The sequence below is a fragment of the Equus przewalskii genome, chromosome 22, assembly GCF_037783145.1.
Source record: "Equus przewalskii isolate Varuska chromosome 22, EquPr2, whole genome shotgun sequence".
NCBI classification, from domain to species: Eukaryota; Metazoa; Chordata; class Mammalia; order Perissodactyla; family Equidae; genus Equus; species Equus przewalskii.
Window position 1 is genome coordinate 4475772 of NC_091852.1, and position 72089 is coordinate 4547860.

The window sequence follows — 72089 nt, forward strand, 5'->3', positions numbered from 1 at the left end:
AGCTTGCAGGACTGGCAGTTGCTCTGGGTGAGTCAGTGAGTGAGTGGGGAGTGAATGTGGAGGCCTGGGACATCGCTGTGCACTGCTGTAGACTTCACAAACACTGCACACTTAGGCTACACTTGGTTCATGAAAAAATATTTTTCTTTCTTCAGTAATAAATTTACCTTAGCTTACTGTAACTTTCTTACTTTATAAAATTTTTAATTTTTTAACTTTTTGACTCTTTTGTACTAGCACTTAGCTTAAAGCACAATTGTACAGCTGTACAAAAATGTTTTCCTTCTTTATATCCTTATTCCATAAGTGTTTTTCTATTTTTTTAAATTTCTAATTTTTTTACTTTTTATCTTTTTTTGTTAAAAACTAAGACACAAACATACACATTAGCCTAAGCCTACACAGGGTCACGGTCATCACGTCACTGTCTTCTGCCTCCACATCTTGTCCCACTGGAAGGTCTTCAGAGGCAATACCCGCATGGAGCTGTCGTCTCCTATGACTGGCAGCCAGCAGGTTTGTTTGCACCAGCATCACCACAAACACTTGAGTAATGCCTTTTGCTGTGACATTAGGATGGCTATGATGTCACTAGGTGGTAGGAATTTTTCAGCTCCATTATAATCTCATGGGTCCACTGTCGTAAATGCAGTCCCTCGTTGACTGAAACGTCGTTATGCGGTGCGTGACCGAACTGTCAGCATTGTGAGAGTTCCAGTCGTTCCCCATCTTGCCAACCTAGCATCGTCAGTTGTTAACATTTTAGCCATTCTGATGAGTGCGCAGTATATCTCATTGTGACTGATGATTTTGAGTATATTTCACATGCTTACTGATCATTTGGATAGCCTCTTTTACGAAGTGTCAGGTTTAAGTCTTTTGCTTTTAAAAAAATTGGATTGTCTGTCTTTTATTGATTTGGAAGAAGTTTTTATGTATTCTGGATATAACCTCTTTTGTTGGATATATGCTTCACACACAAGTACCTTTCCCACTGCGTGGCTTGCCTTTTCACTGAGGTCCTATAACTTATAACAAATCATATTTGTTCCTATGTATTATATAGTTTGATCATAATTTAGAGTTTTTTCACTTACATTTTTAATTGGTTACTGTTAATCTGGATAAGAGATGTGAATTTTTATATATTTATTTTGTATTTAGCCCCATTACCAAATTAATTCTGTGTTCTATTAAATCTTAAGTTTTCTAGGAATTCAATAATGTCATCTATAAGGAAAGATAGATACTTATCTTCTTTTTCATATTCTGTTTATTTTGCCTTAGTGCTTTAGTAAAAGTTTCTAAACATTATTGAAAAGTAGTGGTCATACTAGACATTCCTGTCTTGGTCCTGATTTTAGTGGAAATGACTTCAGTAATTCACTGTTTTAGTACACTATTTGCTGTTGTCTTTCTCATGCTTAGATAATGTCCCTCTATTCTACATTATATATAGTTATCGTCCCAGAATGATGCAGAAAGTAAAGTGCTAATTCCAAGTTGGAGAAGGGTCCAGTATTGAACTAGAGCCAAATATTTGATGCCTCTGATTCCATGAAGGTAAACTTCCTTTAAGACAGTAGTTTTTAATTTTTTTTAAAAAATTTGATCTTTCTTTTATCACATGTCAGTCTATCTTTTTTAAAACATATATTTGCAAAATAATATTTATCTTTTTATGTGTGATACATTCTGATGTTTTCTGTTTAATTTTTCATTTAAAATGTATTGGTCAAGACCTGCTTGATTGATTTTGTGATCCATTAATGGTTTGCAGGCCAGAGTTGGAAACCTTCCTTTCTAAGTTGATAGGTGTCTCTTTTCTAGCCCTTCGGCTGGGACAAGGTTCTATTGGTAAGAATTCATGAAACGTAGGGAATAGCGGCGGGCACATCTGCTAGTAGGTCAAAATACTACCTTGATGCAGCGTTTAAAAATTAGAATAGTTAAGAAGCTTTTGAAAATGAGTTCTATGAAATCATTAGGCTTAATCACTCTCGATGGCACAGTGATGGCTTTATTAAGAGAGTTGAGACATTTTTATGGAACTGATGACTATTTACAAATCATGATTTTTCTTTAGGCAATGGGAAAGATATTTTTGAAGTAATAAAAAATGGTAAATAATAGCTTTATTAGTCGACTCTTGACATGATAATACTGCATAATAGACACCCCAGAATCTCAATGGCACATAACAACGAACATTAATTTCCTCACTCCCAGATCAGCAAAGTGGTTGGAACTGTTCTGCTTTAGGCTAAGAGTTGGATTCAAGTCTGTCTGTTCCGTGTGTTCATTGTCATAGACAGCAGCTGTCAAGGGCCTGCCTTCCTCATGGAAGATGGCGGAAGTGCAAGAGGGGAAGGCAAACTCCTGAGAGGTCACTGAAGGCTCTGCTCTGAGCTCCCACACTGCGGCTTCTGTCCACATCCCATTGGCCAGAGCACGTCACGTGGCTGAGCCCAGTATCAGTGGGAGGGGGAGATAAACTGTGGAGGATGATGCCACGGATGAGGGAGGAAGAAAGAACTCTGAGCCAATAACACACACTACTACAGTAGCCAACAGTTCCAGAAACCTATCTCTATTTTATTCACTTATTTCTGTAGTCATAATATTCACTGCTCAGAATACAAAATAAATTGACCCTTTCTTCCATTATGAGAAAATTTAAGTCTTTGATAAAAATATTTGCTTTTTTAGAAAGGGGTTATGTTGGCATTATACAAGCAATTGTTTTCCAGTATATTTAGTTGAAAATTTTGTAAAAAGCATTAAATATTTATGCAAGGTACTTAGAGAAATGTGTCCTTTGGATAACTTCGTATATAGGATATCTGCAGCCTCAGTTCAGGCCACATTTCTTGTAGTAAATATCCAACCATGATGAAATCAAAAAATTTAATTGCTCTCACTTTGGAAAAAAAGACCTCCTTTCTAATTCCCTTTATGATGAAGTTCTTACTTTTGACTATACCATTTATCTCCCTATGGGGCCAACACAGTTCTTTAATTAATAGAAGCTCTAAAATTGTTGAAATTAATTCACCCTCAGGCTTTGATTCCTGTTCAGAATGCAGTTGTAGAAAGAGTTTCCAGTGTAATGAACAATGTGTAAGTCAATAAATGAAGCTGAGTGGCAGAGGAAGTCAGTATGCGGTTGATTCTGTTCCTTCTTCAATGCTCTCTATCAGGGGATGGCAAGCGATGGCATGTGGGCCAAGTGTGGCCCACTCTCCAATTTTGTAAATAAAGTTTTATTGAAACACAGCCATGGGCGTTCACTTATATATTGTCTATGACTGTTTCTGTGCTATGATAGCAGGGTTGAGTACTTGCAACAAAAAGACCATATGGCCTACAAAGGCTAAGATATTTACTCTCTGGTCCTTTACAGAAAAATGTGCTAACTCTTACTCTATACAGTAATTATAGTTAAAAGAACAGTTTTAAAAAAATGCAAATATGATAAAATGTAAATACTTTTGATTTCTTAAAAAATGAGATGCATGTTTTTCACCCTTGCCTCCACTGTGGGGGTCTGATGTTTGTAAGGAATATCTGGCAACCCTAGTTTAGGATATTTGAATAGAAGTCAGCTGTGGCTAGGTCATGCTGTAGTAACAAACACCCCCCAGCTCTCAATGCCTGAACACAATGGGTTGTTTCTCACTCCTGCTGAATGCCCATCACGGCATTCCAGGATCCCTCTAGGATCCTTCCAGGATCCAGGCTGTTGGAGCAGCCACTATCTGGAGAGCTTCCAGTCATTGTAGCAGAGGCAAAAGAAGAGTGGCTAACTGGGCCCTGGGTGTTAGGGCTTCCATCCAGAAGTGACAGCATCACTTTTCTCAGGCCAAAGCAAGTCATATGGCTATATCTAATCTTAAGAGATTGGGGAAGTGCGATTCTATCATGTACTCAGGAGGAGAGAGAAATACCTGGCAGGCAATGACTACTATGGTATGGAACAAACAACAGTCATCTCAGAAAGTGGTTTCATTACAGTAGGAGGGCGGCTACCAGAGTTACGGGCGGGAAAGGCCTAATGTCTCTGATGCAGAGGTTTGCAGTGAAATTGTTGCTGGTCGTTAACCTCTAATGTAACCACGTATAGTTGTACAAAGCCCACAGGGACATGTTTTAACATGTTTCAGTAGGGTCTCAAATCTGACATGAAACTTTGCTGACATTGGAATGAGTTATTTTTTAGGAACCAAAAGCGATGAGGAGGCCACCTGAGACCGAAATCCATTGTTAAGGAGGGAAATAATGTCGGACCCTGCAGGCAGAACGGAAGACGAGAAATCTGGAAAATGGATAGCCTGACCCCCTCCCTATTCTCCCCTCCTCCCCATATAACCATATAACTGCTTCAAGATTTTGTGCTTGCTTAAGATGGTCTTTGGGACATGAGTCCACCATCTTCTGGTTTTGCGAGCTAATGGAATAAACCCCTTTCTCAACTACCACTCATCTTGCAATTGATTGGCATCAGGTTGTGGGGAACAGAAGGAACCCTTGCTGGGTTACTAAATGAGGGGTCCATAAATCCCTTTCTACTTCCTTTCTCTGCTCTTCTGTTCCAGGACTTCATCTATGCTTTGGTTGGTATAAATTTAGCCTGGAGAACGTCGGATTACTAATTTCCTTTGTTTCCAGTATTATTGCAAATTTGCCTCTTTTTGCTATTGGAAGTGCTGCTTCTGTGACATTTAGATCCAGAGGCATTAGCTGGCCTCCAACTTAACTTGAAAGTTCTGCTACTCTTTTTAAACTCTACATTGTGCCAAACTAAAAACATTTTAAAGTATATGAAAAAGCAAACCAACAAAATCCACCACTTAGTAGCTAATTTTCAAACTGGTACTGGAAATACAGCTCTTTATTTTTTTAATGCCAAACTATTGTTCAGGGACAGAAATAGAGCATCAAAATTGCCAGAAATTTAACACAAGTCAATTTGGTGTTTCAATTACTTGAAATTCCTGTGTTAAGGAAGGTACTTCGTTTTATTTCTCTTCCCTAAACTTCTAAATGGTTCCAGAGAGAGAACAGTCCTTTGGGACGTAATGGACACATGCAAGATAATTGCAGAGGAAGAGACCAGCCCGGTGTGTTGGTCTAGAGGAGAAGACCAAAAGGAGCTGAGGTTATCTTGACCATTTTCTAGCAAGAGTCCATGGAAGGAGCCTGTGGGAACTGAAATGCCTATATTTTTTGTGCCCCATTATAGTTTATTGGGATTTATTGAGTCTGAGTTCTAGGAAATTTATGAGTTCTAGGAAATTCCATGTGGCATTTATTTTCAGATTCTCTTTTTCTTGATGATGGAACTGACATTTGAGGCCCAAGGGGCTAAACTGTACCAGGTCCAGATGAGTCAGAACCTATTAGATAAAACCAAGATTCTAACATGAGGAATCAGGAGTCAACAACACTATGAGCAGGGGCCAGGGGCTTTCGATGACTTCATTCACTGTGAACAAACAGCCTGGTACACAGCAGGCACTCCATAAATGTTTTCTGAATAAGCAAGTCTCAAAGTCCAGCGGCAAGATCGAAGTTGGAATTGATGAACCAGGAGACCACTAACAGGTGGAGATGAGATTCTGAGGAGAAAGTAGGTGAAGGACGAAGAGGTGAAGTTCAGAGTGTTTACCGTAGGTGAACGGGGGTGTCTGCAGCCAGCCTGTGTGCTGTGTGTCCTTGGCTCAAAGATAAGTCAGGTTGATTTCAAAGGCCAGAGACCAGGCAGATAAAACAGATTTTTAAAAATTGAAGTGCAGGGCCGGCCCTGTGGCCGAGTGGTTAAGTTCACACGCTCCACTTCGGCGGCCCAGGGTTTTGCCGGTTCGGATCCTGGGTGCAGACATGGCACTGCTCATCAGGCCACGTTGAGGCCGTGTCCCACATGCCACAACTAGAGGGACCCACAACTAAAATAGACAACTATATACTGGGGAGGTTTGGGGAGAAAAAGGCAGAAAAGAAAAAAAGATTGGCAACAGTTGTTAGCTCAGGTGCCAATCTTAAAAAAAAAAAAAAGTTGAAGTGAAATGGATTTTTATTTTGAGAACTTATGTTAGGAGTAGGAAGCACTGACCCAAAGTGAAAAAGGGATTTTTAGTATCATGCGTTCATTTTTTTTAAACAAAAAAATGCTCGTGTAATTCATAAATGGAGAGAGCTGGACCCTTGCAGAAGCTCAATGAGGCAGCTTCTCCAGAACGAGAACAAAGAAGATGGAGTTGGGGTCTGCCCCGGCCCCGTTTCTGATGGGCAAGCTGCAGTTTTTCTCTCTTGAGCAATTGGAAAGCCCATGAAAGCTTTCGTCTCTTTGCATAGGTCTACTCGTGTGCATTTGTTCATTTCAACAGCCGTTTCTTTAATGCCTGTGTTTACGATGCCAGAGAATTCAACACACTTCATTTTAGCTGCAGCTAAAAACCTACAATTTCAAAATACTTTCCTATACCCACATTGAGCCCTCCAGTTAGGTATGATTCTATTTTGGCCGTCAGCAGGGATGAGAAAGGTTACACGACTTCAGGTTTCAGAGCAAGTGGTGGAGCTGTGGCTTGAACCCTGAACTTCTCTCAGTGTTATTTCCTCCGTGCTAAGTGCCATGACCCTCTCAGTGAAGGAGAAGGAGGCCTTAGCGTGGCTCCCGAAGCCCACCAGCGCGGCCTGGGGAGGTGGCCTGCGCGGCTCCGAGTCCCTGAGTGCCGAGTGAGCGCCTGCGCAGTGGCCTCTCTCTCTCCGGCCACTCTGTGGTCAGTGAGGTGGCTGCGAAGAATGGCAGCAAGGTTCTTCTACAGGGAGCCACTTACGGGAAAGCGGGACATTCTAGCCACAGCTATGAAAATGGCTTCATAATGAATGCTTGTGACTGAATTGATATGTTTAGGCTTTTTGTTTTTATTGCTCTTGAGAAGAGCTGAAGAAAAACGATGGGAGATCAGATCCTAAGTGTACAGAAGAGGCTGAGAAAGCTCTGGAACGATCCTGGCCAGCGTGCCTTCGGCTGGCCATTTAATGCAATACATCGGGACAGTAGCCACTGGCTCAATCTTTCCTGGCAGGGAATACATTTTTTAAAATTTTCATGAGTGATTAATTTGACCTACTTTCCATGATTCTTAGTTGGTGAGTGGTGTGGAAATGCAGAGGGTTTCTTACTCATCCTGAGATGTGTTCGTGCCCAGGGACTACTTCTGCGAGGATGTGACTGTATTTGGGCTCACTTTTCTAGTGGCCTCTTTCCTGTGTCTGTTTTAGACTTTATGGCGAGGGACAAAATAATCTAGCCTGATACCTTCCTGGGTGTTTGATGTCCTGCTGATGTGGAGGTGCGCCCTTACCCGGGCGAGGCCTGAAGGGCTCGCATGTCTGCCCTTGGAGCTGTGGCAGAGAGCCTATTTCTTCAGGGGACATGAGCAGGTCAAGGGTGCCTTGGGGCTCTGGAAGCCAGGTGGGCAGAGCCACATGAGTGGGCACTCAGTGATAATGGCTCTGTGGCTGTTTCCCAGAGAATTTTGACCTGTTGTGAAAACCAATCATTGGAACTTGGAGAATGACTGTTGCCATGGATACCTATTGGTTTACCCTGTCTGGCCTGTTTGCAGGAGCTGCCCTTCTCCTGCCCTCCCACATGGTGGTTCTGCTGGCCCTGCCCACCTGGACACATCTGATTATCCTTGGGTCAGCGCCTAAGCTGGGCCAATGAATCTCTTTCTGGGTGTTTCCTGACTTTGAAGCAGAGAGAACATCTGCTTGCTCTCTCTCTTAAGTGGCTGAAGCTGTCAGATGGGAAGCTCAGAAGCTGTTGGCAGCTCCATTGTCCCCTCCGTGGAAAAAGCAGGCCATCAGCAAGAAAGATACACAGGCAGAGAGAGAATGAGAGCCTGCACAGCTTTGCAGGGCGTGATTCTAGTCCCCTGGAGGCCCGGACACATTCTCCTGTCTTAGACATCTATGAGATAACCCACCATCTTTCTCCTAAGTCCCTGTTTTGGCTTAGGCCAGGTTGGGTCGGTTTTCTGACTGTTGTCAGCCATGGGCTCTGAGGGTGTGGTGTCTTCTTAGGAGAAATTAAGAGGAGAACCATAGAAGAAGCTGAGCTCCAGAGGGGAGGACTGAAGCTCCAACCACTGCTTCACTCGCATGGCGCGGCTGTGCATCCACGAGCACAGATGGCGTTTGCTGGGTAACTTAGCACAAGGGCCTCAGGTCAGCTTAGGATGTACGGAAACTTCCTGGCTCCCTGTAGTTGAGGATGACCTCAAGTGTGTCACCTGGAAAAAAGGATGTGGAAACAGAGTCAAGGTGTGAAAGACATGGGTGGAAACTGCTGGTTGTCTCCTACTGTGCACCATCCCTGCTTCTAGAACCCCTGACCTTCATCCGGGAACCTGGTTGCCCAGCATAAAGACTTCATTTTCCACCATCCCTTGTTGGTCGTATGACTAAGTTCTGGCTGATGGGATGTGACCAGAACTGTTGTATGGAAGATTCTAGAACCTTCTCTAAAAGGCAGGCAGCTTGCACTTTCTATCTCCCTGTTCCTTGTCCCTTCTCCATCTAGCTTTCTAGAATGTGGCTGTGACAGCCAGTGCTCTAGCAGCCCTGGGGGACTGTGAGGGTGAGGCCAGGCCATGGAGATGGCAGAGCGGTGAGCTGGGGCGCTGAGAACTCGGTGAGCAGCCCTGAGGGGTCTACCCCTGGAGTTTTAGTTGAGAGATAGATACATTGTCATTTCATCTTAGCTACTGTTCATTTGGGATTCTGTTACTTGGAACCAACCATATGTAATCCTAACTGATGGCTGGGCAACGAGCACAGCGGTCTCCTCCTGCTTTGAGAAGTGACAGGCCATCCACGGGAGTTGTACATAGTAGAGGAACAATGTAATAGTGATATTTCCCCCAAAATAGGTCTCTGTTTTTTAAAGAGTATTAATTGGGGACAACAGGCTGACCAGGGTCATGGATAGAACAAAGCGTTCTCTATTCTCCCTCATTTCCTGCTTTTAGCGGGCAATTGGATGAACACTTTAGAGTTTGAATAGCTTTAGAAAACAGCTCCCAGTGATTTTATTGACTCAGAGCCCTTAACATACACAGCCATTCTCGATGCTGCTGGGCTTCAGCTTTTAATGAGCACGACCCAATTTTAAGAGGAACGGCCTTTTAGAAAAGAAGCTTTCCAAACTGCCCGGCTTCCTTTTAAAGGAATCAGGCAGAGTGCTCACTCCATTAGGGCAACATACCACCACAATCAAATATGGTGAAAACACTTTTAAGCTATAAAATGATACATAAATGGAAGGTATTTTTATTATTATTGTTATAACAGGGCATTCCTGTTCTCATAGGTACTGTGGAATTGCTGACAAAATCAATTCAGTTGGAAAATAGGGGGTTCGACTTTTAAATGAAGGGTGATTTTCTCCCAAAGCAAGTTTGATTCAGTTCTTTAGAAAGTCCAGTGTGTGCAACAAACATAAAGTTTGCCAAACTTTCCCTTCGTCTTCATTACTTCGTTTAGTCCCATAGTGATCTTTAACTGCAGAAGAAGGGAGATTCAGAAAGCTGAAGAAATTTGCTCAAGCCCAAGTCCCGTGGTTGGGACGGCTATGATTCCACCTGGCCTGGAAATCTAGGAACGAGGGTGGGTGGGAAGAGGAAAGGAGGAGACCCTGCAGATTCCCCTGGAGTGCGGGCCACGAGCAGCCTGCCCTCAGACGGTGTGTTAGTCCATCTCAAGAACCATTGGGGCCTGAAGCCACGCCCCCACCTCGTCTGCCGCCACAGCCTCCCCTCCCCGCGCCAGTCCTGTGAGACCCCTGGCCCTCCGGGCACGTCTGCAGAGCTTGCAGGAACAGCCTCTCCAGGCAGCTGAAGTGCAGCCGCCTCTTAGCAGATGGTGGCTAATAACAGCCTTTGTTCTCCAGGTTCTTCTATTTTCCGCCTCGGAATACAATTTATAAAGAAAACACACACACACACACACACACCAACATCCCCCCCCCCCCAGCCCTTATCAGATCTCTTATAATTATAGAATAAGGTGCCTGCGAACTCCCAGGGAGCTGGTTTCCATGGCAATGACAAGCCATTATATTCTAAAGGCCAAGCTAGAACTCCGCCCCCTCATCCTCGCCGGGCTGTGCGTCTTGTTATTGCAGTGTTCCAAAATAAACTTGCTGCCTAATCGTAAATCCGTATAATTAGGGATGAGCTCAGCCTTACCCGCTACCTTTGTGCAGCCCACTCATCATGCCAGCAGTTTCTGGAACAGAGATGCTGACGGACTGTTTGATGTCAGAACAGACCTTCCTCCACCAGGAACTGGGTGCAGCATAAATCCATGTATGGCTGGGGACCCTCCAACCGGAAAGGCCTCTGAGATCTGTAACTGCCCCAGGTGCTTCCGCAGAGAAGACGGGCCACGAAGGCGATGCCCAGGCCCCAGGATGGGCGGCTCTCGAAGGTGATGCCCGGGCCCCCAGATGGGCAGCTCTCCAGCTCTCCATTAAGTGAGGGCAGAGAAGGCTCTTGGGAGGTGGCATAGAGCTCTAACTCTCATACTTTGTGGCCATCAGCTGTGAGCACGGCAGAACACGTGACAGGAAAGTTTTCCCCTTTCTCCCTCCCACGTCTTGCCCTGCTCCTCAGCTCCATAGATCGGAGGTTGCTTTTAGCACAACTTGTGTCTTGGGCTTGTGTGTTTTGTTTTCCTCCGTGAGGGATCCCTGCCTAGATTTCAGCAGGTGGGGACCCCAGCAGGCACTGTTCTCCGTGCTGGGGGAACAGTGACAAACGAGACAAGTTCGCAGGAAACTCCCCGGGGCGCAGACGATACTGTAGAGAAACGGTACAGGATCGTTTCAGACGAGGGAAATAAAAAAAACATGGCTGATATGTTAGCAAGTGTCTGGAGTTTTGGGGGCTCACTTGAAATACTTCAGCAGAAACTCGGGAGACTAGAGGACCCCCGGCAGTTTACCTGTTCAGGGGGCCTCCTCTACTGCATTTAGCCTGAATGCCCTCCGTGTCCGACCTGAGCTGCCACAGGACTTTCGCCCACCGCCTCCGGGGGTTTGTCTGCTGGCTGTCTCCCCGTGGCCTCTCCAGATCCCCTCTCTGCCCTTCTCCACGCAGGCGTCTGCTGCTCGCCTATGGAGTCAGCAGCGGGTTCTCCGATGCCTGCTTGGTCTTAGCCAGTACCAGGTGGTAGCACAAGGTTGGAACCTGGTGGCAGCTGATCAGCCTGGGCCTTCCCTGCGGGCTCTCTGTTGGGCGCAGCTGCGGCCCTTTCGCAGGCCCAGTGCTGCAGGCGGCCCCTCCAGAGCGCCCCGCTGTGGCCGCCCGAGGAGACCTCGCCCGCCCCGCCGTCCCCTCTGCAGATGCGCGCTTATCCCGCCCTGCTCGCGAGCTCGCTTTTTCCTTCCTGGCCCCTGACTGATTCTATCCCCCTCTTCCTTCCTCCCTTCCATAATTGCTCACCCGCTGCCTAAAGAAAATGCTTTCCGTTCCCCGCCGCCCCTTTTAATCGTGGTCATTCAGGCCCCAGCTCAACTCTCACCTCTTCCAGAAGCCTCCTCCGACCCGCCTTCATTTTTCCAAACTCCTGGTTTTCTAGAATCAACCCCCCTAGCTTAGCGGTCACTTCCGGTTCCCTTATGTTTCCTGTCTGCTCTGACCTCCGCGGGTGGACCGTCGCCGTCTGCAAGGACGGGACAGCGGCCGGGCGGCTCCAGGCCTCCTCGCGGGCGGCCGGCGTCTGCGCTGCCCCGCGCGCCTCGGGTCGCGGCTGTCGGCTTCGAACGTCCGGGCCGGGAAGTGCTCCGGGTTCAGCTGTGTGACCCGCTGTCCCGATGGGGGGATCCTGGCTAAACCGCACTGCATGGGGGTCACGCTTTCTTTCTATTTCCTAAGACGTGGCGGGTCATCCCAAAGACCTCACCTGGTTTCCTTCCCCAAATAGTAGCTGAAACTAAAGCGTGAAGCTGTTTAGAAAATACGTGGCAAACGCTGTCCGCACAGAAAGGAGCGATTAATAGGGTGCAGAACGGGGGCCGGGAAGCCCGGGATGAAAGCATGCCTGGGAGCCGGGTGGTGGGCGCGGCCTCGGAGGCCCCGGGCAGGGCGCGACGACCCCGCCAGCCTCTAGAGCCCCGGGAGACTAAGTGCACCAGACCTTGTTGCTTCCTTTGACAAAGGAAAAATTGAGGCTGATTTTTTAAAGTGCTGCTAGAAGAATAATCTACTGAAAAAGCAAGACTCAGAGAGTTGCCCAGGATTAAAGTCAGGGGAGAGAAAACCAAAGGCAAACCCCCTAATACATCGGGAGCACCGAGGGGTGCAGCTTCCCAGCCGCTAGTACACTGGATTCCTTTTGAATCGACCCAGTTGTCTGCTGTCTTTGGGGCAGACCCTTGCAGCTTTGCTCTCGGCTTCCTAGACAACACCCCGCTGGTCAGGAGCTTTGCAGCGTCCTCTGCTGTGCTGATCCCTGCCTGGCTCGGTACCTAAAGCAACGTTGGGTTGATTTCTCCGGCCTCTGGCAGCGGGGTAATTTGAGGCTTCACTGGAGGGAGACAGGCCTCCGCAGGTTGAGCTGTAAAGCCAGCTCCTGCGGGATGTTGCTCTGGGTAACATACTGCAAAGTGCTTGGATGGTTTGTCCAGCAAGATTAAAAATGGCCTTTTGGTGATATTTCTATTTATTAAAGGAAGGCAGTGTGTTGGGTAGTCCTTGCTGGGAGAAGATCTTGTTCAGATAACATTGCTGGATTTAATTCTGCATTGCCTTACTTGGCGTGTGGGGAGAAGACAAGACTGATCTGGGACCTTCCTAACAGTGTAGCACGTGCGAGGGGAGGAAGAACTCACCTGCTTCAGCCCAGAACACCACAGGTCCTGCCCTCCAGGTGCCCACGGAGGTCCCGGGTAGTGTCCCTCAGGAGCAGAGCACTGGCTGGCAAAGGGACAGCACGTTGGGAGTGACAGTCATAGCAAAATGGTGCTTGTGTCCCAAGGACGGGGTCTGTCTGATGGAGGGGCTGCAGCAGCAGCAGAAGATAAAAATGGCAGATGCCATCTGACAGCTGCAAATGATTCAAGAACTGATAGGATGTGATCCCTGGGGTTTCCCAGAAGTCCTTAGAGTGGGAGGACTTTATGAGTGGCTGAGACCTATGTCAGCAGATGGAGCAGGGGCCAGAGAATCGTGGCTGAGATGCCGAGTTAGACAAGGCAGAGTGGGGAGGCACCCTGACCAGTGCGGCAGCTGGAGATGTGACAGCGATGGGTTTAGATTTGGCTTCTTGACTTTGAAGTAACTTGGACATCCAAGTAGAATGTTCTCTTGTGTTCTGCAGCAGAGAGGGGATGATTGAATATTTGGAGTTTTAAAATTACGTATTTCCTTCAGAAGGGAGGCCTTTTAAGAGTAAATCAGTCATTTGCACATTAGTATAAACAGAAGGGCAGCAAACAGGTTTTGGTAGGAAGGGAAAAATAAGGAGCCACATATTTCCCGTATGGTGGGAAAGTGGTTATCACTGAGGAGAGGAATTCAGCCGCAGAGGGAGGCTGAAGTGCCAAAGTCTCTCTTCCTGATAAAGCCCCAGGCCTGCTCTGATGCAGGCAATTAGCTCGCCGTTGATTTTCCCCTTAATTTTATTCCCAAGTTTATGGGGAAACAAATCTATTTCCCTTAGACTGTTATATCAGATTATTGTTATTATATTTTTGGTTTCAAAATATTACTCTTTTTTTACATTGTATTTTTATGTCCTTTATTGAGGGATAACGTACATATCATAAACTTTGCCCATTTTTGAGTGTACAATTCAATGATTTTGAGTAAGTTTACTGAGTTCTACAACCATCACCACAATCCAGTTTTAGCACATTTTCATTACGCCAGTGAAATACCTCATGCCCATTTAATGTTAATCCCCGTTCCAGGCAGTATTTTTATTGTGGAGAAGGGAGGTTCAAGACACCTTCCGAGTTCTTCATGGAAGTGAGTAGCAGAGAAGATCGTCCCTGAGCTCTGGAGTCAGGAAACCCCGAGTCCTAATCCCGGCTCCGTCTCTTAGAGCTAGTGAGCTTATCGTACTCCTCTGACTGTCAGCTGTTCATCCGGAAAGTGTGACTAGTAACCTCTACCTTACAGGGTTGTTTGGATGGTTAGAGATGACCCATGTGGAGGGCCTGACACAGAGGAGCTGTTCAGTGAAACGATGGACTGATTTTATCACAAATACACAGATGCTCGCAAATGATAGGAGCTGGGGCACAGGGGCTGAATTCTGAGCTTCATTGTTTTACTATTTTGTAATTTAATCAGTGGGATGGAGTAGGAAGGAGAAAACACAATTTATTTGTAATAGAGATTGGCTGCTTTTAAAAATCAAATGCATTTAAAAATTCTGAATCTCTTTTGATTTATGTTGCTCAAATGTTTTCCCTCTTAAAATCACGTAAGAAATTGTTTTCGCAAACGGCTTGACTCCTCCCCAGCTCAACCCTGTGTTCTATAGTTTTATCTTGCTTTTTTTCTGAAATGGGTTTGAAAAAATAAAACCCTGGCTTCAGCTTTTTAGAGCCCTGTAGTGATTTTCTCTTCTGGCATGAAATTTAAGAGCCATAAAATGTGGTTGCCATTTCCTGTGGATGTTCCGCTTTCATATATACGGCCATATGAGTCAAGATCACAATAAGCTGCTCCATTGCCCTGCGCTAGTGATATAGTGCCATCCATTTACGTGAGGGGCGTTTAGCTGCTGGCTGGACGCCCCTTGCTAGGTAGCTGGAAAACTAAACATGGCCACCAGGGGGCGCCTTTCTCCCAGAGTCTTGCCCAGGGTCCTACTTTGGGAAGAGTGAGAGAGGGGCAGGGGTGAGGCTGCTTCATCCCTGCTCATCACCTCCCCGAGGAAGGCCCGGGGTGAGAAGCACCACTGTGCCCCAGCTCCGCCCGATTTAGCCAGTCCCTGCCCTGGGACAGCTTCCCCGGTGGGCAGGGTGTGAGCGGGCGCTTCCTGCCAACTTTGAATTTGGGGCCCCTCCATGGCTGCTTCCCGGAAAGGATTTTTCTATTTGCTTCGCTGGAATCGCTAGAAGGTGCTTGGTAAAGATTCAGCTTCTTGGATTTCATTCTCTAGACTAGCGATTCAGAATCTCTGAGAATGGGGTTCAGAAGTGTTTGTTCTCTCGATGATTTTAATGCACACCAAAGTTAGAGCCCTGAAAAGGTAAACGCTTCTTGGAAAACCCCCCTATTTTATGAGCCTTTTCCCCTGAAAACCAAAACCTAAACCAAACAGAAGTCTCCGGAGACTGCGCCGCCCTCTGCCTGAGTCTGCACGTTCATCCTGATCCACTCTGTGGGGAGGGCAGTACTCCAGCTGGCAGCTTTGGGGCACCCTCAAGGACTACTTTGAATTTCAGAAGTGGGACTTAAGAAAACCAGTGTTGAAATACTTACAGATATTAATTAGGAGACGCAGTTACTTTCTTTAAAAAGAAACAGACTTTATGTTAGTTTCCTACCACTGCTGTAGCAAAGTGGGAAACTAGGTGGTTAAAACAAGAGAAATGTATTCGCTCAGAGATCTGGGGCCTGGAAGTCTGACATAAAGGTGTCAGCAGGGCCGTGCTTGGCCCCAGGCCTTCCCCGGGCCCTGGGGGGAATCTGTTCCACACCTTTCTCTTAGCTTCTGGCGTGGTCAGCAATCATTGGCCTTCCTCGGTTTGCAGGTGCATAATTTCAGTCTCTGCCTGCCCGTCACAGGCCTTCTTCTCCTGTATGTATATCTTCTCCTCTTGTCGTAAGAACACCACTCATATTGGATTAGGGCCCACCCTAATGACCTTATCTTAATTTGATTACATCTGCAAAGACCCAATTTCCAAATAAGGTCACATTCACAGGACTCGGGGTTAGGATTCCAATATATCTTTTTGGGGACATAATTCAACTCATAACAGACATATATTGTTTCCTAAAACTGATCTATATTCCTTTTAAGTTTCCAACCCACTGAGTTGCAAAGCAAAATTAAATTTCGTCTAATCTAGTAAACTCGTCTAATCCAGTGATTTAAACGGTCTGTTCATTCTCTGTAGGCATCTCTCGGACAAATGCTTGGTCTTTCTTATTTCCTCTTTCTTTTCTTTCTATCTCCATAGGTGGTGTCTGGAGGCGTAGAGGATTGGGTTTGCATGACTTCATGCTCACAGAGGAACGGGCAGACCCTGGCTCCTTGCTGGCTTCTGCTGCAGGATGACAGCTCTTTCTGCTCCAGCAGTAGTTTCCACTGAGGTGAGACTGTCTTATCCGACTTTTCGGGATCACACGCTGGCACTCTCCTCTGGAATCCCATAATCTTGGCCGTTAATCCCTGAATTTGAAAGTCTTTCTTGTCATAAAGACTGGCTTTCAGGCTATTGTTTTATTAAAGGAAATGAGAAAATCAGCTTTGAGACTCAAAGTTGATCAAAGGCCTTTTTGGTTCCAATAGCAGCCAACTTCTTTGTCCTGGAGGCAACGACCGTTATGGGTTAGTGTCTGTCTACAAGGGGACAAGACACAAGAGCAAACAGAAACTGTGTGGTATAACTGGTTAGCTCTCACCATGTGACAAGCCATCCCAAAGCTCGGTGGCTTAAAATGAGAGTTGGCAAACTCTGGCCCATCGGCCAAAGCTGGCTCACAGGGTGTTTTTGTAGGACTCACAAGCTAAGAACGGTTTTATATTTTTGAAGTGTTTAAAAAACAAAAAAGAATATGCAACAGAGACCATATGGAGCCTATAAAGCCTAAAATATATACTATCTGGCCCTTTATGGACTAAGTTTGCTGACCCTGGCTTAGAACAACAAGCATTTATTATTGTCCAAAAGTCTCTGGTTTCTTCAGCTCCTGCACGGACTTCACGCTTGCGACGTCAGCTCTGGGGCAGGCGGGCAGCTCTGCCGAGCTCGGCTGGTTCTTCTCACGTGTTTGGAGGTAGGCTGGCTGGAGGCTCATCTAGGACGGCCTTGACTGGAGCAAATCGGCTCTTGTCCGTGAGAGCTCTTACCCTCTAACAGGCTAGCCTGGCCTTGTGTGCAGGGCAGTGGTAATGTCCTGAAAGAGAGTGGAAATGAGCAAGGTCTCTTGAGGTCTAGATTGGGAATTGATACACCGTCACTTCTGCCACATTCCATTGGCCAAAGGCCCTGGCCCAGATTCTGGGGTGGAGATATAGACTCCACCTCTTGATAGGAGGAGCTGCAGAGTCACATGATAAAGGCTGTGCATAGGGGAGTGGTGAATAATTGAGGCCATTTTTGTAATCATTCCACCACATGTGGGTTGTTATTTTCGAAATATTCCTCCAGTAGCAAAAAGTTCTATTTATCTACCTTTGCCAAATATTCCCTGTGATTTCAGACTCACTTATGTAGAAGCAGGTTTGATTTGATTTAGAGCACACTAGGATCTGGAAGCACATGAGAAGGACTATATTTCGAGCATGTTAGGAGTTTGCGTACCTTCCTCACAGAACTTTTAGGCTCCAAAACCCGAGGATTACGATTTTAATTTCACACTAGGGCTGTGTTCTTTTGCCTTCAATAATGTTTTCTCTCCCTATTCCCAGAGGCTGCCCCCGAAGGAGGGGAGAGGTTGGTCTTATGTTGTTAGTTTTATAATTAACAATAGTGGCTATGTTTTCCTGTGCCTTCAACCCGTAACTTCCGAAAGCTGAGCTGGTTTGGGGAATCCTCGAGAGGCACCCCAGCTCCCTCCCTATCACCATCATGAAGTTGCTGCAAGGCACCTCTTCTCAGGAGGTTTTTAAAAAGACTTCTAAATTGGTGCCCAGGAGAAACATCTAGAAGTTCATCCCAGCCAACTGCAAGACAAGTTTACCACCAAACTTCCCTTAACCCAATTTTTCAGCTCTGTGACTCATCCTTCCCTTTGTTGGGAGCCCCACGACTTCTGCTTGATGCTGTTTTAAGAGGGAAACTGAAGCAAACCACAAAGATCCAAATCATTGACTTTGGAGTCAGAAGGCACGTCCAGCCCTGCTCTGAGGCACGCGCACTCTGCCGCCGTTCAGAAGTGGTCGTCGGCCTCTTGGCTGTCTCCTATATCAAGGAGCACACTACTTACTCAGACAGCTTTTTTTTAAATTATTATTTTTTATTGAGTTCATAATAGTTTACATCGATGTGAGATTTCACTACTAAGACAGCCTTGAGGAGACGAGGTTAACGTCGACTCTGCAGAAAAGCTTCAAGATGCTCCAAGAAATATCTAGGTCATGGCAGCCACTGTGTCTTTGAAGCATGGCTTAGGGGCCAGCATCTGGCTGGCAAAACCAGAAAACTGAGCAAACCCGGGAAGCGGCGGGAGGGAACGGTGGCCCCCACTCAGTCAGAAAATTGCTGTGCTCTTGAGCATTCTTTCCAGACTCCAGTTGTAAAACTCAAGCCCTCGCTGAAGCTCTAAAAATGAGGCCTGGGATATAAATTCCTTGGTGGTTTCCCTAAAGGCTGACGCTATGGAGGGAATGGGGGCTGTGCTGAGGACAGAGACCTGCGTTGGTTTGGCAGGTCTGGGGGGCAGAGGCTGAGGCCTGGCGAGGGAGCTTGGCTCACTGGGAAGAGGCCTGTGCACACGGAGCGGGCTGCCTAAGATTCTGTGAGGCCTGGTGGGTTTGAAAAATGATTTTCTAGGTGAGAGAAACTGCTGATTATCTACCCAGTTACTATCCACTCTTTCCTTCTTCCTTATGAAAACAATCCCATGTTGTTTGGAGCAGCTCTGTGCCTAGCTGGGTCACTCACTTTCCCAGATTCTCTTGCAGCTAATGGGGGCTATGTGATAGAGCTGGGGCCAAGGAGATGTGAGAGGATGTCAGCTGGGTATTTGGGAGGAAGCCATTGCTTCCTGTTACAGGTTCTGCCCCTTCCTCCTTCCCGCCTTCTTCTTCTTTCTGCCTGTCCTGTGGGTGGGAGGCGAGGAGGAGCAGCATCTCTATGGCAACCACAAGGCACCAAGCGTGGTTGGAAGCCAGCACCCTGAGGATGCACCTCTGGGCAGCAGCACCAGCTTGGGCCTGAGTTCCTGGACTTCTACTGTGTGAAAAATAAACCCCTGTGTGTTTAAGCAAACATTAGTTGAGATTTTTTTCTGTCACTTTCAGCCCAGTTCTTACTGATGTGGAATTTCCATGGTACAATGTGGCTCCTTGAATGGTCTTCTCTCTTAGCGTGATAACTGAGAGTCAAGAGTTGGCATCAGGCTGGGCGGCCTCAGAGACAGTCTTCTCACAGTATTGTTCTTCGGAAACTGCAGAGGTAAGACAAATGACTATCACACCCGTGAAACCCCTGATCTGATCCGGGAGACTTCGCCTGGGCAGGGGAGCTGTGAGCTGGCATTCACACCTGGACCTGCAGGATGAGGGTGGGAACCAAGGTGCTCTGTGTTGCTCTGTGTCAAGGTGACCCCTGCTCACCTTGACTCTCATCGTTGGCAGCCATGTGTGTCCCGTGTGGGCGAGGGGGTAAAAGAAGCGGTGCCCTTGGGGGGCTGCTGGGCCTCCTGATGAGCTGAAGAGGCTTCTCCTGCTGTGTCTCTAGTTCTGTGTCCTTCCCTGAAGCTCAGTAGACATGTTGGCTAAGGCTTGTCTGTGTCCTGTGAGTCTCATTGCCAACGCGGACCCGGAACTCCGGCTGGGCCAGACCAAGATCCAAATGATTTTGTTAAGACTAATTAGCAACATCTTGCCCCCTCACTTTACACTAATTATTTTCTTAACCTTTTATATGGTCTTTGGTGTTGCCTTCCCCCTGTGGTGGAGTGGGGTTAAGTGCGTGGACTCGAGAGTCAGAACGCTGAATAACTTTGGGCAAGATATTTATTTCTTTGTGGCCCATTTACTTCATTTGTAAATCGGGGATAATAATCGTACCTACTTCCTGGGGTTGTTGTGAAGGTTACAGGAGATGCAAGTGAAGTGTTTGGCACAGTGCTGACGCATGTTAAGGGCTCAATAAACGGTTACAGAAAGGAGAATGTTTGCACGGGCTCAGGCTCCGTCCCTGGGTTCGTACCACCTGCGTAGCTGACAGCGCTGGGGTTCGAAGCCAGGCCTCTGACGTGGGGGGTGTTCTGCGCCCGGCGCTGTGCTTGGCACGAGGGATACAAACCGCAAAGGAGACACAACTTCATCTTCTGTTTTCAAGCAGCTCAGAGTCTAGAGACAACGGGTGTTCAGGAAACAAGAATATTGAGCTTCCCAGTCCTTTAAGACCCCAAACTGTTTGATTATGACTTTCCCTATGAACAGAGAAGATGCCCTGAATGTGAAGAGATGGCTGCCTGTAATGAGACCATAGTCAGCTAGAAGCAAATGGACGAGATCAGCCTGTTCTCCCATCTCTGCTGATCCGTGCGCTCCGGTGAGGTCCTTCTCCTCGTATGTTTATGAAACTTATCGTCACAGTCCCATCTGTGTGTTTTGTTGATGCTATTTAAATTCTGTTACTATTTAATACCAAAAACATCTAAAAAGAACATTTTGAGGGACTTGAAAAATCCAGTTGATCTCTTGGTAATTTGATTTGTGGGAAACAGGAGAAGATAGGATTCTGAATAGAGTGCTTCTAAGTGAATCATCGTTGCTTCTTGTACAGGCAGTAGATGGGCTCAGATTGGTTAGAGACGGCTCAGCTGCGTGTGGCAGAAAATCCAAAATAATAATGGCTTAAACAAGATGGATGCTATTGGTTTCTCATGAAAAAAAAAATATGGAGGAGACAGTTCATGGCTGACAGATGTCTTCATGAAATCCCCAGGGAGCCATGCTCCCTCACTCCTGTTCTGGCACCCTTAGAACGTGGCTTCCTCCTGGTGGACAGAGAAGTCATCCAGACTCCCCGTTACCATTCGAGCTTGCATTTCAGGTACAGGGAGGCAGGGATGGGAAGGGAGCGCACTTGTCTCTTAAGGCGTGTCCTGCAGTTGCACACTGCACTTCTGCTCACACACTCAGTCACATGGCCATGTCTAGCTGTGAGGAAGGCTGGTGTCTTTGTTCAGGCTGCTGTAACAAAATGCACAGAGTCAGGGGCTTATAAACAACAGAAGGTGGAAGTCCGAGATCAGGGTGCTGGCACGGTCGAGTTCTGGAGAGCACCATCTTCCGGATGACTTCTGGCTGTGTCCTCACATGGAGAAGAGCGCAGAAAGGAGGCCATCTCCCTCATGACTCTTACAAGGTCATTAATCTCATTCATGAGGGTTCCACCCTCATCTATTCCTAGCTACTTCCTAAAGATGGTACCTCAGTATACCATCACCTTAAGGGGTAGGGTTTCAACATATGAATTTGAGAGGACGCAAACATTCAATTCATACCAGCTAGGAAATTTATTCTTTTCTTTTTGTTTCTTTTTTTTTTAAAGGTTCCACCTGAGCTAACATCTGTTGCCAATCTTCCTTTTTTTTTTCTTCTCCCTGAAGCCCCCCAGTACACAGTTGTATATTCTAGTTGTAGGTCCTTCTGGTTCTGCTGTGTGGGACACAGCCTCAGCGTGACCTGATGAGTGGTGCTAGGTCTGTGCCCAGGATCCGAACTGGCGAACCCACAGGCTGCGGAAGTGGAGGGCATAAACGTAACCACTCGGCCACAGGGCTGGCCCCTGGGAAATTTATTCTTTATTTCAGGTGACTAGGTTCCATTACTAAAGGAAAGAAGGTTCCATTACTAGGGAAAGAGGTGAGAATGGGCCCTGGGGCTTTGAGACACACATTTTTGGAGACCTGATGACACCCTTCTCTGCCGGCAAAGGTTCGTTCGTTTGGGGGTAATAGCAGGTAATAGACATCTCTAGTGCAGACAAGACTGCAAACAGGATGCACGGAACTAGAACAAAAGAGAATTGTGACGTACGGTCTAAGACAGAGCAGAAGAACGCTTGGAAATCGCCTGCGGCTGGAGGTCAGCTCCCTCATTGGACATATGAAGCTCTCAGGGCCAGTGGGGTGAGTTGACTTGTGTGTTAGGGGTTGCTAAGTCCACACTCTGGCCTGAAAATTGCTAGAAGGACTCAGAAAAACTGTTATACTCACAGTTTATTACAGTGAAAGGATACAGATTAAAATCAGCAAAAGAAAAAGGCTCATAAGGCAGAGTCCAGGAAGAACCAGGTGTGAGCTTTAAGTTGTTGCATGCCTGTGTGTCAACGGACAGGACTTAATTGGCCCAGCTTCAGGGCCTGACAACATGTACCAAGTCCTGTTCACCAGGCAGGCTCACTGAGCCCTGGCGTCCAGGGCTTTCATGGGGAGTCCGTCACGTAGGCACGCAGCCTGCATGATGGACCCTAGTTACTCAGTCTCCAGCCCGCCCCCAGGGGTCACACTGATAGACTGCGGCCCACCAACGATCACATTGTCAGCATAAACTGTCTGGTGAGGCCGAGGCCACAGGTGTACAGAGCTACTCTTATCAAGCAGGACGTTCCAGCAGCTCAGAGGTTATCTCCCAGGAGCTGGGCAAGGGCCAGTTCTGAGGACCTTTAGCAGGTGCCAGGTTTGGGCAGCCCAGGCTGCTGAATCAACCCCTTACAGCACACATGCCCAAAGTCACACACCTGTGGCAGAGCCAGCCCAGAATGTTCATCTCCTGGAAAGTTATCGAGGACACCCGGAATGAGTTCACCTGCCCACGCAGAGGCAGGTCTGGAGTGCTCATCTCTTGACCCCCATCCAGGCCACCAGCAGGATTCAAAGCATGATCTGGGACAGACTCCTGCACTCAAGCTGGCTCTGACACTTAGTGGCTGCATGACCGGAAAACGTTATGTAAGCGCTCAGTGCCTCAGGTTGCTCCTCTGTGGAGACGAAGACGATGGGACTACCATGGGACACGACACATGCTACCATGTGAGGGGTAAATACGGAACTGACACTGGCTCTTAGCACAGAGCCTGGGGGATGATGTGTGCTCAGAGGAACAGGTAGTTTGCTGCCTTCATCCCGACCACGTTGCTCTTCCGGAGTGTCTTCCATGTCCGCAGGAAGCCCCAGAGCTGGCTCAGAACCTGCCTGTTGATAAACACATGCTGGGCTGCGGCGGAATCTCTTGCCGGAAGGTCAGCCACCAGCAGCGAGCTGCGCAGGGTTTTCTGCGCCTCTGCCTCCCTGAAGCCCGCAGTCTCAGCCGTACTTGACGTTGGCATGTTGCGAAGACCCCCTCAACACTCACTCTCAGCCTGTTTTCAGCCAGGTAATGCTGCCTGAATAAATTGTTTTTAATCTGTTTCTAAAATGCGTGCCCTCTGATCTTTCCTCATTTCCACAATCACCTCAGATAAACCTCTCCTCCGAGGTGGTTCTGTTCAGTGCTTCGGTGTTTTCTGTGTTTCTCTAGAGAAAGGATTTCCAATTCCTTTTTGTTGTTCCTTTGGTCAAACTCAGCCCCTAAAGATGGAAGCAAAGGATTCTGGGATCCCTTCCCTTATTTGTCACCTCCAGGCTGTGCACTTTTAGAAAGATCACTTCACTTCTCTGGGCTTCAGTTTCCTCATCTCTAAATTGAGGGGAAAGGGAGAGACAGACACTACGATTCCTTGCACTTCCATGCTCAGATGCTGAATGTGAACGTGCTGAGTCTGTGTCTCGGGCCATTTTCTCATCACAAGCGCTATACTCCGTGTGTGTGTGTGTGTGTGTGTGTGTGTTTCCCGGAAGACGGGGAAGCAGCAGGGATTCAGCCAACGTTGTTTCCCCCCGGGTTTTTGGGTGCTGAGCAGTCCTGAGTCGCAGCCTGCTGGAGGGGAGGCAGGAGACCCTCGCCCCGCAGCCCCCGCCCAGGCCCCGGCCCCGGCCCCGGCCCCGCGCTGTCAGTGCCCTGCCCTCGGAAGGGTTGCAGGAGGGAAACTCCAGGATTTTGGAGGCTTTGGAGTTGTTTTGGGACGAAGACCCTCACGTTGGTGGGCCCCCTGCCTTCCTGAGGATGCGGGACTGACTTCAACCCACGGCCAGGGCGCTGGACTGACAGCGGCGGGGCTGGGCGGGTTTGAGGAGGGAAGGACCCCGGGAAAGGCGGAGCTCCTGCTCACCTCCTCCTTTTCCTCCCTCCCTGCCGCCCAAGGCTGTTCTTTTGGGAATCCTGCCCCCTTGCCCCCTGCTTCCTTAATCCTCGAGCAAGCGCCACCCCATCAGGTCCCCAGCCCGCCCGCGTGCCTCAGTGTCCCCACTGCCTGGCGCAGCGGGCGCCTTGCTCAGGCTTCTTTTAGAAGGGATTTAAAAAAGGAAACAGCCGCTCCCCGTGAAGCCTGGAGAGCAGCATTTCTATCATCGGTTGTCATGACATGGGCTGTCCCCGGAGCAGCCCCGCAATGGCGCTGACAGTGTGATGGGTTTAATTTTGGTGCAGATTTCTGCAAAGAGGCAGCTGCCAGGAACGCGCCCCCGGTGGCTGAGGAGGACGAAGGGGACCGGGCCTGACGATGCAGCCTGTCTGCAGCACCAGCCGCTGACGGCACTTTTCGGCCATGGACTCACTCAGCATTCACCCGGCTCACCACCCGCCTTGTGGAAGGGCCCATCTTTGGCCTCTGTCTGAGAACCGGAGGCAGACATCAAATCAGTTGCCCTGAGACGAGGAAGTTGGTGGAGGTGGCAGAGGAACCTGCAACCCTTACTTTGCTTCTGTGTGCGAATGGCTCTGAAGCAGAGAGAGATGGCAAGGTTGCATAGTTTCCCCTCCACTTTTAACGCTACTTGGTGTCCTAAGTGGTCACGATGCATGCAACAGAGAATTTAACAAGAAAAACGAAACAAGGCAAGGTTCCCCCCTCCCGCTCTGGCTCTGTGATTCTGTCCCCCTGCAGCCTCTTCCCCTCATGGGCTGGGAGATTTAACTTAGCAAGAGAGGGGACCCACCAACCTTCGCTGCTGTTCTCTCTCCCACATCGTGGCCTCCTATTTTCTTCCCTTCTGAGCCTTGTGGATTGGGAAGCCCAGGAACTAGCATCGTGTATTCACTCCACTGACAGTCATGGGTCCTGTGTGCTAGAAAGTGCTATGTGCTGGAGCCGGCACGTATTATGCATGCTTCCTGCCTTTCAGGATCTGAATAGCTGGTGGGGAGGACTGACATGCAAAGAAGTAATCTTTGGAAATGCAAATTAAAGACCAGCTCCTAATGCCATTTTACATACCCCAGATTGGTAACATTTAGAAAGTCTGAACATATTAAATGTAGTTGAGGATGTAAAACAACCAGAGCGCTTATGTACTGCTAGAGAGAGGGTAAATTGATACCAGTACTTGGAAAAGAATTTTAAGTTATTTAATAAAGGGGAAGATGCACATATGCCATGACTGGGCAGTCTTTGACTGAGTCTGTACCCAGGAGAAATTCTTGCCTGCACTCACAGTAGCAATGTTTGAAACAGTGAGACACTGGAAAGAATACAAATGTCCATTAAAAGTAGAGTGAATGAAAGCAGTTTGGAATACTAGACGGCAGTGAAAATGAATGTACTACTACCACACACATGAACATGCATGAATGTTACTAACAAACTGGAGAACAAGGACAGCAAGTCACAGAAGCATATGTTGAATATAAAGGTAAAAAACGGACAGAATGAAACTGTATATGTAGTAAACATATTTTTTAAAATGACAGGGAAATGATACCCATAAAGCGCAGGATCGTGCTTACCTCTGGAGTGGGTGGGGTTTGGGAGGGGCATGGTCACGAATGGTCTCTTGACTGAGCCTTTGCACAGACCTGTGTCTGGAATGTTCATGGTATCCAGCTGGTGTTTCCCCTCGTTAAAAAAAAGTCTTACCGAGATATAATTGAAATAAAATAAGCTACACGTATTTCAGAAGTACAGTTTGATAATTTTTGACATATTTTTCAGATTTTTTTTGGCTATTCTCGGTCCTTTGCATTTCTGTACAAATCCTAGATGTAATTGCTTGAGGTCTGAGCAGATGTCAAAGGTACTTTTATGGTGACCTTCCAATTACACTGATTGCTTAGTCAGTGAGAGGAGATGGAGCACAGGGCGGTGGTGGAAACAGGATTTCTAGTGCTAGGAAGGGATTAGGACCCGGGGAAGCCCAAATCCACTGCTGACGTGGGCCAGCACAGCCAGTGATGTTCACCCACAACACAGTGGGAAGTTCTCCATGCGTCCCTTGACCTAGGCGCTGACGGGTACCCTTGTCCCGAATATCGTCCTAAACATTTTCTCCGCTGGCCTCTTTGAGAACGTGGTGGTGACGATATACTGAGAGTGAGATAGAGCCAGAAAGGCGATCCCAATCTGTACTCCCAGATCCTTTAGTAGCTTCTTCAAGGTTGCGTCTCATGTGAGAACTTTATGAAAAATGAAGTGGAAAGCGATCTGTCCACTAGTGTGAGAGACCCCTAGGATTCTGCTTCTCTCCGCCTAGGTCAGAATCCTCAGAGAACCAGAGGAAGCTTGTGGTTCCTCTCTTTCTCCAGGATGCACACCTGCACTCACACATTTGCATGGTGTGCCAGAGAGCTCAGGGAGGCAGACCTGGGGACATGTGCCGTCTGGTCTTCAAATGCTCCTCTTCCTTTGAGTCTCCTGACTTCCCGTTGGAGCCATTCGCTATCATGCATCATCTTGGTGGGTGGGCAATTCCTGGTGACAGCCACCCCTGTTACCTGCCACCATGAACATCAACAGAGGCCAGATTCTTTCTTGATCTGTCTTGTTCCAGAGCCTGGGGACAAGCCCATGACCTAAGCTTGGCCTGGCGACACTGGCTCCTGGGACATTGAATCTGGGGCCAATGAAACCAAGATGAAGGGAAGTGTAGAGATGAGGATCTGAGCTGTGGCAGAGGCCGGGCAGGCTTGTCTGTTCATGCATGGTGACATTTTGATGTCCCTTACACAGTGTTTGCTCTGTCGAGGGTGCTCAGTAAATGTTAAATGGATCAGTGCATGGATAATAACACTGTCGGCAGATCCCATTTCTCCTAAAGAAACAGTGTCTAGAATCACAGCCTTGAAAAGCTGGATGGAGCTTGGATTTTCTTTCTCATCGAATTCAAACCCTTCATTTTGCCGATAAGAAATAGAGACCCAGGAGGTCCAAGGGGCGTGGCCAAAATTGCTCCCTGTCCCCCAGTACAGGCAGAGCTGAGTTCTAAATATTCAGACTCCCAGTCCATTGTTTTTCAGCTATTCTATCAATCAACTGTTTAAAAGTATATTTCTATATTTTCCTATTTAATAGACCCCACAGACAAACATATTTATAGCAGAACCATTGAAAATGGTGACAGTGGAGGGGCAGCCTGGATAGGAGTCAAGCTTCAGAGTGACTCAAGGTATTGATTAATAGGACACTGGCTGGTTAATAGTCTAAGTGGGTTATATTTAGCATGATTTTCAGGATCCCAATGCTTCCTCTATTTTTCAGACCAGAGTTTGCTATAAGTTGACTTTCCCAAGTCACTTAGGTTGCCTCTTGGAAACTGGCCAACACCTCAGCTCTTTGGATGGGACTCCTGGGTTTGTGGGCCCCAGAAGGTTTTCTAGAATCTAGAGCACAAGTATGGCAGTTTTCTGAAGATGTGTGCACCGAGAGCAGATTTGCCTCAGTGAGTGTAACCTGTATGAAAAAGGCTTTGCAGTTAGTTGTTAAATAAACAGCCTAGTGGCCACTGTCCATGTTTGTTACCAGGCAGATAGGAGAGAAGCTTCTGAAATGTCCAACACTGTGTTTACCTGAGGGTGTTGTCTTTAGTCTTAAATAAAAAAAATTGTGTTTTGTTAAATCTTCACGAAGTTTGTAGCAGTTTTCTGTTTTGTTTTTTTGAGTTTGGTATTGATTAGGGAAAGTAAGAAAAAAAATCTCCGTTATTAGAGAACAGGCCCTGGCGTCTGCAGCCGGGCATCCTTAGTGTCTCTGAATTTGGGTCCTTCCAAAAGCAGACCCTGAGACAGGGTGTTGGGTTCAAGTGGCTTACTGGGGAGGTGGAATGAGGGAGGAGGGAGAGTGAGACAAGAAAGAAAGAAGAGCCATGAAAGGTGTGATCCAGAGCAGATTACTCCTGTAGGCAACTGAGGTTCCATTCTGTTGGGGATCCTTCGAGAGACGGGGTAGATTATGCCTCAGGTCATCCCACTGTAGGGCAGGAAGACGCGGATTTATACCCTCACTCTCGTCCTTCACTGCTGGGAGGTTGCTCCTGAGGGGTCAACTTCCTGCGTTTCTATCTGCAAGTGACCTCTGAGGTTGAACAAGCCATGTGGGTACGGAACCAACGGCATGTGCTACACCAAGGAAACACTATTTCAGCTACTTGCAGAAAATAGGATCCTTTGTATAGCATTTTACAGTTCTCTCCTTCTTTAAACATCACCATGACAACCACCAAAAAATAGAACACCTAAACTTAGGAATAGGTTAAAATTTCAGGGGATGTGGTCTATAGGAGAGATTTTCATTTCCATTTGATAAGAAAGCTTTACAGGAAAAATTCAATACTCTGAGTTGATTCTACCTCCTTATTGTTCACATATGTGCTGTTAGCATTGATCTCTCTCTCTCCACATCTTGGATAATTATAGTACAATATCAAAACCAGGAAATTGATATTGGTGATATTGATATAATCCAATGGCCTTCTCTGGATTTCACGTTTTACATGCACTCATTCATGTATATTTATTTCAGTGTCACTTTATTGCCTGTGCAGATTTGTGTGACCACCACATTGGAGATAGAGGACAGTTCCATTGCAAGGATCCCTCGTGCCACCCTTTATAGCTGCAGCCCCCGCCTTCTCCCCCCTCCCCCATCAACCCTGGCAACTGTTAATCTGTTGTCCATTTCTATAATTTTGTCACCTCAAGAATGTTGTATAAATGCAATCATACAGGTGTAACATTTTGAGATTATTGTTTTCACTCAGTGTAACTCCCTTGAGGCCCATCCAAGTCTTGGAGTGTGTCAATAGTTTGTTCCTTTGTAGTGCAGAGTAGTGTTCCATGGTTTGGATGTATCACAGCTTCTTCAACCATTCACCCATTGAGGGCCATTTCAGTTGGTCCCTGTTTTGGGACGTTGTGGATGAAGCTCCTATGAACATCTCTGCACAGGTGTTTGTGTGAACATGTTTCCATCTCTCTGGCATACGTGCCTGAGTGTAACTGTTAGGCTGTATGGTAAGTGCACGTTCAGTTTTATGAGAAAGTGCCTCACTCTCTTCTGGAGTAGCTGTGCCCTTGGATGTTCCCACCAGTAACGGACGAGTGGTCCAGTTTCTCAGCGCCTCTCCAGCATTTGGAGTTAGTATTGCTCTCTCTTGTCTTGGGTCAGAGAGGTTGTCTTCGCTTTGGTTTGAGAACAGCGTTGTGTTTGTGAACTTTTCAGCAGTCGCTTGCAGTCTTGGGCCATCCCGGTGATGTCTCTTATAATTCTTGCTCTTCTGTTTTCTGACTGCCTCTCTTTTTACCTTGAAATAACAACATATATGATAAGTTGTAACAGAGCAAAGCATTTCAAATGACTAACTTCCCTCAGGTTACAAAAACAAAGGGCCAATCCCCGGACTGCAGAGATAAATAGGTGATTCATGTGTAGCCTGAATCAACTCGGCAAGATAGAACAGAGGAGAAAGGAAAGGATGGAGAAACCAGAGGAAAATGACATCGTAAGATGAAATGAGTATTGGAACAATTTGTGAAGTAGGCTGAATATCTAAATATCTATCTAAATATCTAAATTCAGGATATACCATAAGGAAAAGAACTGTATTTGTCATGATACCAGGCTGTGAGCCCCTTTAAGGGGAACTGAGTGATTGCACAGAGTTAAAGGACTTGTTAGAGTAACATATTTGGGTTGAAAAGGACATAAACTTCCATCAGTTTAGATGTCGTCTTAGAAATGGTACCATAGTTTCAGAAATGGTGTAACTGGTGCCCAGAGCAATGACTGCTTGTCCAAAGTCACACAGGGGGCCGACTGCAGACAGAGGCCAGGGCCACACCTGCACAGCCTGGGCTGCGTGGGCTTCCTGCACGACTACGTGGTGACGCAGGTTTTCAAAGATTTTTGCCTCGATCTGTGTCAGGTATTTTCGTGTTATACCAGGCCATGCCCTGTAGGTTGGAAGATTCTAAGTTATTCCATTTTGCTTTACACACCTACTAGACCTTAGAGAATGGACACTGGACATAGGTGAAGTGTTTCTGTACAGAACGAGAGTGACTTGTTTACAAAAATCCTCCTGTCTTCAGAGGTGTTCCAACGCTTGGAAGATAAAAGAAGAGCTGGCCGATTGAAAAAACAGATTAGCCAGAATGGTTTTTAAAATAGCAAGACTTAAAGTGATTCAATGTTAATTGAATGTTGAGTAAGGAAGAGGTAGGGAGTTAATTGAATGAGTGAGCTTGGGGTTTCAGATAATTTTTTCATGATGTGAAGGAAATTATCACCGAACTGACCACAGAGCACGGGAGAGGGAGGCAGCGCAGTCTCTGGAAGCAGTCAGTGAAAGCCATTTAGCTTAGTGGAGAAACACAAGCCTGTCAGACTGTTGGTTTTTCCTTAAACTTGTAAAATTCTATTTAAAAAATCCAACTTTTTAAATTATTATAAAAAGTTATATGTTATCTGAAAAAAATTTAGAAACTATGGGGAAGCAAAAAGAACAAAATAGGGGGCTGGCCCAGTGGTGTAGTGGTTAAGTTCGCATGCTCGGCCCAGGGTTTGCAAGTCTGGATCTTGGGCGCGGACCTATACACTTATACATGTCAGGACCTATACACCTAACACACAGATGTTAGCTCAGGGCCAATCTTCCTCACCAAAAAAAGAGAACAAAATAAATATCATTCATGATCTCATTATAGATACAACTGACATTTTAGCTTATATCTTGTTAGTCTTTTTCTATGACTATATATCATTCATATATTTATACATGCATATTAAATGTTTATAAATATAGGATCATATTGTTTAATAACCTATCTTAGAACTTAAGAGTCCACAAATACTTTTCCATGTAATTTTAAATCACTGCTTAGTATTTTATTGGATAGATGTTCTTTAGTTCATTTATCCAGCATTATTTCCCTCTTATAAACAACCCTATGATGGATGTTATAGCTAGCTTCATTTTTGTGCTTTCCACAATTATTTCCTTAGGTTAAGTTTGGAATTCCAATGTCAAATGAAATGTAAATTTTAGGACTTTTGCTTCCTAGTGCCACATTATCAACTTGGAAAAAATTCTTTCAATTTTCATTCTAACCCGCAAGTTGTAGAATTCCCTGCGTTCTTTCCAAAAGTAGTTTCCATTATTTCTTTTTAAATTGTCAATTTGATAAATGAAAAATTATAAACATTTAAATTTTTCATTTCTTTGATTACTAAGGACATTGCACTTAAAAAACCCAAACAAATATTTGGGTTTGTGTTTGTCAATTGCCTGATCGTGTCCTTTGACCATTATTCTTTCTATGGAGTGCTAATCTTTTCCTCATGGATGTTTTTTATTTTATTAAAATACTGAGTTGTTTCACATGGATCATTTTGTCTCCCCACCATGTCCATTTGTCCCACTACTACTCTGTCCTGTTGTGACATTCCTTACATACTTAAAACTCAGCAAAGGGTGGAGTTCCACCTTTAAAACTAAACAGGCATTTTGGATAACACATTCTTTTTTTTTTTTTTTTTTAAAGATTTTATTTTTTCCTTTTTCTCCCCAAAGCCCCCCGGTACATAGTTGTATCTTCTTCGTTGTGGGTCCTTCTAGTTGTGGCATGTGGGACGCCGCCTCAGCGTGGTCTGATGAGCAGTGCCATGTCCGCGCCCAGGATTCGAACCAACGAAACACTGGGCCGCCTGCAGCGGAGCGTGCGAACTTAACCACTCGGCCACGGGGCCAGCCCCTGGATAACACATTCTTAGTGACGAAACCTGGACCACGTTTATCAGACTCTATAGGGGAAGTTCTCACTAAAGGCCAGCCGGGTATTAACTGTTACAGAAATGAAATAACAGGGAAAATTTTAACAAACTGTTGAAGCTATTTTCTTAAAGAGCCTTCCTCCGCTGCCAGAGATCTTGAGGAGCCTCCTGGTCAGTCACCTGGGAGCAATTCTTCATATGACTGGTGCTGGCTGGCACATCCAAATTTCTTTTTTTTTTGGCCTCTCAAACACTTAAAATTATGACCATGTTTTGTTTTCTCTGAGGCCTTGAGAATAGGGTATACACTTCCGTCGTTGGTCAGAGAGTCCACAGTTGGTGAGCAAAGCTCTTCCGGGGGATGCTGATGAGGAGGGAGTGGCTCGCCCACCTCCTGGGACCGTGAGGTTTGGCCTCCATACCCAGTGCTCCCAGCTGGGCAGATGCAGAGCCCCATCCGCTGCTGAGCACAGGCAGCTCTCCTTCCTTGTTGCCCATCTCCCCGTACCACCAGCTGCAGAAAAGGTTGTTTCCTACGCTAAACTTTGTCTTCTCCTTTTCTTTCTTTTGCAGAGTTTCAAACGTGAGAACACATTCCAGTTGTTGGATCAGAGGACTCTTCCTACAGCACAAGAATCCGTGCAGCTACACCAGATTTGCAAATACGCAAAACAGGGCATGTGTTGTTATTCCTGTTTTTGAGGTTCTAAGCTTACGTCTCATAAAATGAGACTGGTTGCTGGCAGAGAGGGATGTTTTGCAGGCAGGTGACCCAGGCAAGAGGAAATGGGTGGGTGGAGAGAGGCATGAGGAATTCCACACACTTGGGAATTTATTCCACTCACATTTGGTATTTGTGTTTTAAATTTTGGGAGCTATTCACAGGCACTTAGCAAAAACAACTGATTAAATTAACCTGATGAGTAATGAGGTTGCCTGGCCTCTGTGCTATCAGGCACTCAGCTCACTGGCTGCTCAGGATTTAATTGGGAACCTGGTGGCTGGTGGAAACAATGTGGGTAGGGTCCCACTTTAACAAGTTTCATAGAACATCAACCTTGCTATATTATATCCAGATGTTATTAAAATTGAGAAGGAGTGCACTAAATTGTTTGTTTTCCTTATTCACACAAAACAGATGCTCAAGACTCACTTGTCTTAGACACAGTAAATTGGGATTGGACGTGTTGAGAGAAGTGAATGCTTGTTCTAGAAGAATAAATGTTGTAGCAATTATCCTGCTCTGGCCGTATTTAAAAACAATAAAGGATATTCTTAATACAATTTGATGTTCTTCAAACGCCTAGTTTGAGTTCAAGAGTTATAAATCCAGATTCTCGAGCAGTGGGATGAGAAAGTGCTGTGGGCTGAATTATCTCCCCCAAATTCATGTGTTGAAGTCCTAGCCCTCATGTGATTGTGTTTGGAAATAGGGCTTTTAAGAGCAAAGTAAGGTTAAATGAGGTCTTAAAGTTGGGTCTTAATCCTATAGGATTGGTGGCCTTTTAAGAAGAGGGAAGAGATCTCTCTCTCTCTCTCTGTGTCCCCACGTGCACACACAGAGGAAAGGCCGTGTGAGAACGTGGCTGTCTGCAACCCAAGGAGAGAGCTCTCACGAGACATTGACCCTGCTGGCCCCTTGATCTTGGACCTCTAGCCGCCAGAACTGTGAGAAAATAAATTTCTGTTGTTTGAGCCATCTAGTCTATTGTATTTTGTTATGGCAGCCCAAGCAGACTGAGATAGAAAGAAAGGAGATGGAGCGTGAAGTGTGGCTCTGAAAGAGACCTGCAGGAGCTGGAGGCTGAAAGCAGCGAGCATTTCTTTGCCAATGATCATTCACAGTCATAGCTTGGTGAACCCAGCATGGTCCAGTGGAGAGAGGACCCTCCTGGAAACATGAGAAAGGGTTTACCTCTCAGCATTGCCACCAGTCTGCTGCGTGACCTCGATTCCTCACCAGCAAAAAACAGATAATTGAGTGAGCCCTTCTTTAGGTCCATTCTAGCATTTTGAAAAGTCCAATCAGTGTTGTATGTTAATTATTGGATTAATCCAGTGGACCTCAGATACTTTGGAGTTCTCGCGTGAGTGGATTCTGGGATCCTTTCCTGAGTGAGTGATGCCAGCCAACAGGAAGATGTTGTTTCCTCTCTCAACCTCAAACTCAAAGTTAATTTTGAGGTGGGGAGATGGCAAGGTTAGTAAGGATCCTCCGACCTCCACATCTCTGAATTAGGAGTCTTCTAAATCAATATAAATGATCAAATGGTGAGACTTCTGGGCATCGACATGTGTGACTTGTGGCAGCTGAGTAATCCAAACACAAATCTATATGCATTTCCACTGTTCCTTTGTAATTTACTCAGTGGGGCTCTCTGATAATTAAAACTGTTACTGTCCTTTCTCCAAAATGGCAAGCTGAACGCTTTGCAAAAGACAGCTAATGTCAATAAAATTTTTTGACAAACCGCAAGTATTCTGACACATCACACATGCACGCACTCACTCAGCACTGTTGGGTCAGGGCCCTACAGTTTTTTTAATCACCTTGTGGGCAAATGTGGTCACTTTCAACACCATCCGTGAGTTACCAGGTTGTCGGTGGTGAGGATTTCGGGCTGGTTCCAGGTGCACGGGGTTCCATCACCACACGGGTGTTATATCACAGCTGCAGGGGCCACATCCTCCACTGGGAGGGGGTTCCTCAAACACAGATTTGTACACAAGATGCCCTGACACCCTGCTCAAAGAAGGCCAGTAATACATCTCTCCCAGTCACACGTAGCCTTGTGTGAAAGCTCCTGGAAGTCATATTATAAGCAGCTAGTGCCTGTCAGTAGAACCTGTAATTTACTTCTGGGCGTAGTCTGAGATTTTCTTGTTCCCCAAAATACCATTGAACAGGGTCAGGAAAAGACAGTTCCACAAGGAGCTTGAGGCAATGTCATATGAAGGAGCAGGGAGCCAACGGAGAGGGTATGGAGTTTCAGAAAAGCTGGCAGTGCTCAGGCTGTGGCCCTTGGAAGAATTATCTCCATATAATTCATATAATTATGTGAATAAACACATAACTCCGTGGGCTCTAACTACAGTAAAGAGGGTCTGGGGAATGGGCAGTCCGGTTAAATTAGCTACTGTGGATATAAGCTTTGCAATGCATAAATGACTTTCACATACATGATCTCATCGATTCTTAGCTCAATTCTGCATTGGGTTCCATCTTTATTTACCGGTTGGGTTCCGTCTACAATTTGCCAATGAAAACATTATGAATCAGAGAGGTTAAATGCCGAGTCTGCATCACAGACTCGTATGTGGCAGGTTGGAGGCCTGAATCCATGGCTTCTGACCCCTAACATTTGCTCTTACAAGGAAAAGAATAAAATGGAGTTCAGCGAGTTTGGGTGGAGATGGAGGGAGACGTTACATGTTATTCACCCTGTTTCTCTCCACTCCATTCTGATCACCCTTATAGGTCACTAGAGAAGGATTTTTGCCAGATTCTAGGCTGTAAGATATCCCCAGCTCACAAACACCTGTTTATTCTCTCACTTCCACAAAACACAGCCTCTCTCCCCACACCCTGCTTCCTTTGGCTGTATTGCGTGATTTGGCTGTGAAGGTGGGAACGTTGAAATCCCGGTGACCCAATGACTGAAAGAACCCTTGAGAAAGGAAGAGCACCTTCTTCTTGAGGAAAAACTTGACCTTTTAAAAACCGAGACCTTTTAGATCAATACAGCTTTCCTGCCAATTCTTTTTAATTTTCCCATTTCCCATTTTTCTAAATCATCTGGTGAGGGCGGTCTGAATTGTGAGGGCAAGTTCCCATGCAGCCTCTTTGTCAGTCAGCATGATGGCAGTGCGTCTCTGAACAGGAATATTTCAAATGGAAGCTCATTTGAGATAAAGGAGAAGTGCCTCTCCCACGGTTTCTCTTTCCAATTCAATCATGATCTCAACTCAGGCTGCACATCTGGACTAAGCCCTAGTCAGGGCTTCCATCATCACAGCTCCGCCTCAGCTCTCCAGAGCATGTGCCCACTCCCTGCCACTGCCTCCCCCCGTCCATCCATGCCTCAGAGGAGGTGGGGCCTGAAGTAGACACCATTAACAAGGTGGAAAAGTTTGGTGATTCATCAAATATTCATGGCTCAGTAAAGTGCAATGTCTTTTTGCTATTATTTCAATTATATTATTATTTAGTTTTATTTAAAAAATTATATAATGTTAATAGTCAATTATATAGTTAACTGAATGGGCCATTTGCCTTTCTTCCATTCAATCCTTGTTCAACAAATATTTCTTAAGCACCTACGCCAAACTAGGCATCAGGTTAGGCATGGAGAATGGTGTGCAAAGACAAAATAAAAAATCAGACAGAGATGCTGCTCTCAAGGGCTTACTATTAAACCACTAATCCCACTGAGGGATAGTTACATACTGACAACTAGAGATTCTGAAAAAGGGCAGGCTGTTCCGTGGCAGTGTTAAACAAAGCAACTCCACTCCTGAGCTGAGTCGGGAAGAGTCCTCTGAGGCTGAGAAGCCAGGGCTGTGTTCCGAATGAAGAAGAGGAACTCACCAGGAGTCAAATAGCAAAGGGTAGGGGCAAAGAAGAGCTTTCCAGCCAGAGGAAAGAGTTCATGCAAAGACCTCGTGGGGAATAGCGTGCTATCTCAGAAACGAAGAGCAGGGCAGCTGAAACTCAGCGGAAGGCTAGTACAAGCTGTGACTGGAGAGAAAGGCTGAGGATAACCCCAAAGGGCCTTTTAGGCCATGTTAAATATTTAGAGCATGGTCAGAGGACATGTGGAGAGCCACCGAAGGCTTTTAAGCAAGAATGTATCTGTGTGTGTGTGTGTGTGTATGTAAATGATTAGATTTGCATTTTGAAAAGGGAACTGGATGTAGTGAGGACCTCACTTAGATATGGAGACAAGAGCCTGTCCCAGTCACTCTGATGAGAGACAGTGGTATCTGGAACTAGGAGTTAAGGTGGTGACTAGTGGTTGGGCATTTAGGCAATGGTGGCTTGGAAATGGACATAAAGGAGGGAACAGTGTCAAGGACAACTTCTGGTCTATATGCTCAGAAGGATGGAGGTGTCATTTACTGTGACAAGGACACTGCAAGAGGGGCCAGGTGAGGGGTGGTTTCATGAGTTCAGTCTCTGTCTTCATTTTAGTGATCAACTGCAAAGAACAGAAAGCCCTACTGGTGTGGCTGAAACAGTTAGGGATGTGTGTGATTCACAAGACAAGAAGTTCAAGGTTATGCAGTCTAGGCCTTGTAAGGCAGCCCAATAATATAGGGATGGCATAGGCTCTTTTCAGCTTTCTGGTCTAGCTACCTTGATGTGTAGCCCTTCACCCTTTTGCTTATGTCCTTATGGTTCAATATGGCTGCTGTGACCCTGCCCTTGTACCTGTATTCCAAGTAGAAAATTTGATGAAGGGCCAAGAGATGAAGAGCTTTATCTTAGCAGAGATTTTCCCTTTTATCTGGGAAGGGTACTCTCCCCAGGAACTTTACTTACATCATATTGGCCTGAACTAAGTTTTGTGGTCATCCATAGCTAAACGGAGGCTTGGAAATCCAGCATTTTAGCTTTCTAGCCTCTACAGGTAGAGGAAAGCCAAGGAGAGGGGGCATGTGACTAGCTTTTAAGACTAGCATATGTCTACCACAGTCATGTGGAGCTTGCGGGGCTTTGTGTCATCCAGGTAGAGGTTTGAGGAGAGAGTTAGATATATTGGCCCAGAGCTATTCTTCCTCCTCCTCTTCCTCCTCCTCAGGGAAAAGAAGTGACTTGGTAACAATTTTAAAATGCAGCAGTTGAGACATATATCCCAAGCGTTCTATAGCTCCTCAAAGCAAAAGAAGGCAGAAAAGCTCTGGCCAAGAAATTTGATCAGCCAAAAGGATGATTTCTTCATGATACCTACTGGATTACTGGAGGTAGGTGACTAGGGGGACTGAAAATAAGGACACAATGACTCTGCGTGGCTCATGCTTGAAAATACAGGAAATAGACTTCCTGGCCCCCCCTTAACCCAGCCGGCCTCTTTGAGGGTCCACGAACCTGGAGCATCAGCTCTTAATAAGGTGGCCGCTCTGGACCACATCAGAAACTTTAATGCACCAATTACAGTGGTGGAGATAACCTTCTTGCTTCAGGGGCTGAATCCCATTCTTCCTCGTCCATTCTTTCCTTGAGAGGAGATGATGAGAGCAAGGGTGGTGCCATTTCATAGGGGATTGTCACTGAGGAGGTGACAACTGAGCAGAGGCCTGAAGGAAGTGAGGGAGGGTGCCAAGAGGACCTGTGGGGAGAGCAATTCAGGCAGAGGTGACAGCAGGCCTAAGGTCCCAAGTTGTGTTAAGCAGTTTGACCCTGTACAGGGAGGGTTTATATGGGAGCATCCCAGGAGAGAAATGGAATATTAATATCAGACCCTTTCACTTTAAAAGTTTGAAGGAAACTATGAAAACATACACAGGAAAAGCATAATATGGGACTTTCTCTGTCCACTGTCATATTTGAGCCTTGTCCCTGCAAACCATCCCTCTTCATCAAGCTGGCTTCTAGAACTGCATCGGTATCAATCAGGAAAAATTGGGTGTAGATAACAAAGACCTTGACTAATATTTATCTCACATGAAATGAAGTCCGGAGGTAGGAGGTTCAAGGGTTGACTTAACAACTCAACAAGCTTGCCTTCCTGGTTCTAAGATGACTAGGGCGATTCCAAGCATCACCCACTGGTGTCCCAAATGAGAAGGGAGATGAGGGCCGAAAAAGAAGCCTTCACCTTCCCAGTGTGCTGCTTATCCAGGAGAAGAAGAGCTCCTCAGCGCATTTCTGCTCGTGTCTCGGCGACCGGCACTCAGTCAAGGGCCCTCCCCTAAAGGTTAGCAAATTGGAACGAGATGGTCATGCTTGACGCACTGAGCTGGGCTCATCCTCAGGGGCGGAAAGAGGGGCTTAGCTACCCTGAGCTTGTTGTGGCCAAACCAAATTGAATTCTATTGACTCCGAAAGGAGGAGCAATTGCTGTGGGATAGGTGACCTGCCATGTCTGCCACCCCAGCACATCCGTGAATCTTCTCAGGTTTGGTCACAGAAGAGATGACTATTTTCCTTTCTTTATTCTGTCTGGATGCAGACTCTCACTGATGCATTTCCTGCCACATCTACAGGAAAGACTCACCCTGTCCTAATTTAGGTTTCTTCCAGAAGCTGACCTGAAGCAAAGATTCAAGTGCAATGAGTTTCTTTGGGATGTACAGGAATCATTGGCATGCACTTGGAAAGTGATACAGGGGTGGGAAGGCAGTCAATCAAGGGGAATTAGTAAGCTAGCTACCAAGGTGAGCAACTGGAGTTTAATCCTCTTGGGAAACTGGAAAGCACATGCTTCCGAATTATACCACTGGAGAGTTGAAGGAGCTGAGGTATCTATTCTCCAACTCCCGTGGGTCCTTGGTTGAAGGCTGCTCCCGCGATGCACTAATTCCCCAGCACTCCAGGCCTGAGCATGTGGACAGAGCCTTCTGCGGCTCTGAAACAAGCTCTCAAGCCCAGAGATGCAGATAATCATTGGTGGACTTCCAAAGAACAAAGAGATGGCAGGGTCTAAGGGACATGGGAGGGGCACCGACAGCGTTTGCTCTAAAAGGCTGAACCCCTTTCTTGATGTGCACTGAGATGCTTTGGTGGAATACTTCTAACTTGGTCGGTATCTCTATCAGTGTTCACCAGAAACTATATGCTGCTCCTAAAAATTAGCATGGACTAGACTAAAATTGTATAATTTTATTGACACAGCACCCTGTGCAGTACTGTGTGTGAATAACTATTCTCTCACACACATTTTGACAGTATCATGTTGAGGATAAGAATGACTGTATCCATTTCAAAAAATTTGGGCCAGTGGCTATCATCATGATTAGTTTACACGTTGGTAAGAAATTTTTGAATGAAGCAAATGGGCCAAGTGGTAAAGACCTTGGGGAGCACAGCTTGTGTAACACAGGGTGCACCTCCATCGAGGTGGATGTGGAGATTGGGTAGATCCCTATTAATTTGATTAGAGTAGTGAGCCCAGTGAAGAAATTCAGTACTCCAAATTCTAGAACCATAATCATATTTTTGGCCTAGAGATCTCCTTCTGTCTCTTTTGAATCCAAACGAAAAGAAGCATAACAATTTTTAAAGTCTCTATATGGAGCATAAGCTGTTTTTATAAATGTGGAATAATTCATTGAGGATATAAGTAATGCTGAAGAGGCATCCTGAGAAAACCTTGATTTTGATGCAATCTAGTCAAATGGATTATTTTGTTTCTTCCTGCCCCCCTACACCCCTAGCTCATTTTTGCCAAAATGAGTTTCCATATGTTTCATCTAAATGCGTCACATTCAGAGAAATCATTCAAACCATTGTGGGCATGGCTACTTTTCCTTCATTTGTGGTTTGAAGGTGGGTGGTTATAAGGAGTGGAAATAATGGTGGCTCTTCTCCAAACCCCAAATCCTTTGGCTCGCTCTGATTCTCTGAGCTGTCTGCATCTCCAACTTTATTCTGTACCAGAGGGAAATAGCCATAGTAAATTGCAAAGATTATTCAATTTCAGTCCACTTTAAGTGCCCTTAAAGGGAGACTGCACTCACGACTTCTCAGGGGATAGGCAATGCATCTTGCCACGGATAAAGTGCTACTTGAGAGGTTTTAAATCACATTTGTAGCTTGGAGACTAATATTGGAGGCAGTCCTCTTCCTAAAAAGTAATGCCATCTGTGTCACTGACTGCACAGAGCACCAGAGTAGGGGGAAGACCGGAACTAACTTGTTTAAAGAATGATAGACCCATTCAAAGGGTGTCATTTAAGGGATAAAAACCCCTTACTCAGGTTAACCAAGACTGTGGTTACATTTTACACTTTTAGCCTGAGGATGCAATTGCTTTCTGGATCTCCCTATGCCACCTTATATTGGCTAACCTGAAATATACACACATCTGAATCCAGATGAGGCAATGCATCTGATCTGTGCTTGAAAAAAAGATCTTCTCTGTTAACTGAGTTTAATTTTCTATTTGATTTTCACCCTTCTAATCCAAGGTTATCTTTATGAGCGAACATTTGTGGAGCACTCACATCTGAAAGGCCTAGATATGGAAGGTTTATTCTTGACTTTTTCTCCTCATTTGGTTGACATTTTCAAATGAATGGGTATGTTGTCAAGTGTTTCGTGGATTTCCTTGTTACTTGGGTTCAATAATCTCTATGGTTTCTTGGAAAAGGTTCAATTCAATTCTACACACCCTCTGGAGCACTGACTTTGTGCCTGATGCTGGGATAATAAGCTAGCCAGCCTGTCTGGAACCCTGCATGACTGCCAGGCTCTCATATAGACCACCCACAGCTTATTCTCACTGATATTTGGCCGTGTCCCAGAAAAGGAAGAGAAGGAACAGGAAAGGAAGGAAGGAAGGAAGGAAGGAAGAAAGAAAACAAGCAAGGAAGGAAAGAAGAAAGGAAGGAATCGGAGCTCTAAAAATTTCAGACCATTCCAAGCAGAAATCCTGTCTGTGATAGGATCGTAGTTGAGGTGGAGGCAAACGTCTTGTCTTTCCCTTTTGAGTCTGTGAATATCTCTCTTTTGGATACATTCCACGTTGTGGGCAGTGTGATACACCCAACTCCCTCCACTTCAGCTCTTGAAATGTTTCTAAAATTGGTGAATCTGAAGTCCTTCTATGCAGACAAGGTGGTTCCTATCCAACCCTGACTGTTGCCTTTCTACTTCAACGACCACATTGACTTGGGTGGAAATCTGTGTCTTGCTCACCCTTCCTTCTCACTCGTTTTCCTTGCTGGCTGGGCAGGAATCTGCAGCAATCATCCAGCTAGCCCCTGGCAGGTTGACTTGTTTCATGGGCACAGGTGTATGGAAGCTGATTATGATTTGCATCGACAACAGAGTTGGGAAGTACATTGCGGTCAATGTGTCTCCCTAGATTGTCATTATTCTGTTTTAATGTATGCATTATTTCTAAAGTGTCTTTGAGATGACTTACAGTAAAAGAAAGAAAAGTAATTAGACTCATATAACAAGGATAAAAAAATGAAAACTTATGTAATACATGAAATGATAAAACTAGGATAATAATAGCTATTTTTACTATAACACTAATTTTAGTAGTGGGTTCCTAGGCAATCAGAATTAAAAAATGTAGCGAGGGACTAAACTTTAATTACCTGATGATAAAGGGATACATACGAATTCACCAGGAGGTGAGTTTTCTCCTTAGATCACTAACTCTTAACTGAAATTGATTACATGTATCTTTATACACAGGTAAGGACTAACTAACGAACATTTTTTTTTTTCTTTTTCTGAGGAAGATTAGCCCTGAGCTAACATCTGTGCCTATGTTCCTCTATTTTATATGTGGGACACCTGCCACAGCACAGCTTGACAAGTGGTGCATAAGTCCATGCCTGGGATCGGAACTGGCTAACCCCAGGCCTCCGAAGTGGAGCACACGAACTTAACTGCTGCACCACCAGGCAAACCCCAAACTAATGAACAATTTTAATGGTGATTTTTCTTTTTGCCGAGGAAGATTTGCCATGAGCTAACATCTGTGTCAATCTTCCTCTGTTTTGTATGTGGGTTGCGGCCACAACATGGCCACTGACGAGTGGTGTAAGTCCATGCCAGGGAACTGAACCCAGGTTGCCAAAGTGGAGCATGCTGAACTTAACCACTAGGCCATGGGGCTGGCCCCTGGTAAAATTTTTTAAGTTGTAGAAATATGTCTTAATGTGTCGGTTTCTCATAGAGTGAAAAAAGTTGATTGGTTTGTATAGGAGAATGAAGACACTTGTTAGCTTTTCAGCTTTACTTCACCTGAACTGCACTGTGTCCACGCCAGAAACATGGACTTGAGCTCTTCTGCAGGAAGCATGACCATTGGCCCACTTTGTCTTGTGCCAAGGTAGTTTGCATCCCAGGATCTTACAGAGTTCACCACATGCTTTCTCTGCAAGGGCATCTTGCCATGGCGACATGGATACTTGGTTATATGGTACAGGCTTTATAAGGATTTTCTTTTTCCTTCTTAAAATTATTTTTCAGCTTCATTAAAATAAATTGACATATAACATTGTGTAAGCTTAAGATGTACAGCAGGATAATTTGACACACTTATATATTGTGAAATGATGACCACAATAAGGTTAGTTAACACCTCCATCACCTCACATCGTTACCTTTTTTTTGGTGGTGAGAACAGCTAAGATCTATCTTCTTAGGATCTTTCAAGTATGTAATACAGTATTGTTAACTGTAGTCACCATGCTGAACTTATTTATCTTATAACTGGAAGTTTACCCTTGGACTGAAGTCACCCCATTTCTCCTACGCCCTCTGGCCTCTGGCGACCATCACTCTCTATCTGTTTCTATGAGTCTGGCATTTTAGAGTCCACATATAAGTAAAATCATGCACTATTTGTCTTTTCTCTCTCTGACTTATTTCACTCAGCATAATGCCCTCAAGTCCGTCCATGTTGCCCCAAATGGCAATATTTCTTCATTTTTATGGGTGAATAATATTCCTTTGAATATATATGCCACATTTTGCTTCTCCATTCATCTATTGATGGATTCTTAAACAGTTTCCATGTCTTGGCTATTGTGAATAATGCTGCAATGAACATGGGAGTGCAGCTATGTCTTTGAGGTAGTGATTTCAATTAGAGATTCATGAAATTGCCCCTCTTGGCTCACCCACAGAGGTCCTTGGAATAAGAACTGGTGTCCCCTTTAGTGCCTACATGTGTCCCTAAAAGTCTCTGATTATTTTCAGGGAAAGCTCTAGGCCTGCTTGACGTCTTTTGCATCCTGCTAAGAGCGTGGTGCTCTGTACCCAGGAGATCACTCCTGATGCGTGATAATGCTGAGCGCCGGTGCTCCAATCACTTGGGAGATGAGAGCCAAGCTTTTGGACAGACCCTCAGAATTAGGTATCATTTCATTTCAGCAGTCAGTGCCATAACTAATTTTGGTCCTCTTTAGCATTTGACAAAAATGTCCTTTATCATGAATTAATTTAATTTCTAAAATTCTGCCTGGTTCAATGATATCACAAATGAGTAATACTTCATGTCCCAACTTCAAAGGCTGACAAATAGTTTGATGAAAGCAGCAAATCGGGTCTGGCTCAGAGCCATTTATGCAGCAGACATAGGACACAGATGTCAAATGCCAAATATCATTTAAGAACAGAGGAGCACTAAAAGCAACAGAACTTTTTACCTGGCTGGGGGATCCCGACCCGTCAGCAGAGAACACAAGAAGGAAATGAGAGCAGGGACAAAAACACATGCAGAACATTTAATAGCCCTCAGAACATATGGAAATTAATGATATTCAGAGCTTGTAGAATACCAAGATTTTTCAGCTTAAAATAATCTTCTTGCTGATGCGCAGTACTGGAGGGCTCCCAAAATGCCACAGAGAAAATTAGATGCAAGCAAAAAAAGCGAGGCTCTGAGATTCAGGGAACAGGGTAGAAATAAAGCAGAATTATTTGTGACGAACTGAAGGGCCAGTGATACGGAGAGAGCACCAGATTGAGACTCATGTCCACACCCCAGTTTTCTCCTTAACTAACCTAGTTGACCTTGGACAAGATTCTTGTCCTTAATTTCTCTATTTGTAAGGTGAAGTTTTATTTTATTATCTTTAAAGGTACTTTACATCTTTAAAACTGTATGATCTATGCATCCGACAGTAGCCAGAATGACTTCTATCAGAAGAATCCGTACTGAAGTGGGTAGCGTTTCACCCCAGACCATCCACTGTTGGGACATCTAAAAGGCATTCATAGCAGAAGGAAGGGCTGCTCAGCTTCCTAGCTCAGCTACCACAGCTCTGTCTCACTGCCTCAAGAGCAGAGAATGATGTGGGGAAAGACGGGTGAAGAAAACAGACAGCTAGTCCATTGGAAGCCTACACTTAACCACATTAACCATTCATTCTCACCTATTTCTGCTTGAAATGGGGGTTAAATTGAGTAAAAGGGTTTAGTGCAACCCCAAGTCCCAGGAGTGAGATTTCTGAAATGATAGAGTTCTCCAGCTTAAAAAAATAAATAAATAAAAGATGTCCCTGAGGTCCGGATGAATGCACTCAACAGTGACTTATCTGATTCTCTTACACTCATTTACTATAATTGAATCAGAGCTTCCAAATCCTTGAACTCTGTCTTCCATTTAACCCCAAGACCTTATTGGCAAGCAGCATGGCTTCTAGAGAGAGGAAAGAACTAGAAAGCTTTTAGACTCTGGACTCCTGAGTGACAGACCTTCCTTGGAGAGCTCTGAGGCCTGCAAAACTCACAGGAGTGTTGGGAGGTCCCCAGTAGATTTTTGAATTATTAACACATGTTTAACAATTAAAGAAAGACATATTGATAGGCTATCAAGGCAATTAATTATTTAGTTCTACAAAGTAAAGAGTGGAAAAAAAGATGGAGTACAGCAGGTATGAATCAGAGGCTGCAAAAGCAGTGATGCGTGAAATGCCCGTCATGAAACTTTACTTACCTGAAATCAAATCACGTCTGACTTCACACCCACAATCCACTGGGCTGGTGCAAAGTTGAGCCTCAGGCATTGTTAGCATTCTTTTCCCCCTCTTAGAGCCATGTAAAGGTCCTTGTTGAGATAGGGTAGGTCTGATGTGGAAGCGATGGTCCAGATGTCTCTCTCATGCTTGGAGTCCGAGCCCACATGTGAGGGTCTGGCTCCCAGGGGGTCAGCTAATTCTGAGGTACGCTTGGGGTTGGGAAAAATTTTGCCTATGCCTGGACTTCTTAGGTGCATTCTTCCCTCAACTGCCTCTCAAGGCACGAGAGGAAGCCAGCTGTGGATGGAAACTCAGCTGCCTGCCAACCATTTTAGCAAACTCAGGGCCATCTCATTTCTTCTCTGCTGCCCTTCTTTTCCTGCAGAAGCGTTTTCTCCCCAATTCCCTTTGGACCGCCTACCACCATCCCTTTTGAACCGCCCACATCAATCTCCTCAAAGACTCAGGCTTTCCTAAAAGAAGGAAGAAGAGGCTGCCTTCCAGAAGCTTCTTTTTGTCTGCCCAGCAATACAAAGGTATCTCAATTCCAAGAACACAAAAGTCCAGCTACCTGCTTGGAACTGGAGGTGGGAGATGGGGTGTGAGTGAGCAGACACTGCAAGGACAAACCCAAATTAGCATATCAACGAATCATCCCAACCTCTGTCCCCCAGGTACACCTTTGGGTTCCTCTAGCCCAGATGTCCAGGCTCTTTCCTAAGTAACTCTCCCCCACAAAGCCAGTGGGATGGGAGCTGTTTCCCCAGGCTTCTCAAGGTCTGAGTGTGAGAGCCCAGGCACGAGGCAGCACTTTCGCCTTTCGCAAAGAAGAGGCAACTCTATGTAATGGTAAAGGCAGATGCTCTGATAGCGTGTCAGCACAACTGCTCGTGTACATTATGACGGAAGGAGAAGAAGGCGGACTGTAGTTCTGGCTCTTCTTGGTAAGGAGGACTCTTCATAAAAGAGTTTGTAACTAGAGCTCAAGAGGAATGGGTGCAGAATGGTGTAGTACCATGGGGTCTTCTTGGAAGTGACCAAGGGCTCCCTGGCTTTTGCATAACTGAAAGGCATGAGGAGGGTGTCACCTGCGTCTGTGGTTATGACAATCGAAGTAAAAGGGAAACTGTTTAACCAAATCCCTGAACTAGGAAGGACTTCTCTTTTCACCCTCTAAGGAAGTTCCCTCTAACTTTGAGATTTGTTCTTTGGAGCCCTTAGCAAACTAACAATGAAATAATTCTTGTACTTATTTATTTAAGGGTTGCCTTCCTGGCTAGCTCCAGGAGTGCAAAGACCAGTATTCGACTTGTTCATCCCTATGTCCCCAGCACCTATGACAGCCTAGCACATAGAAGTTGCTCAATAAATAGTTTGGTTGAATGAATGAATCATCCAGGTAAAGTGCATTTTTATTCCAAAGATGGTCCTAGCCATGCATCCCAGAGAGCACCCTCTCTCTTCCTTTGAGCACCCAGAGCACTAATTATTTGTGCCACCAAGTTGTCGCTGAGCATAAAATGCGTTCTATCACCCATTTTCCCAGCACAAGTTCTCTGTAAGCCTCCGCTGGTGGTTTGTCAGGTCCTGGAGGGTACTGATGATACCTCACACTCTTGATTCCTTCTAGCAGTAACGCTGAGCTTTGATCTTAGTGGGAACCCAATACATAGTATCTATAGGTAAATGTTTTGTTTAGAAATGAATGTTTGGGACTCATCCTTTTCTTGTAAATAGTGCTGTTCATGCAGTGAAAATCCTTCCGCTGGAAATCAGTTGTAGATACTTCTGCTGCAAAACCATGTATGCATTTCTGGAAAAAAGAGCATATTTCAAAACTGCATTGAACAGATCAGGGTGTACGGAGAAATTAGGATTAGGTCCAGGCCACTAAAAACCCATGCAAATTCTGTAACCACAGCCCTTATGAAAACAAGAACTGCCACCCTGAGAGAGGACTTAGAGGGCGTGGTGGCGGCAGGAGAAGGCCTCAGGGCATACAGCATGCATGACACCAAGAGGGCACAGATGCTGGCCTGTGGGCACCGAAGCGAGGTGGATGGAAGCAAGCCCTGAGTGCACCTGTCTCCAGCAGAGAGCCTCTGCAAGGCTGCTGGCGGGGTGGGGAGCCCTTGCTGCAGGCTCACATTTTAAATTTTCTTAAAATTGAGTTAAAAGGGCTCGGGCCCATGTAGAAGCCAAACTTAGAGCTCCTTGCTTTGCTGCGGGAGGTTCTTTCTGTTCCATTCCGCCTGCCTAGGAACACTCACCTGTCAACCACCAGAACTTGCTTGGTACACAGACAGCACTTGCTCATTTAACAACCAGGTGTGAGCCACTCGTTCCACGTGTAGTAGCAGGATAGACTGGGCTTGTCTCTGGTCTCACTCTGCTTGTCTTCCAACGTTCTAGAATGTAGTTCCACCCAGAATGATTAGTTTAAATGTTTTATTTTCACACCTTTTACTAAAAATTATAATGAAGACAATAGCAACAACAGCCTTTTGTTTCATACCTACAGCCACTGTGATAAGCCTTTTACGGCCCAGAACGTGGTCTGTCTTGGTGAACGTTCCCTGTGAGCTTAGGAAGACGTGTGTCTGCCGCTGTCGCTGGAGTCTTCTGTCAGTGTCCATTATTCCAGTTGATTGAGGATGTCGTTGAGTTCAGCTGTGTCTTTACTGACTTTCTGCCTGCTGGATCTGTCCAGTCTGAGAGAGGAGTGTTGACATCTCCAACTGTAGTAGTGGCTTCCTCTATTTCTCCTCAGAGTTCTATCACTTTTTGCCTCATGTATTTTGATGCTCCGTTGTTAGGTGCATACACGTACTGGATTGTGATATTTTCTTGGAGAACTGTCCTGTTTATAATTACGTAATACTCTTCTTCATCCCTGACAACTTTCCTTGCTTTGAAGCCTGCTTTGTCTGAAATTCATACAGCTACTTCTGCTTTCTTTCAATGAGTGTTAGCATGGTTTATCTTTCTCCATCACTTTCCTTTCTTTTTTTAAAGATTGGTACTTGAGCCAACATTTGTTGCCAATCTTTTTTTTTTTCCCTCCTTCTTCTTCTCCCCAAAGCCCCCCAGTACATAGTTGTGTATTCTAGTTGTAGGTCCTTCTGGCTCTGCTATGTGAGATGCCACCGCAGCATGGCTTAATGAGCAGTGCTAGGTCTGCGCCCAGGATCCAAACTGGCAAGACCCTGGGCTGTGGAAGTGGAGCGTGTGAACTTAACCACTCGGCCATGGGGCCGGCCCCTCCATCCCTTTCCTTTTAATCTGTATAATTAATCTTATATATAATTATAATTAATTATAACTAATAATTATAATTAATCTTAAATCTGTATAATTTAATCTGTATAATAACCTTTATATTTCAAGTGGGTTTCTTATACACAAAAAATAATCAGGTCTTGTTTTTTGATCTACTCTGACAGTCTCAGTCTTTTTAATTGGTGTGTTTAGACCATTGACATTCAAAGAAATTGTTGATATAGTTGGATTAGTATCTACCATATTTGTTACTGTTTTTTATTTGTTGCCTTTGCTCTTTGTTCCTTTTCTTTTATTTTGCTGAGGAACATTTGCCCTAGCCAACATCCACACCAATGTTCCTCTTTTTGTCTGTCAGCCGCTGCCACAGCATGGCCACTGACAGATGTGCAGTGTAGGTCCACACCCGGGAATTGAACCCAGGCCACTGAAGCAGAGAGCACCAAATTTAACCACTGGACCACCAGGGTTGGCCCTCTTTGTTCCTGTTTTTGTCTTCTGTGTTTTGTGGTTTTAACTGAACATTTTATATGATTCCATTTTCTCTCCTTTCTTAGCATATCAGTTATACTTTTTTTTCAGCTTTTTTAGTTGTTTCCCTAGAATAGATTTCCTAGCTGCAATATACATTTACAACTAGCTTAAGTCCTCTTTCAAGTAACGCTATACCACTAGCGTTATGATATATACATAAGCATACGTAATTGAGTACGTTGTTGCTACTACTATTTTGAACAAACTGTTATCTCTTAGGTCAATTAAGAATAAGAAAAATAAAAAAGTTTGTATTTTACCTTCCCTTCATCCTCCTTCGATGCTCTTCCTTTCTTTATGCAGACTTGAGTTTATGAGCTACATTAGTTCCCTTTGCTCTAAAGAACTTCTTTTAACACTTCCTATAAGGCTGGTCTACTGGCTATAAATTCCCTAAATTTTGTTTGCCTGAGAAGCTCTTTATTTCCCCTTCACTTTGAAGGAGAATTTCACAGGGTACAGAATTCTAGGTTGGTAGTTTTTTCTCTCAACACTTTAAATATTTCATTCCACTCTCTTCTTGATTGCATGGTTTCTGAGGAGAAGTCAGATGTGATTTTTATTCTTGTTCCTCTATATGTAAGGAATTTTTTCCTCTGGCTTCTTTCAGGATTTTTCTTTATCTTTGATTTTTCTGTAGTTTGAATATGCTATACCTGGAATAGGGTTTTTTTCACATTTATCCTGCTTGATGTTTTCTAAGCTTCCTGGGTTCATGCTTTGGTGTCTGACATTAATTTGGGGAAATTCTTAGTCATCATTGTTTCAGATACTACTCCTGTTCCTTATTCTCTTTCTTCTTCTTCTTCTTAGGATTCCCATTATGTGTGTGTGGTACATTTCGTACTTATCTCACAGTCCTTGGCTATTCTGCTCTGTTTTTTTCAGTCTCTGTTCTCTTTGTTTTTCAGTATTGGAGGTTTCCATTGATCTGTCCTCTAGCTTAGAGATTCTTCCCTCTGCAGTGTCCGGTCTACTAATGAGCCCATCAAAAGGATTCTTTGCCTTTCTTACAGTGTTTTTGATCTCTAGCATTTCTTTTTGGTTCTTTCTTAGGATTTCCATCTCTCTGCTTACGCTGCCCATCTGTTCTTACATGTCATCTACTTTATCCATTACCTCCCTTGGCAAATTAATCATAGTTGTTTTAAATTAGGTCTGGTTATTCTAACATCCCTGCCATGTCTGGTTCCAACGCTTGTTCTGTTCTCTTCAGCTATGTTTTTTGCCTTTTGATATGCCTTGTAATTTTTTCTTGGTAGCCAGACATGAGGCACTGGGTAAAAGGAACTGCTGTAAATAGGCTTTTAGTGGTGTGGCAGTGAGGTGTGGGGAGGGCAAGTGTTCCATAGCCCCATGATCCAGTCTCAGTCTTTACTGAGTCCGTGCCTCTGGGCTGTGAACTTCACAGGCCTTTCCCGATTTTTTCTCCCCCTTAGATGGAACAGGATGACTAGAGTGGGCTACAGTTAGTTATTTCCCCTCCCCGTGTCAGTCAGGCTCCTATAATACCCCTGCAGGTTAGGCCCTGGTGAACTAGTTTCCCTGAGGGCAGGCCTTGTTAAGAAGAGCCTCTAGCTGTATTTCAAAATGGTTCCTTTTCCTCTCCCCCTGCCAGAAGCACAAGGGAATTTTTCTCTGATATTTACTGTGAGAACTGATAGAGCTCAAGAAGGTAACACTTACAAAAGTTACAGGGTCCTCCTGGAGTTTTCTTCTCTCCAACTTGTCCACACAGAGCCTCCAGCAATCCATCAATTACAGTTCTGGTTTTCTACTCTGGCACTGGTTCCTTTGGACATTTTAGTTTGTGAGTTTCTGTTCCAATAAGTTGTGATTTTCTGTGTTCACCTGTCAATCACTCCAGTTTGGGGAGCAGTGGGTTGCCCTATAACCTCATTTTTTTTTTTTTTTTTGCTAAGGAAGATTTGCCCTGAGCTAACATCTGTTGCCAATCTTCCTCTTTTTTGCTAAGGAAGAGTCACCTGAGCTAACATTTGTTGCCAGTCTTCTTCTATTTTGTATGTGAGCCACCATCAAAGCATGGCCACTGATAGATGAGTGGTGTAGGTCTGTGCCCAGGAACAAAATCTGAGCCGCCAAAGTAGAGTTCGCTAAACTTAATCACTAAGCCTCTGGGCTGGCCCCCTCACTTCTTTTATGGATCTAGGAAGAGTTGTTGATTTTTCAGTTTTTTATTCACTAGGATGGAGTGGCAAATTCCATATTCCTTACATACGGAACCAGAAACCAGAACTGCTTGATGAGGATTTTACAGATTTTGTCTATTTTATATTCAAAGCGCCCATGCGTTGAAGATACTCTTGTGCTCTTGTAATGATGAGTAAATTCTCCCTTGGAGCCCACCGTGGCCTCACCAGGCTCAGTGGTGGTGCCTGGATGTTAAGCCCGTCTACTGTCCCTCGTGCCACGCTGGGCCGTGAGGCAGATGTAGCCGCCCCTGACACAGGAAGGGTTAATAATCGCTGGAAAAAGCTTGCCAACAAACTATGACCCGGAAGTGAGAAGGCCGGTTAGCTAATGACGGATAAGACCCCCTGGGGGGCAACCTAAGCTAGGCGGCGGCCGCCCGGGGGCACAGATGGAGAAACGATATCGATATCGGGAGCAGGAGGGACCGTTGCCTAAGAGACATTGCCTGCTCCGAGATAAAAATATAGGAGCACAGCAATAACATGATGACATCAAAACAGAGGCCAAGGGAGGGCTCCTTGAGAAATCACTAAGAATTCTTGGCATTCGCTAATTACTTCATCCAGAACACCTGTGTATGTTTAACAGCTGTAAGCTATGTATATATTGATACGCTGGTTGTAATAAACTCAGAGTGGCCATCAGCCCTCTCCGCATCTGTCCTGATGTGTACATTGGATTGCGACACCGACAGCAGGTCTGGGAAAGCACGCTGTAAGCTCTGACTTTCTTCCTTTCCTGGCCTCAGAGAGGTTCACTGACTCAAAGGGAAGAGTGGCTGGTCATTTCTTTCGGCTCATCATCCATAGGTAGCCGATTTAGCCCAATATCTTGCCTAACAGGCAATGGGAAGGTCTTTTTAGGTCGGCACGGTGACATGTCCTCTCCTTGAAGCTTCCTGACCTCTTGTTTTGTAGTCGGTCAATTCTGTTGAGAATTTTCAAGAAAGATTTCTTCCTTTATTTATTCTGGAGCTACGTCCTGTATCCGTCTCTTCTCTCAAGCACTTCTCAACTCACCAGGGGCTGACAAAAATTAAACTTCTTGAAGACAAAAGTTAATTACATCTCTCCTCTAATGCCAAAAATGTAATTTAAGATTTTAGACAATGACTTGCATTTTTCTTTTCCGTCTGCCTGAAACATCTATGGGAACATAGATTGTTTTTAATTACATTATCACATGACACCAACAACTTCTAATACTTTAACGTGAAAACACTCTAGATTAACATGTTTAAGATTGTCAGCTATTCTGGTATTTACTGAAAGGTGTATTGATAGCGTCAATGTGGTAGGTCAATAGCATCAGCCAGAAGTATGCAACAATTTGTAAAAATCTAATGGTATTATTATGTATAAATTGATCAGATTGGAGCAGGGTTCTCCAGAAATAGAGCTCTCAAAATTACTACAAGTCAGTCTTATGCCAATAAACTAAATCAGTGTGCAGCAGACAAGGAGAAGATGGAATTCAAGTATCAGTCAATTGCTTACAAAAATCCTAAGCCTGTGAAAGGAGATACTTTTAGTTTCCTACACTATAAAAAATGGAAATTGTGGACACAGCAGAGATGAGCAACGTGACCTTAGTAAAACAACGAGGTGAGAGACCAGGAGCAGAGACGTGGCGTGAAGTTTCCTGAATGAGTCAGCGAGCACACGAACAAGCTAGAGATGCACATGGAACTGCCTGCAGGGCACACTGGGCATGTGTGTCTCTCTAGTCCATCTTCCGCGTTCCCACAAAGATGCCAGTGAAAGAGATTTTGTTGGTTTAAACTTGAAGCTGTAGTCTTCCTCTGTGTCTTATTGTAAAATAATTCTTGTGGACAAAGAAAAACCCATAAGTAAGCTTCAAAAGCTCACTATTTATTTCACCCATTCTTTTCCAGATGGAATTTAACTGGTACTGCTCTTTTCCACGGCTTTGTTGGTATTTAAGACAGAAAGCAGAGCACGTTGCTTTCTGGGCTATCAGTGGAAGCGGGATGCATTTTGCATCACAGGCAGGAAGATAAAATATATTTTATGGCGGCAACATGGTGCCCTTTTGGTCTGGCTACTGGGACAAATCAGGGCACATATATGTGGCTTTATCTCTGACAGATACCTTAAATTAGTTCTATGGATTGATAAATTGTTATTTAACTTACAACATGAACCAACTACTATCAATTTTTATGGCTAAGTGAGATGCTCTGAGGTGACATATGTCTCAAGTCCGAAAAACTCGAAGTCATTAACTGTCAACCTGAAAATTGTGAAGATGTTCTCAGCCCCAAGAGAGCCTGAATGCAGTGTAAGATGAGCCTTTACTTTCTCTCCTGGATATTCGGCGTGGCAAAGGAAAATGACACACGTAATTCAGGTAGCACCGTAAAAATCCCCACCTTATTATATACTCTTTTTATTTTTTACAAAGGGCGTACTTCCAGGCCATTTTCTCAGGGGCTGAAAAGTTGGTCCGCACACTATTTCTCCTTTACAACTGAGTGAAATAGATTAAGATCTGTTCCACCACCTGAGACACAGGATAGCAGAATGGTTAAGAACATGGATTCTGGGGTTAGCCATCTGGGGTTCAAACTCTGTCACCACCAGTCCCTGGCTCTGTGACTTTGGGCAAGTCATTTTACTTCTCTGTGTCTCGGGTTAAACGAGTTTACACGCACATGTATATAAGTTTATAAATATTATGTCTACTTAGAATAATATCTGACTCATGGTAAATACTATGTGTTTGCTATATATTTCAGAAGCAAAAGTAAAGTTACCCAAGAAATTTTAGGGACTGACTTTGAGTCATAAGTTTTAGAGCAACATCACCGATTATAAATAAAACGCAAACGACTCCTTACTGGGAAGCTAAACCAGCGTGGGAGGTAGATCTTCAATGTCCCGTTTAGTTTGGCAACTTACTCCGATCCCCTGAAGAGATCCACTCATTTCTGATATATTTATCTTCAACAGGAGTTAAGTCTTTTGTACGTGTGGATTCACTGAAGTCAATTATAAATTTAATAGATTTTTCTATAATAAACATTTATCTTCTCTTCCAATTGCTACTCATATTTCTTCCCTCACTTCAGCAAATTAGCAGATGTTAAAATTTCATTGTTTCTCTAACTTTGGAAACCAAGAATCACTAAAAAAACACCACCACAAAACAAAAATAAACAGAATATCTTTTCTCTTAGTGCTTTCCATCCACAAAACTCCGTATTTTTTTCTTTCTCCTTTCACTTCCTTTGGTGTATTAAATGCCCTGCGCATTGCAGACACTGACCGAGAAGCCATGACAAAGGTTCCCCAGGGGTCTCCTAATTTAGCTCTCAAGCTATGAGATTACCTCAGGAAAAGAAATATAGGATTTGATTTCCTCAAGAAGCCACCGTTCCTGGAGCATATGGTGAGGCACAAAACAAACAAGCCAACAGAAAGCACCTGGAGAGACAAAGGAACGTCCAGGACTGCGTGAGAGTTCTTTGTTTCATCTTAAAGCATAGCGCACAATATCCAGTGCTTTCAGTGCAGCAGAAATTCAGGATTGACCAAAGTCCCATAAACATGGGAGAGGAATATATTAAAAACAGTTTTTAGTGTTGCTCTCCAACATAGGTCCAAACCACTTTATGAGGTATTGACAGTCTGGTGGAATTCAATGGAAGATGACCAGAGGGACGGAAGTTTGGAAGCTTGTTGCGTGAGGCGGGGTGCAAGCAAAGTAAAGCTGTTAAGCCGGGTGAAGAGCAGGGGAAACCAAAGCTGTCTTCCTATGTTGGAAGTGATGATTTGTAAAAGAGGAAGTAAATTTGTTTTGTTACCTTAAAGAGCATAATTAGCATACAGGTGGAAGTTATACAGCAAATTGAATTTCAATTCAGCATGAGAAAGAACGGAGTACCAATTAAGAAATATACAGGAGGTACGTTGGGTTGCTTTAAAACAGTTAAAGTTTTTGTCAAATTAGCTATTCTGGCTGACACCATTTAATCATCTATCAGGGACTCTTTAGAAGATCACATTAACGGAAGGTGGGTCTTGCCAATCTCTCAAGTCTCTTGCAATTATAACACTCTGGGAATTAAAAACTCATACTGAAAAAAAAAAATCAAGATTCTACATAAGGTACAGATGAAGTGCAGCCCATGCTGCACAGAGGAAAAAATGTATGTGGCCATGCAAAAGTAGAATAGAAAGAAAGAAATGGAGTGCGTTCTCCCAGTCTTCGAGGAGAATGCATAGCCTCCTCTCTGAGCACTTATCAGGCACCTGTGACACAGCACTGTGCTAGATTCTGGACAAAACGTCCTGCAGTGGGCAGGGGTCACGCTTTTTGGGTGACTCAGCCTCTGAACTCCCTCCCTATGTTTTTGGGAATTCCTTCACTTTACAATCCGGGGGGAGAAGTGGATACCACTTCCTTTTATAGAAACTGTTTTCAAGTTTTTAAGATTTTCTTGCAGCAAACTCAAGGGGATACAATTTGGGATCCAAAAATTAGAGGCATCTGTGGGAGACCTGCAAAAGTGGTGAGGGTTCTCCTCAAGGGGAGTGAAGTTTTCGAGAAGAGCATCTGGAGCAGCAGAAGCTGTGGCGCTCAGGGCAGCATCCAGGATCCAGCCTGGAGATCTCTGTGGGCATGGTGTAGCATTTAATGCCTGGTGGCTGTGGCCCAGGGCATCCTCACCCGCAGTTCTGCTACATGATCTAAGACATTGTTCCTGATTGCATATCCCTAAACTTGTTCTCTCCAGCCTTCCTAAAAATTCTAAGAGATATGCAATATCTTTTAATAATTTTTTCTACCTTTATCAGAGTTGGTACTGTTGCTTTCACATGAGAACCCTGAATGATTCCTAGACTGATACCAGGAATGGCTGCAAGCAACTGGCTTTCAGAGGTATCTGAAACAAAGAAGTCTGGAATTTTTTATATGCGCTGGTGGGTGCTGAAGATTGTGAAAATCCAACTAAGTATTAAGGCCTGGACTCTTGCAGCCAATGGCACGTGGTTGAGAAACAGTTGTGAATCAAGTCATTTCTGGGAAGAGTACTGAAAGACCTTGGCAAGTCACAGATCTTCTAAAGGCTGACAGTTGGCATGGGAGTGCCTTCTCAGGTAGTTAGATAAAGGAAGAAATAATAAATATTAAATACAGTTAAACTTATTAACATGGGTGCTCTTAGCAGGTATTCTGGATTTAATGTACTCGCTCAAGCGGTGGGGAGTGGTTTCGATCGGTTGTTTGTTTTAGTGTCTGAAATCTGGATTAAGGGGCAGCCAGGCTAAATGAAGTGGAGATGCCAGGATTCTCTTGCTATTATATAGAGGAAGAAATCCCAACTCTTTGACCATGAGAATGTTAGAGTGGATTTATCATGTTTAATCTGCATATACTATGTCCCATTGATAAACACCCTGGTAAGAGAAACATCAACACTTTTGTAAAGTCCTATAGTGCCTGTCCTCCATAGACTGAGGATTTAGTGCAAGATGTCGAAGTGTGAACGTGTTGCCTACTCTGAATGTGGAAATCAGAAAGCGGTTATGTAGGTACTACAGTAGACAACAGAGCGGGCGCCTGAGCCAGAGTTTCCTGATCCACAGGATCTTCGATGAAGGTCAGTTGATCAAGGGCAGTAGGATAGAAATGGATGGGGAGCGCATTAAAATATTATTTGATGTGTATAACTTGTAACCTTGGTCAACAGAGGCCTGATTCGAGCCAGTAGGTTAGACGCACAGCACTGTTTTGTGCATGGGTCTTAATTTGTAAACTGACTGAGGGATGACACAGAGAAGCCAATGCCCTTGAAATATTTTTATTATTTAAATTCCTGAGAGAAGGGAGCGTGCAGGGCCTAGGGGAAGCATGAGGTTTTTGGTCAGGAGGCAGACGCAGGGGTGAGGGGAAATCCGAGGCCACAGCCTTTCCTGGGGTTCTGGGGGAAAGGCAAGGCAGGGCGGGTGAACAGCTCAGACTGGCCAGTGGGTGTAATGCAGGCAGGCTCTGGGCTGTAGAGGTGGTCCATCCCTAGTTGTCTGGTAACTGGCCCTGGGGTGATTTAGGGCAGGAGAAATAGTGGTTGGGTGTGGGATTAGATAAGGGGAGTGGGAGGGGTATGGACTTGGGATTGGTTGGTTCGCCTATGAAAGATGCGCTCCTGCTGAGCCCTTTGCTCTTTTGAACTATTGCCTAGCCCTGGGAAGGGCAGTCTCCAGTCAGGAAGATTTTTAAGATCTCAAAACATCATAAAATACAGAAAATAAAAAACATGATTAATACAAGAGCCCCATCCAATTTTCAGCCTTGAGTCTGTGGACATAGAGATTGTTGAGTGCCTGTTTGTACTGTGACTCTCCCTCCTAGACCTCGCCAAACGAAGCAGCAGATGTTTATCAGGGCGAGCAGATTGTGGAAAGGAAAATACTCAAACATTTTTGGGGTTATTGGATATTGGATAAAGCCTAAACTAATTCCTGGAGACCCAGAAGGCTATTGTCAGAGTAGGGCTTACCGGGGTGGGAAAGCAAGTTGAGCTTCTGTCCCAGCTCTTCCCTATCGTGGACTCATTGAGACCTGAAACACATCCTGCGGTTATGTCGCCAGCTATGAGAGTACATCTGTAATATACATGTCAGTTGGCAGAATCCTTGTAATGGCCTCTTGTCCTGGAGTAGCGACTGTTATACTAGGAAGAGGCAAATCAAAGTCCTTAGAACGCCCTCTCTCTGCCCAAATAGCAAACCAGGAGGAATACTCCCCCACTGGGGGGAAATCACAGAGTTAAAGGTCATCATCAAAAACCTGAAAGGTGTAGGATGGTGATCCTATTCCATCCCCACCTAATTCAAGGTTTGGCTGACGCGGAAGATGGCTTGCATGACCAGGAAGAATAGCCACTTGCACCTTCTGTTCCAGGCGGGCTCTCCTGATACAATTAATCAATACATCTTGTAATTGTAGGTATGCAAATTATTAACACAGTGAAATCCTTTTTCTCCCAGGATCCAGCAAACTTTCTCTTAAGGACCAGATAGTAAATATTTGAGGTGCGTGGTGCCATATGATCTCTATTGCAACTACTCAGCTCTGACACTGCAGTGCAAAAGCCACTGTAGACAATACTTAAGTGATTGGGCATAGCTGTGTTCCAACGAAACTTTATTTACAAAAACAAGTAGCCAGTCCCTGGGCATAGTTTGCCAATCACTGCTCTATCTCAATAACCAGAAAACACCGAAAATAATTTGCTCTAACCAGGATAGGCCAGGGGTCCATCTCTACCAGTGAGGCTGGGACAAGAGGTGTTCCAGCAATGGAACATGTGCTGAGACCTGAATGAGTCTCCTCCCAGATAATTTCAGCCTTCAGACTCCATGACTCTTATGCAAATACTTGCACTCCTTCCTCATCATATTCCAAAGGTGCAGAAAGAGACATACAACACCCCATTTGCCTATTAAAAAATTTAAGTTTCCACGACAAGCTAGAAAAGTCCAAATACACACTTCTCTCAGAACACTGGGTGGAACTTGCGTTGCATCCATACAATTAAAAGACTCCATTTCAGTGACTTTCGCAAACAAAAAATTAACCTGATATAAGGTGACTTGGTATATTCACCAGTAGAAACAAACTTCCAGCAACTTCTCCTCCTAAAAGCAAACTGATGAAGCTCTGCGCTGCCTCGTACACTGCCACACCCACAGTTCTTTTTCTGTGCTTCTCAATAATGTAGAAACAGATTATAGTCATTCTGGTTGAGAGATCTGAAATCTGGTATTTTCTTGGAGGACATCAGACATGCTATGTTATTAGTAGACCTAGAGACTTACGTTTGCAAGGGGATGGAGCTGAGTTTTTATTTAGTTATACAGTTCTAATTTCAGATATGAGAGCTTGGCTGTGTAAAGGAACGTGCCGGCTCTCAGGGCCTTCCTAATAACTTCTGTGTATTGAAGTCTGACCTCTCCCCCGGAGAGACATGCCACGGGTTCTGAATTACCGTGTGGTGATCCTATTAGTCACCATAAAACTGCTAACGTGCCCCATTTAAACATGCACGTTGGATTTCAGCCCCACACAGCGATAGGAAGCTGGGCTGACGACTGCTCCGTCAATCGTTTTTCTAGGCTGTGCCCTGCAGCTGTTCAGCATTATTGCTTATTTACTGTTTAAAAGAGACAGTTTATAACAATAATTCAAAAGCTGCATGGCCACAAAGAGGAGAAAACTGGCCCTTGAGGTCTGGGGAAACTTTGTGGTCAGATATGCATTTAAGCTTATGCTTGAATCCCTCTCACCCCTCACTCTGAGCGAGCCTCCGGTGGCCGCTTAAGGGGAGGAAGCCCACCGCAGAGCGACTGCATGGGACGACACAGCCCACTCTGCCTTTACACACTTCCCGGAAACTAAAGTGCTTCAATTCCTGAGAGCTTTCCCTGTTCAGAGCTCGATGACTGCAGATGACTACCGCTTAAGTGGCTTAGCTCTCAGTTTTGGTTCCTATATCCTAATTAGGATTGCTGAACGCTGGATCCTTCCATAAGAAGTGTGTCAACTCAGTAAATGTTTCTCTTCAGCCAATTTGTGGCAAAATGCAACAAGCAAATTAAAATAAAGAGAGAGAGTGAGCTGAAGATGACAACGATTTAGGCGTGGTTTCGCTATAAGCTGGCTTAAGATATTTGAACATTTTGCTCACTGTCATGCCTGCTATAAATCAACACGGGTGAATACACTGTGGTGAGATCCATTCTGTTCATTAAAGTGACTGCGCCATAGTCGAGCATTTTGTGAATATAAACTGGACCTCAGACAGGAATTGCTTTGGAAGGCAGGCTGGTTAACCATGGAGAAGGAGACTAGGCTGTGGAACCCCAAGTAAGACATTGTGAAGGTACCTTCTCATTCACCGACTGCGGCAGGGAAGGAGACGTGATGGGAGAAAAATAGAGAGAAAACCTTTTAATATCTGCTGCAGAGTCAAAGAGCTTTCCTTCGTTTCCCTCAATGCCAGGACTAGAAATTAAGGGGCACAAAAATTAAGGGAAATTTCATTGACATTGTCAGGCTGTTGACTTTGGTCAATCGACATGAACTATAAGAATGAAATGGGCATTTGGGGTTTTACGTATAAAAATCAGCTGTTTGTTCTCTGAAAAATTATTTATTAATGGATCAGGCAAGGATTTGTGGTATCTATTATCTGTGAAATATGGTTTAAATTCCCTTCTGTTCACATTTGAATGAGATATCTGTTTTTTTCCAATGGATTTAGTTGCCATCAGATGGTTTTCCTTTCTACTTTGTGAAACTTGAACTTAAAAAAAAATTAAAAATGCTCAAGAAATCCTTTGAAAGTTGACTATTTTTCAAATTAAATTTCGTGACTATTTTCAGAAAGAGGAAATTTATTTTGAAAAAACTCTAATGAAATAGACATGTTTAAATATCCAGGGTTTAAAAACACACTCTCACTAGATGACAATCTAACATACAACTAGATAAATGGTCAAGATCTTTTGTGTGGGGCACTGGGAAGTTGTTGGGGAGCGGGTATCACGAGGTGGGGAAGAGTGTGTGCCTGGCTTCCCTAAGTCTTGCCAGCCCTTTTCCTCTCATACCTCCTATTGTCTTGGGAGTAGAACCATCAGCAGATGAGGAAAGGAGCATGACTGAGACCTCTGTACTGAATACCACCTAAAAGTGTCAGTATGGGTGATTGGGACTGATGAGGGTGGAGAGAATAGCAAGACCGAAGAGTGGTGGGGTGGCGTCAAAAGGGAAGACTTGGGACTAGCCGCATTGTGGTGGTTAAGTTCGGTGCACTCTGGTTTGGTGGCCTGGGTTCACAAGTTCTGATCCTGGACACAGATCTACAACACTGGCCAGCTATGCTCTGGCAGTGACCCACATATAAACTGGAGGAAGATTGGCATAGATGTCAGCTTAGCACTAATCTTCCCCAGCAAAAAAAGAAATAAAAAAGGGAAGTCTCTGTTCCCAAATTCAGCCCTTCTGTGCCAGGGCCCTCACATATCAGATGTGCAGCCTTAGTGTTCCAGTTAGGACTGAAATGATCACATGGCATGTTGAGGACTCATGGACTCCATGACCACGTGATCTATGACCACTGGACACAGGGCCAAGACCACTTGAGGGCATTTGTCTGCCTCTGCATGGAGACATCCTTGGTTAGGGCTGCAGAAATGGGCCCAGGAACACTTCTCCATCCTTGAGCATCTTGGGAGGGTTGCAGGGCTGTCCTCATTCACAGACAAGAAAATTAAGGCTCAGAAAAACGATGTACCCCAAACCGACCAAGTGGGATGGAAAGGACTGCCTGGGGAGCCTTCCTCCCAGCCAGTGGACAGGGGCACATGAGCTGGCCCAGGCTGTTATGCCTGGATTAGCCAAGACCCTTCTTCTCCATGACGCTCAGTTTCCCTCTGTGCAAGTGGTTGATGATGCTGGGGGCTCTCCAGGAGCTTGTCATTCCAAGGGGTCCCGGGGAAATGTCTCAGAAAAGGCCTCGGATGAGGATGGGGGAGGCCCAGACCTGGGTTCAAATTGCCTGGCTTTCTATCTCCAGGTCTACCCCAGATCCGCCCGCTCTGCTTCTGAAAATGATTTTGACTGCAAATGGATCCTCTGAGGTGCTAGGAGGTATGCAGTTTCCTCTAGAAGGTGACTGAGGTTTTGGGTCATCCCTGATATTTATGGCGTCCCAGGCAAGAGTGCAAATGCAGCCCAGCAACCGCATGCCTGAATGCTGGCTGTGGAAACACCAAGCTACAAACGATTAAGTAAAAGATTTAACATAAAATAAGCCAGGAGAAGAGGTGGCTGTGGTCTGGCTCGCACTGGTGCTGTGTTCCTGGGAAAGACATGGCGCCCTTCACATCTGCAGTTTGGGTGTCAGAGCATCTCCACCCTGATGGCAAATAAGAATTCCCTGGGGGCACTTATAAAAAATACTGTTGCCTGGGCCCCAGTCCAGAATAATTAAATACAAACGTTGTGGGTGGAGTCTGTGCAAGGCATTTAGAAAAGACTTAGGTGATTCTAATGTACAGCCAGGAGTGATAACATTTGATCCATAAAAGAACAGATTTGTTCTCTTAGAACCCTTTTGGCTCTTAATATATCAGAGTCAATGAAAATTTCATTTCACTCTTCCAAAGTGTGATTTGTTTACATACTTTCTCCCTTGGCTAAATCATTCTGTATTTCTGGGCCATTTTTGTACTCTACAGGCCTTACAACTCTTTTGGAAGAAACACTACAGCCTAATGCTCTGTTCTCCTGGCTTCACAGTCTCTGTACATAATTTTCCTGCCAAAATTCACTGCATCTCCTTAACATCCAGCCACTCATGAGTCAATCAATAGAGTTTTTGCTCTCCAATGTTATTTTTCATTCTGCCCTAAAATGCATCCTTCACTCCTGTCTGGCCAGGCTCCTCCTGTTAAACTATTAGGCAATAAGATTAATCCATTTATCCATTCACTTGTTGAACAGATATTTGTATTGGGTCCCATTTATGTTCACAGTTGTCTCTGAGGGTGGTTTCAAGTGCTTGGTACACACATACCTACACTTCACGCCTGTCATTCTAATAGCCTGGGATGTTAGTCCACCAACTGTTGTAAGCAGAAAAACGGCGTTACTCTCAGCCTAGGATGCAGGGGCGGTGCTTTGACAAAAGAGTAAGAGCAGAGCAGTATTATTCTTCTGGAATCTTCTATGTTTTGAGTTAATGGAAGTTGACTTTCTACTTTCCATTCCCCTCTTTATTTCTAAGAACTGGAACAATTTGTCATGTGTCCATGCAGATCAATACATAAGAGTCCAGGTGTTTGAGGAATGGCAGCCTTCCAGTTCCTCTGAAACCACAAAAACTGCTTAATTGAAGGTCGTAGTCATCAAGGTCAAGGGCAAGTCTCTGAACTCCTCTCCCCATCTCAGCATTTCGCTCTGACATCCCAGTTTGGCTGTGGTCTATGGGATGGGTCCTGGACTTTCAACGGCTGTACAGCAAAATCAAGAAGCAACAGGAGCTTGCAGGGACCCTGAGCCTTCCAAAGCCGCTAGAGACCAGGACTCAGCTTTGCTTATGCATAGTGCTCCTGTTGGAGCTAGCATTTTTACAGTTAAGGGCCGCAAATCTCTTCAGTTTAATTGGCAGTTTATTGGCATTGTTTCTTTTGATTTTGGCAAATTCATAAGAAGGAAAGCAAATCTACGTGGTCTGGAGAGGAGAGAGCTGGTTAACCATTCCAATTGAGACTGAGAAACTTGGAAGGTACATAGGAATTAGGAATTGAATACAACTCCTCCTCCCATTAATACAATATTAGCAACTGCGTACAGAGATGATGCGAGACAGGAAGACATAGTTCCCAGCCAGTGCGGAACTTAATGTTGACTGGGTGAAAAGAATCCCAGCTATTAGCAGGTCTCCTCAGGACATGGGCAGGGAGAAAATCAGGTGCACAGAGTACTTAGACATCAAAGAGGTGGGCACTTAGTCTGCTGTGAGTCTTGAAGGATGGAGAGGATAGGCGAAGTGCTGGGGCTGGGGTGAGGAGAAGGGTGCTCACTGATACGAGGTGCTGACTGCTATTTCCTCCAGAACCTCTCAACTGGCAGAGCAGGGCAATATCTGTGTGAATATACACTCATGTATATACACATATCTACAAATATCTCAAACTTAAACATCTGTACCTATTTTAAACAAAACATGAGTTTATACTGATGTCTCTAACTCTAATCGTTTGCCACATGGATCAATCTAGTCTTCTTCCCTTGTTTGTCTATAACCTCCTGCTCCAACAGTGAGAAACCTGACTCCCACCATCTGCCAATCATTACCTAACTGTTCAGCCCCAGTGTACATGTGTGGTACTGTTAGGATTGTTGACCCGTACCCCCATGGTAAGCAACTTTATCTACTAGAGTCCAGTGCTGATGTACAGTTCCTTTTGCCTTTAGTTTTATAGATAACTCTCATTTCCAAAGTGACTTAGGTCAGCACTTTTTCTCCCCATCTCCTTCACTGAGGTTGTTTCATATATTTTTAATACAGTTAGATTATTTTGTCACATTCTGTATTCCACCCTGATATCCTCTGACAACCTAAATGAGTTTTTCCTTTTTACATTTTTATACAATAAGGCTCACTCCTTGTACTGTAAAGTTCTATGGGTTTTAACAAATGCCTAGTGTCATGTGTCTATCATTGCAGTATCATTTGGAATAGTTTCACTGCGCTAAAAAATCCTCTGTATTTTATCTATTCCACCCTCTGTTACCCTTCTCTCCTCCAGGAAACCTGGCAACCAATGATCTGCTTATTGCCTCTATAGTTTTGTTTTTTCCAGGGTCAACTAAAAAGAGAATCATACAATATGTTGGTTTTTCAGACTGTCTTCTTTCACTTAGCAATATGCCTTTAAGATCCATCTATGTCTTCACATGGCTCAATAGCTTATTCTTTTTTATTGCTGAGTAGTAGTCCATTATACGGATGTACAGCTTATTTATTCATTTTCTATTGAAGGACATTTTGGTTGTTTCCAATTTTTGGAAAGTATGAATAATGCTGTTATAAACATTCACACGTGACTTTTGTGTGGATATAAGTTTTCAAATCAGTTCGGTAGAAGGAGCAATCACTACGAGAGTGAATGTTGGGTTTTGTGGTTAGATTATGTTTATCCTTGAGAGAAACTGCCCAGCTGTCTTCCAAAGCAGCTATACCATTTTTCAGTCCCACCAGCAACGAATGAGAGTTTCTGTTGCTCTGCATCCTTGCCAACAATTGGTATTGTAAGTTTTTTGGATTTTAGTCACTGTCATATATGTGTAGTGGTATCTCATTGTTGTTTTAAGTTGCAATTTCTTAATTACAAATGATGTTGAGCATCTTCTCCTATGCTTTATTTACCATCTGTGCATCTTCTTTGGTGAGGTGTCTGTTGAGATCTCTTGCCCAAGGTTAATTACGTTGCTTTTTCTCCTATTGTTGAGTTTTAAGAGTTCTTTGATTATTTTGGATGAGTTCATATCAGATACACATTTGCAAATATTTTCTCACAGACTGTGGTTTGTTTTTTCATTCTCTAAATATTGTTTTTCATGGAGCAAAAGTTTTAAGTTTTAATAATATCTACTAATTTTTTTCTTTCATGGATTGCACTCTTTGTATTCTATATACAAACTCATCACCAAGCCCAATGTCATGCATATTTTTCCATCTTTTCTTCTAGAAGTTTATAGTTTTGCATTTTACATTTAGATCTGTCATCTATGTTGAGTTAATTTTTAGTGAAAGACTTAAAGTCTGTGTAGGTTCACAGTTTTTACATATGGACATCCAATTTTTCTACCATCATTTGTTGAGAAGACTCTCTGTTGTCCACAGAATTGCCTTTGTTCATGTGTCAAAGATAAGTTGACTATATGTATGGGGGTCTATTTTCAGGCTCTCTGTTCTGTTGCATTCATCTACGGGTCTGCTCTTTTGACAATCCCATGCTGTCTTGATTACCATATCTTTATAGTAAGAGTTGAAAATCAGGTAGTGTCTGTCTAGCTTTACTTTTCATTTTCAGTATTGTGTCAGTTATTCTAGGTCTTTCGCCTTTCTATACAAACCTTAGAACAAGTTTATCAGTGCCTACAAAATAACTTACTGGGATTTGATTGGGATTATGTTGCATTATGGATAAATTGGGAAGAATTTAGTCTTAATGATACAGAGTCTTCCAATCGATGAAGATAGGATATCTCTCTTTTTATTTCTACCTTCTTTGATTTCTCTTGTCAGTGTTTTGTAGTTATCTATATATAGAATCCAATAACATTTTGAGATTTGTATTTAAGTGTGTCATTTTTTGGTCCTATTCTAAGTGGTATTGTGTGTTTAATTTCAAATTCCATTTTTTTATTGCTGGTACATAGGAAGACAATAGATTTTTGTTTATTGAACTTATATCCTGTAACTGACTATACTCTTTTATGAGCTCCAGTTTTTTTTAGATTTTCTTGGACTTTCTCCAAATAAAAACAGTTTTATTTCTTCCTTTCCAGTCTATATACCTTTTATTATTATTTTTCTTGTCTTATTGCACTATCTAGGACTTCCAGTATAGTGTTGAGTAGGAGTTGTGAGAAAGGATGTGTTTTTGCCTTATTCTTAATCTTAGGGGGAAGATATTCCCTCTCTTACCATTAAGTATGATGCCAGCTGTAGGTTTATTGTGTAGCTGTTATTTATCAAATTGAGGAGGTTTGATTATTTATTTAAGATTTATTGAGATATAATTGAAAGACAAAATGGTAAAATATTTACAATGTAGAATGTGATGATTTGATATACAGTAGTCCCCCCTTATCCACAAGAGATATATTCCAAGACCCCCAGTGAATGCTTGAGACTGTGGATAGTACAGAATCCTACATATACTGTTTCTTCCAATACATACATATCTATAAGAAAGTTTAGTTTATAAATTAGGCACAATAAGAGATTAACAATAAGAACCAATAATAAAATAGAACAATTATAACAATATACTTTAATAAAAGTTATGCAAATATACTCTTTCTCTCAAAATATCTTCTTGTACTGTACCCCTCCTTCTTCTTTTGATGATGTGAGGTGATACTCAGCCTATGTGATGGGATAAGTTGAGGTGATTGACACAGGCCTTGTGACATAGTGTCCCACGTGAGATGGAGCAGGACAGTGTGAGATTTCATCATGCTGCTCAGAATGGTGTGCAATTTAAAAATTATGAATTGTTTATTTCTGAAGTTTTCCATTTAATATTTTTGGACCACAGTTGACCTTGGGTAACTGAAACAACAGAAAGCAAAACCACATATAAGGGGGGACTACTGTACATATATGTAGTGACAGAATTGTCCCCATCAAGTTAATTAACATATACATCACCTCATATATTTACTTTTCTTTCCTTTCTTCTTTCTTTCTCTTTCTTTCATTCTTTCTTTTTCTTCCTTCCTTCCTTTCTTTCCCTTTCTTTCTTCTTTCTTTCTTTCTTTCTTTCTTTCTTTCTTTCTTTCTCTCTCTCTCTTTCTTTCTTTTTTTCCTCCCTCCCTCGCTCCCTCCCTCCCTTCCTTCCTTCTTTCTCTCTGTCTCTGTCTCTGTCTCTCTCTCTCTTTCTTTCTTTCTTTCCTTCCTCCCTCCCTCCCTCCCTCCCTTCGTTCCTTCCTTCCTTCCTTCTCTCTGTCTCTGTCTGTCTGTCTGTCTCTCTCTCTCATTCTTTCTTCCCTCCCTCCCTCCATCCCTCCCTACCTCCCCTCCTTCCTTCCTTCCTTCCTTTCTCTCTCTCTCTCATTCCTTCCTTCCTTCCTTCCTTCCTTCCTCCCTCCCTCCCTTCCTTTTTTTCTTCCTTTCTTTCTTCTGGTGAGAACACTTAAGTTCTACTTTCTTAGCAAATTTCAGTTATACAATACAGTATTATCAACTATAGTCACCATGTTATACTAGATTCTTAAAATTTATTCATTTTATTACTGAAAGTTTGTACCCTTTTAACAACTTCTCCCTGCTTCCCCCATCCCCCAGCTCTGGCAACCACTTTTTGACTGTTTCTGTGAGTTTGAATATTTTGGTTCCACATATAAGTGATACCATGCAGTATTTATCTTTCTCTATCTGGCTTATTTCACTGAGCATAGTGCCCTCCAGCTTCATCCATGTCGTCCCAAATAGAAGAACTTACTTCTTTTTTAAGGCTGAATAATATTCCATATTTTAAGGCTGAATAATAATACATATACACATATTTTCTTTGTCCATTCATCCATTGATAGACAGATGGTTTCCATACCATAGCTATTGTGAACAAAGTTGCTATGAATATGGGGGTGCAGATGTCTCTTCAAGATATTGATTTCATTTTCTTTGTATATATACCTGGAAGGGGGCTTGCTGGATCATATTGTAGTTCTATGTTTTGAGGAACCTCCATATTGTTTTTTGTAGTGACTGTGCTAGTTTACATTCCCACCAACAGTGTACAAGGGTTCCCTAGTCTAGACATCTTTGTCAACATTTATCTCTTGTCCTTTTGATAATAGACATCATAACAGATGTGAAGTGATATCTCATATCATATTGTGGTTTTGGTTTGCATTTCCCTGATGATAAGTGACGTTGAACACCTTTTCATGTATCTTTTGGCCATTTGTGTGTCTTTGAAAGAATGTCTGTCTAGATCCTTTGCCCATTTTTCAGTTGGATTATTTATATTTCTCTATTGAGTTCTATGAGTTCCCTATATATTTTGAACATTAACCCCTTATTAGATATGTGGTTTGCAAATATTTTCTCCAATACCTAGGTTGCTTTTTCATTTTGTTGATGACTTCCTTTGTTGCGCAGAAACTTTTCAATTTGATGCAATCCCACTTGCTTATTTTTATTTTTGTTGGCTTTGTTCTTGGTGTCAAACCCAAAAAAATCATTGCCAAGACTAATGTCAAGGAGCTTATTCCTTATGTTTTCCTCTACGTCTTTTTGTAGTTTCAGATCCTATATTTAAGTCTTTAATCCATTTTGAGTTGATTTTTGTGTATGGTGTAAGGTAAAGGTCTAGTTTGCTGAGAGTTTCTATTAAGAATGGGTGCTGAATTTTGTCTAGTGCTTTTTTTTTTTTTTGCATCAAGTGATATAATCATATGATTTCTCTTTTTTAGTTTGTTGATATGGTGGATTGCATTGATCAATTTTCAAATGTTAAGCCAGTTTTGTGTAACTGGGATAAATCTTGGTCTTGCTGTATGATTCTTATTGTACATTGTTGTTTCTATTTGACAATATTTGTTGAGGATTTTCCCGTGTATGTTCATGAGAGATATTGGTCTGTGGTTTTTGTTTTGTGTAATGATTTGGTATTGAGATAACGTTGAACTCATAGGATAAGTTAGGGATTGTTCCTTTTGCTTCCATTTTCTGGAACAGTTTTTAGAGAATTGAGATTAGTTCTTCTTTAAATATTTGGTAGAATTTGACAGTGAAACCATATGGGCATGTTTTCTTTTTCTGGAAGGTTATTAACTGTTGATTCAATTTAAAAAATATATTTTTGGGCTAGTAAAGTTGTATTTTTCTCCTTGTGTATCTTGGTAGCTTGTGTCTTTTAAGGAATGCATCCATTTCATCTAAATTGTCATATTTGTGGACACAGTAGTATTCTTTTAAGATCTGTGGGATTAGTAGTGATTACTCCTCTTTTATTTTTGATATTGAGGACTTGTTTCTTCTCTTTTTCTCTCTTTATTGTTTTTGGTTACCTTGGCTAGAGGTTTGTCAATTTTATTGATCTTTTCAAAGAACTAGTTTTGGTTTTGTTATTTTCTTGTTTACAATTTTATTGATGTCTGCTCTAAATTTTATCATTTCTTTTCTTCTACTTGCTTTGGGTCTAAATTATTATTCTTTCTTCTAGTTTCCAAGGTGTAAGCTTAGGTTATTGATGTTAGATCTTTCTTCTTTTCTAATATTTGCATTTAATGCTATAAATTTCTCTCTAAGCACTGCTTTCACTGCATAATAATTTATATTTTTATTTCTAGTTATAAAAATATTTAAAATAAACATTTTAAAATTTCTTTTGTAATTTCTCTGCCTCTTGCATTATTTATGTGTCTGTTTACCTCCGTTATATTTCATGATTTTCTAGATATCTTTCTGTTACTGATTTCTGCTTTAATTCCATATGATTTGAGAACATCCTTTGTATATTTCTATTTCATACTTTGTCTATTATATTGTATATTTCTATTCTTTAAATTTGTTAAGGTGTGCTTTATGAACCAGCATGTGGTCTATCTTGGTGAGTATTATATGGGAATTTGAGAAGAATGCATATTCTTATGTTGTTGGATAAAGTATTCTATAAAATTCAGTTAGACGGTTGTAAAACAATGTGAATATACTTAATGCCACTGAACAGCACACTTAAAAATGGCTTAAAATAGTAAATTTTATGTTATGTTTGATAACACTATTAAATCACCAAGTTCATTTTACCTCTCCATAAATGTATATTTTATTATGATTAAAAAATATTAAGTCAAACAAATTAAAGTGAAAATTAAATAAAAATAGAGTAAAAATACAAATACATCAAAATACAATAAAAGGTCAGTTAGAGCATGTTGATTGATAATGCTGTTAAGATCACGTATATCCTTACTGATTATGTCTGCTTAAGCTATCAGTTCCGCAGTAATGGTGGATTTGTCTATTTGTCCTTGCAGTTTTATTGGTTTTGCCTCATGTATTTTCATGCTCTGTTGTTAGGTGCATACATGTGTAGGGTTGTGATGTCTTCTTGAAGAACTGACTTCTTTATTGTTATGTAATGCTTCTCCTTATCCTTGATAATTTTTCTTGTTCTGAAGTCTGCTTTGTTGAAATTAATACAGCCGCCTCAGCTTTCTTTTGGTTAGTATTAGCATGGTATATCTTCCGCCATCCATTTGCTTTTATAAGTCTTTATACTTAAAGTAAGTCTCTTGTAAACAACATATCTGGGTCTCAAATGTAGTCTTTTGATGGATGTTATCTTCAAACAAACACGAAAATCACAGATCTACTTTATGGGCTTGAAATTTTAAACATGTACTTCATTATCAAATCACACGGCCAGAAGCGCACTATGAAATATATTTTTATAAATCCTATAATTATGTTGTAACTTTCATAATCATATTTTACTGTAATTTTTACCTTACTAGTGTTAATTTGCTAAGTGCCAACATTAAAAATATACTACAGTTTTGTAACCTATTTTGGGATTTAAAAAAATTTCTTAACATGATAGGAACTTAAAAAAAGGAAGTGGCCAAGGATATCTCTTGACCACAGGGAGAAGTTATGGTGTAAGATGATGTCTCTGATGTCAAGAACCGGCGAGCTGGTTGGATTTTAAGTGGTAAGTGAGAAGAATCTTTTTTCATCTTTGCTGCATTAGGACTTGGCTTAACATGTTCCTATTCCCTGGGAAAAATGAGATCTCCATGCTTCATTGTTTTAACATAGTTGTGTTTATTCCCTTGCCCTAACATCCTGGACTTATTTTCTAGCAACATTGTTAGTAAAACAATGAAGACTATAAATTCACCACCATTGGAAGAAGAAGAGATGCTTCGTATGCCAAAGAAATGGTAGCTACAGGCAGCCACATCGCCAGGCACTTGGTTTCTGCACTTCATGCTTCAATGGACTCAAGAGCAGATGCCCTGACTGGATGAGAATTGCTACTGTCTGGTTTACAGAGAAGGAATTTAACTGGTAGCAGGGCACTATCAAATCATTCACCTAGATTTCTCTCTTCTTTTCTCC

At 43.8% G+C, this 72089-nt stretch overlaps 2 long non-coding RNA genes across 2 annotated transcripts; one reads left to right on the top strand and one right to left on the bottom strand.

The window, feature by feature from the left end:
- Nucleotides 1-4858: 4858 nt before the first annotated feature.
- On the bottom strand, nt 4859-11834 carry LOC139078507 (uncharacterized). Its single transcript, XR_011531499.1, has 3 exons — nt 11596-11834; nt 10260-10871; nt 4859-8303 (listed from the first exon to the last, which is right to left on the bottom strand). It is a non-coding gene; the product is annotated as an uncharacterized lncRNA (long non-coding RNA).
- On the top strand, nt 10363-33712 carry LOC139078506 (uncharacterized). Its single transcript, XR_011531497.1, has 4 exons — nt 10363-10500; nt 16214-16346; nt 19222-19375; nt 32591-33712. It is a non-coding gene; the product is annotated as an uncharacterized lncRNA (long non-coding RNA).
- Nucleotides 33713-72089: the final 38377 nt, after the last annotated feature.